At 31.9% G+C, this 72,089-nt stretch overlaps 6 protein-coding genes across 6 annotated transcripts in view; 3 read left to right on the forward strand and 3 right to left on the reverse strand.

Annotated features, from left to right (window-relative positions):
* The window catches only part of LOC11421265 (phosphoinositide phospholipase C 6), a 4,328-nt gene extending 3,762 nt beyond the window's left edge, over nucleotides 1-566 (forward strand). Inside the window, exon 9 of the mRNA XM_003616584.4 lies at nucleotides 211-566. Coding sequence (XP_003616632.1) covers nucleotides 211-504 — 294 coding nt within the window. The 3' untranslated portion in view covers nucleotides 505-566. The remainder of the gene's footprint in view (nucleotides 1-210) is intronic.
* Nucleotides 567-8,996: 8,430 nt separating this feature from the next.
* On the forward strand, nucleotides 8,997-13,472 carry LOC11424984 (phosphoinositide phospholipase C 6). Its single transcript, XM_024783252.2, has 9 exons — nucleotides 8,997-9,398; nucleotides 10,753-10,949; nucleotides 11,072-11,207; nucleotides 11,511-11,732; nucleotides 11,827-12,047; nucleotides 12,253-12,370; nucleotides 12,494-12,646; nucleotides 12,720-12,806; nucleotides 12,961-13,472. The coding sequence occupies exons 1-9, from the start codon at nucleotides 9,078-9,080 to the stop codon at nucleotides 13,252-13,254; spliced, it is 1,749 nt and encodes a 582-aa protein (XP_024639020.2). The 5' UTR covers nucleotides 8,997-9,077; the 3' UTR covers nucleotides 13,255-13,472.
* Nucleotides 13,473-15,206: 1,734 nt separating this feature from the next.
* Nucleotides 15,207-27,326, reverse strand: LOC11434068 (origin of replication complex subunit 3). The gene is made up of 17 exons (XM_003616587.3): nucleotides 27,142-27,326; nucleotides 25,720-25,938; nucleotides 25,443-25,617; nucleotides 25,111-25,280; nucleotides 24,881-25,011; nucleotides 24,328-24,601; nucleotides 24,127-24,198; nucleotides 23,501-23,568; nucleotides 23,321-23,411; nucleotides 22,125-22,327; nucleotides 21,120-21,189; nucleotides 19,799-19,884; nucleotides 18,242-18,307; nucleotides 17,722-17,797; nucleotides 16,301-16,428; nucleotides 15,692-15,868; nucleotides 15,207-15,557 (listed from the first exon to the last, which is right to left on the reverse strand). The coding sequence occupies exons 1-17, from the start codon at nucleotides 27,208-27,210 to the stop codon at nucleotides 15,452-15,454; spliced, it is 2,181 nt and encodes a 726-aa protein (XP_003616635.2). The 5' UTR covers nucleotides 27,211-27,326; the 3' UTR covers nucleotides 15,207-15,451.
* A 10,589-nt stretch (nucleotides 27,327-37,915) lies between these two features.
* LOC11423057 (phosphoinositide phospholipase C 2) lies at nucleotides 37,916-43,445 on the forward strand. The gene is made up of 9 exons (XM_003616588.4): nucleotides 37,916-38,387; nucleotides 39,737-39,933; nucleotides 40,275-40,410; nucleotides 40,761-41,006; nucleotides 41,091-41,323; nucleotides 41,826-41,943; nucleotides 42,455-42,607; nucleotides 42,706-42,792; nucleotides 42,918-43,445. The coding sequence occupies exons 1-9, from the start codon at nucleotides 38,082-38,084 to the stop codon at nucleotides 43,209-43,211; spliced, it is 1,770 nt and encodes a 589-aa protein (XP_003616636.1). The 5' UTR covers nucleotides 37,916-38,081; the 3' UTR covers nucleotides 43,212-43,445.
* A 3,941-nt stretch (nucleotides 43,446-47,386) lies between these two features.
* Nucleotides 47,387-50,120, reverse strand: LOC11428641 (putative serine/threonine-protein kinase-like protein CCR3). The gene has a single exon (XM_003616589.4). It carries the CDS (start codon nucleotides 49,974-49,976, stop codon nucleotides 47,559-47,561), a length of 2,418 nt encoding a protein of 805 aa, XP_003616637.2. The 5' UTR covers nucleotides 49,977-50,120; the 3' UTR covers nucleotides 47,387-47,558.
* An 11,515-nt stretch (nucleotides 50,121-61,635) lies between these two features.
* On the reverse strand, nucleotides 61,636-66,420 carry LOC11428642 (carboxy-terminal domain RNA polymerase II polypeptide A small phosphatase 1). The gene is made up of 6 exons (XM_003616591.4): nucleotides 65,811-66,420; nucleotides 64,184-64,312; nucleotides 63,988-64,108; nucleotides 63,813-63,894; nucleotides 62,191-62,344; nucleotides 61,636-62,076 (listed from the first exon to the last, which is right to left on the reverse strand). Exons 1-6 carry the CDS (start codon nucleotides 66,105-66,107, stop codon nucleotides 61,942-61,944), a joined length of 918 nt encoding a protein of 305 aa, XP_003616639.1. The 5' UTR covers nucleotides 66,108-66,420; the 3' UTR covers nucleotides 61,636-61,941.
* Nucleotides 66,421-72,089: the final 5,669 nt, after the last annotated feature.

The following is a 72,089-nucleotide window of genomic DNA, read 5'->3' on the forward strand; positions in this document are numbered from 1 at the left end:
GAAATAATTATTAATTGAAATGACGATCATGACCATTTTACAATTGTTCGTAGTAGGATTTGAGATTCATACCTTAAAGTTACTAGGTCAAACTCTTACCACTGAATCGGCACATTGTGGACACGAGTCTTGAAGAGTTGTTTTCTCAAACACAAACAAACATTGTTATATTATATGATTATCTTACAATTGGATTGGTTTTTGTGACAGATTGGTATTGTTGGTATCCCTGCTGACATTGCAAGGAAGAAAACAAAAGTAATAATGGACAATTGGTTTCCTGTGTGGAATGAAGAATTTGAATTCCCTTTGACTGTTCCAGAGCTTGCTTTACTTCAGATACAAGTAAGAGACAAAGATCAAGGAGGAAAAGATGACTTTGCTGGACAAACATGTTTGCCAGTTTCAGAGATAAAACTTGGATTTAGATCAATCCCTTTATATAATGAAAAGGGTGAACAATTTAAATCTGTTAAGTTGTTAATGAGGTTTCAATTTGAATGAATTGTAGATGTAATGTAATTAATTCATCTGGGATATAAATCCTCCTTCTTTGTAATGGTTAACTTTTTTTTTTTGTCAACTATTTTAATTACTTTTGATCAAGAAAAAGAAATAAAATTAAAAAAAAAAACAAAAACAAAATATTCACTAAAAGAAACACTCCACCGTATATTGATATTCTTATTTTATTTTATGCTATTCATCTTGTGGGGTAAATTATTCTCTCAGGACCATGAAATTGGTATAATCAATATTTTCCTTAGGAATGTACTTCTTACTTATTTGGAAACAGTTATATAATTGAAAACAGCCACATGTGATGATAATATCTATTAATGCAAGGGAGCTTCTACGGTGCAGTCAGGAAACTGACTTTTTTAAAAAAGTTAATTTTGATTTTAATGTTTGATTCATTTTTAAATTGTTGATTACTGATTAATGATCAATAGTAATTCATATAGTAATGCTTGCAACATCTTGAACTTACATGTACTATTTTATCGTTGGCATCTTTAACATGCAAACAGATTTGATGATATTATGTGATAGTGTGTTACATTTTGTGGGGTGTTACACTTGAAACAAGGTTGGATAAAATTAGATTAAGTGTAGTCTTGTTAATCTGATGAATTGGTGATAGTATGATGACTGAACTTTTGATGTCACTTTACAAACAGTGGAGTGTTACTCACTACAGTGTTGATGTTATAATGTTAACTTCATCAGAAACGTCATTTTCATGACTTCACCATAGGATTTTCCATTAAATGCAAAGCACTTTACACCAACTTTTCTTTTTATAAAAAACTAGTCGAGATACCCGTGCTACAGCACGGGTAGCGCGGCTTCGCCGCGGTGTATGGCCGCGGCTCCGCCGCGTGTCGCGTCTCGGCTGCGCTTGGCATAGTGATTTTTTTTTGTTCATAGTGAAAATATGAAAAGTATTTAAAGCATAATAATGTATATATTGATCGGTAGTAATGAAAAATTATAAAATAATTATTATTTTTTTGTCAAGTAGATTAGTGGCTAGAGCTCACACAATTTAATTGTCGAGAAGTGGAGTTTCCGGGGTTCGAACCCCGGCCCCAGCATATAAAATGTGATATCCCTACCAACTGAGTTAAGCTCACGGGGATAAAATTATTAAATTTTAATTTGAACAAATATATATTAAATTTTAGTATTGAGGATATTAAAAAAGCTAATAAATAGTAACCAAAAAAAGCTAATAAATGAAAATAATCATAGTTTTTAGGTTTAAATATGTATTTCATCCTTGCAATTAAGGGTCGTTTAAAAATTGGTCCCTGTAATCGCTAATCCTGGCAATTTACCCTTGCATTGTTTAATCATTTAAAATTTCGTCCCTCTCCCCACTTAATCACTGCCACATCACTAATTTGATGACATGACAATCCCTGTCACACATGAAATTCCAATTTTACCCCTGGGTTTCCAATTCTTTCTTCAATATTTTGTCCTCTTCTTAAGGGAAAAATTAGAATTTCACGTGTGGCAGTGATTAAGTTAGTCAAATGACGAAATTTTAAATGATTAATGATTGCAAGGCTAGTTTGCAAGGATTGGCGAATACAGGGACCAATTTTTAAACGACCCCTAATTGCAAGGATGAAATACATATTTAAGTCTAGTTTTTATTTACTAATATGTTTTAGTGTGAAAAATACTAATAAGCATCCCGTGAAAAATCATAATTAATGTATTATAGAATATTGTTATCGTAAAATATATTTCATAAATAAACATATGCTAACATATTCCCATAAAAAAATACAATGAGATATATTTTTGTTAATTTATAGTCCATACACTCATATATATTCTATCAATATATATAGTTCTCATTAGATTTCAGAAATAATAATATACTAATATATTCCCGTAATACAAACATATACTCATATATATTTTTATTAATATATAGTCCATACACCAACATATACTTTATTAATATATTAATAAAACTTAGGCAGTCGCGGTGTTTAAATAGAGGTATTAAAAAATACTAATTTTTTTTTAAATATTAAAAAATACTAATTAAAATTGATCACTCGTTCTAGTTACTAAAATGGGTCCCGTGTTACAATTGTACACTCCAACGAGTTTTTTATTGATGCATTTAAAAAAAAGGGAAAAATTGAAGTATGATTAATCATAGTATATTATAATTTTGTTGTTTGTTTTAGTATTGACGATATTAAAAAAAAAAAAATACATTTCACAAATAAACATATACTAACATATTCCCGTATAAAAACATATAGTGAGATATATTTTTATTAATATATAGTCCATACACTCATATATATTTATCAATATATTTTTATTAATATATAGTCCATACACTCATATATATTTATCAATATATAGTTTCCATTAGATTTCAAAAATAAGAATATACTAATATATTCCCGTAAAAGAAACATATACTCACATATATATTTTTATTAATATATAGTTCATACACCCACATATATTTTTTGAATATATTAATAAAACTTAGGCAGTCGCGGTGTTTAAATAGAGATATTAAAAAAATACTAATTAAAACTGATCACCCGTTGTAGTTACTAAAATGGGTCCCGTGTTACAATTAGACACTCCAATGGTTTTTTTAGTGATACATTTAAAAAAAATGGAAAAAATTGAAGTATGATTAATCATAATATATTATAATATTGTTCTTGTTTTAGTATTGACGATATTAAAAAAGCTAATAAATGAAATACATTTCATAAATAAATAAATATATACTAACATATTCCCGTAAAAAAAAACATATAGTAAGAAATATTTTTGTTAAAATATGTTCATATACTCATTTGTATTTTATCAATATATAGTTTCCATTAAATTTCAGAAATAAGAATATATTAATATATTCCCATAAAACAAACATATACTCATATATATTTTTATTAATATATAGCCCATACACCCACATATATTTTATTAATATATTAATAAAATTTAGGCAATCGCGGTGTTTAATTAGAGATATTAAAAAAAAAAAAAAAATTGATCACTCGTTGTAGTTACTAAAGTGGGTCTCGTGTTACAATTGTACACTCCAACGGGTTTTTTAGTGATACATTTAAAAAAAAATTGAAGTATGATTAATCAAAGTATATTATAATATTGTTCTTGTTTTAGTATTGATGATATGAAAAAAGCTAATAAATAAAAATAATCATAGATTTTATTTACTAATATGTTTGAGTGCGAAAAATATTAATGTGTCCCGTGAAAAAACATAATTAACGTATTATATAATAGTGTTATTGTAAAATACAAAATCATGTTCTGCTATAACAACAACACTTGTTAGTTTCTTCTATAAAAAAAACTTGTTAGTAAAACCGAATTGAAAATTAATAGAGAAAATGGAGTTGAAAATGAAGAAAGTTGGTAAGAAAAAGATAAGAGAGGAGGGTGAGATTGAAAGAGAAAAGTTTATTATTAAAAAATAAAGGTGAGAGAAAAGTTTATTATTAAATAAATAAATAAGAGAGAGAGAAAAAAAAATTATTATTATAAATAAAGAAAGATGAGAGAGAAAAATTTATTATTAAATAAAGAAAGGTGAGAAAGTGGGTTTTAGCAAAGTGAGTTTTGATAGTTGATTTGACAAAAATAATCTTAAAATTATAAAGAAAAAAGTTTGGAAGAAAATTAGATATGGGTAGTTAAGTAATTATGGTAGTATCTTATTTTCATATATTGTAAGTGAAGTTCTGCATTTTTTGTGTTTCTTCACATATGTATAAAATGATAAGAAATATTTTTGATTATTAATAATTTTTCAAATTCACTAAAGTTTGTTATAACGAAAAGAGTTAATTAAGTTTTTAGTCCCTATAAATATTTACAGTTTTGTTTTTAATCCCTACAAAATAAAATCATATTTTTTAGTCCCTATAAAATTTTCCATCAACATTTTTAGTTCCTATAAAATTTTCCATCAGCATTTTTAGTCCTTATAAAATTTTTCCATAAGCATTTAAAAATGCTTAAGGAAAATGTCACAGGGACTAAAAAGTGTGATTTTATTTTTTAGGGACTAAAAACTTAATTAACCCTAACGAAAATAAGTGAATCTTACGTGAAAAGTAAAAAAATCATATACAATGCACCTAAAAAAAATCATGTAAGTTTTGTTCTTATGAAAACTGCGATTAACACATGACATTTTTTCTTAAGGAGCTAACATATGACATGTTATCAATCATTATCTAATACATCTTTATATCTAAACACCCCTAAAATTTTTGTACATTCATTCCATAACTTTTATTTTTTTTATCTCTTTTTTTATTACATCAATAATATATCATATTATCTTTTCTTTTCTAATGTATTACAGTAATATATTTGATTTTTGAAGCAATATATATTTTCTGCATCTCTAATAATGTTTTTTTCAGGGTTTTTTTTTTCATGATAAGGGACTTTTTTCCTATATTTCTTTCTGCGTGTGTTTTGGTTCATAGTGGTGAGAATCAATTTTAATTGAATTAATTATTATTTTTTGGACAAGTAATTGAATTAATTCTGTAGAGTTAATTTTCTGCTTGTATATGTATTAAAAGTGTTGATTCCCGTGAGCTTAGCTCAGTTGGTAGGGATATTGCATATTATATGCAGGAGCCGGGGTTCGAACCCCGGACACTTCACTTCTCCACAATTAAATTGTGTGAGCTCTAGCCACTAGGCTACTTGACAAAAAAAAAATGTTGTTTGAAATGTGTAAATGACGACAATGAACTTTATCCAATATGTGTGTATTATTACTATTTATTATTATTTTAGGTAATATGGTGACTTGATATTCATGTGTTAAGGCGGATAAGTGACATGTTTAGAGTTCAAACATTTGTCACGGTATATATTATACAATGTTTATGTCAACTGACCAGTTAAGTTTATAGGACAAATTTTTGTTTTTTAATTATGTTAATTTATTAAATAAATATGGTAAAATAAATATGGGTTTTGTTAACGAGTGTCTTCGGGACACTTTTTAAACATTCTAAAAGAAGAAATTATTCGTTGAAAAGTCAAATATTTAAATTTTCAATACATTGATTACAAAAGATTTCAAAAAAAGTTATCATTTCAAGGTCTTAAAGATTGCCCCGTATGACACTCGTTAACATTTTCCATAAAAGAAAGCTTAAGATACTTCTTAAAAATAAAAACTTATATATTTTAACTTAATATTGGTTACATGTGACACCAAGCAGCGTTAAAAACCATCTGGTCTATGGATTTTCGTAAAATACCATAACATGATAACACTTACACTATACCATGTTATGTTCATGTTGCACGATGAGGTTTTTTTTTTTTTTTTCTTTCAAATAGTTTAATGACTAAATTTATTTTTTAAAGTAAATAAGTAGGGTGTCTGAGGTTCAACTTCAGTCTCTGCATATAATAATGCATTGTTTCTACCAAATGAGCTACATTTACGTGGACAGTTGCACATTGATGCCTTAATACAAGGGAAGCACCTATATATATGTAAAGGCTTGTTAAAAAAAAACATATATTTTTTTAAGCAAATAAAATAGACAATAAATAAAAAGAAAGTACAAAAAACTGAGAGTGCATAAACTTGTCCCATCATCCACAAATGAGCACTGAGAGTGCATAAACTTGACCCATCATCCACAAATTAGCCCTAACCAATAATAAATAAATATTAACAAAAGTGGTATTTTAAAACCAAATGCGTAGCAAAAAAATACACAACAAGACAATCCAACGAACCCAATGTCAGGTCCGAAACCAAATTGCAAAACAAGTTGGTGTGTAAAAATCCGCAAGCGTTTTGTCAAACCAGAGATAACCTAGACCCATCTTTTCCGGAATTGTGAATGAATTGACCGTCAACACAGACAAATTCAATAATCAATAACCCTTGTAAGCTAAACAACCCTTCCAATCAAGACAAGATCGAAGCGAAGAAATAAGCAACAACTGACTCGATCTAGTTCATCACTCACCACTATTTAGTGCAAATCTAAAAGCAACCGACCACCGCGGATGCGACTACAACGGTTTTTAGAAATCAAAAGTGAATCAGTCCATATCTTTACCAGTATCTCAATTATAAAACATTGCGAGAAACCCAGCAACACAAAAAAGATCAATGTTGACGAAAATCACTGACCGAACCCATATCAAGGGATGATTCCAAAACGACGGTGGTAAAATGCAATCTGAACAAGAAGCACAGATGGCATCAATGGTACAAAATATATTGAGGCCTCAAGGATGCGTCGACGGATGCATAATCAGCCCCGATTGGGTTTAGGGTGGTGACGCGCCAACGAGCTTGATACCTCCGATGAGTATTGATGACGAGTTTGGATTGATAGAAGGGGAGATGTGATGGGCTAGGTTAAAGGTTGGGGGTAATTGAGACTTCCTCCACCTTATAATCTCACACTAAGTGTTGAAAAAATTCATGGCTTATGGTTATATACCTAAAATATGTAGAAAGACAACAATAAAAATAAATCAATTATAAAATTATCCGTAACATTTCATAAATAAATAGATAAATCAATTATAATTATAAATTGTTGTAACATTTATAACATTTCATATAAATAAACAAAGAGTAGTTGAATTTACATAAAAATTTAAAGTTCAAATCAATGAATGGACATACCTCCTTCAACTGACCCTTGAAAACTATAGTTTGGGAAAGGAATTCATTGGAATTTCAATGAAAGGTTTAGATGTGCTTTAACCAATTGATATAATCTTAAATCGTTTTAACTCTTGATGTGGTCGATTCTTCACCCTACTAAACATATTATACCATCTCCTGTCACCGTTGTAAACAAGAGACGCCTGATGGTCTTTGAGGTTAGGCATAGAGTGGCTATCTGGTCTTGAGTAAATTAGAGCCAATTTCAAATATTTAATCATTAAGATACACGTGGGAAGTAGATACCATAATCTAAAATCCCCAACTTCTCTAAAATCCATCATTAAAGCCATGCAAGATAAAGGATAAGGTTATCAGAGGGGAAACACCAACAATAGGTTCGAACCAAGTGGCTAGAAGAGATTTTGACAAGTTATGTAGAAATGTTAGACAATATAACTTTACAATCCTCCACCAACTCAACTCAACCTCCCATGCAAACAACTTTTTTCTCCAACTCTAACAACCTTCCTCAAATCCTTTACGTAACACCATATCATTCACATAAACATTTTTCTCCAAGGCTAGATTAAACAACCTACTAAAACGCTTTTTTACCACATCCTCTACCATCCATGGCTCGTGTCAAAACAACTTACTATCATTCCATATTTTATTAGTAACATTATGAGTGAAGAATTAATACCAAAATCCATCATTCTCCCTCCTTAACATCCAACACCACTTCCCTAAAATATGTAAATTAAAAACTTTTAAATTTCTCACACCTAAACATCCCTTCTCTTTAGATAAACACTCTTTGTCCCAATGAGAGAAATGATTTTTAAAAATACTCATTTTAAGTATGGTACATGAGCTCACTTTGTAAGAATTAGACGACGATCCATTGAGAAATTTCGACATTTCCAAGATGGCAACCTTACTCTAAATATTTGTAAGATAATGAGCTCACTTTGTAATTAAACTTAAAGGCAACCTCATTTAATCAAATTGAGTCAACATTAACACCAACAAGTAGATTTTTGTGGAAGTTCATCTTCTAGGAAGATTGCACAACTTTTGAATTATTTTAATATATTTTTTTCGATACCATTAATGAAGAATAATTTTGTAAAATCATTCATAATTTCTATTCCTCATATAAAGTTTACTACGTTCTTAATTTATGTGACATCATCAAAACAACTTGTTATTTAAAATGGAAGGAGCATTATTATTTTTTATTTACAAAAGCGTTCAGACTGACATTCTCATACTCGTTTGTCCGTTTTTTTACTGCCCTAACATATATATCTCAAACAATTTTTTTTTTTGTTGCATATACCCTATCAGACTAAAGAATTTTTACAATGTTAACAATTATTTACATCATTAAAGATAGAAAAATGATATTTTTACAATTATTTTGAAAGAACTTTTGAGATAACTCTCTTATTCTTTTTATCTATCTCTATTATTTGGATTTTCGTGTCAATATCCACATTTCCTTATATATCTTTCGTTGACCCATAAATTGTTCAAATAAATGAAGAAAAAAAATGAATTTTGTGTTTGAAAGTCACACACATATAATTGTATACCAGGTTTTTTTTTTTTACAAATTATATCCTTTATCATGTTGAAGAAAAAAATCTCTTTCTCTTAGGTACAAAATTTATAAGAGAAAAAGTATTCAACACACTTCATTCTTCAATCAACTAGGAAAGAAAGAAAAAGTAACGACCAATACATATCCCGCTTCAACCGCAAACATTTCATTCATCCATTCATTTTCTTACTTCTTCTCTATATTACCGTTTTCGTAGCAAACCAAAACCGTTACATAAGCACCTAAAATCATATTCAACACATTCAACTGCGTTACAAAATGTTCAAACGTTTCAACAGAAATATCTCATTCTCCGAACAAGAACAATTACCACCATCTGATGTCAAGGAAGTTTTTTCCGAATTCTCCAACGGCGGATCAGCATTGTCTGCTGATCAGCTACGGCAATTTTTGGTTGAACATCAAAGCGAAACTAACTGCACCGAAGATGATTCAAACCGGATCGTTCAAAATGCAATACAATCGCGGAAAAGTGGTGTTGCTGGTGATGGCATTTCCGGCACCGGAGAGGAACTCACCCTTGAAGAATTCTTCCAGTTTTTGTTCTATGATGAATTTAATGGTCCCATAAAATCACAGGTGTGTGTTTTCCCATTTCTTCACTCTCTCTTATTTTGCTTTTTGTAGAAAATGCGGGAAAGAGAAACGTAAATTTTGTTTTTTTTTTTTGCTTGTCTTGTTTGACCATTTGATTTTGTCACTGTTTTATTTTATTTTATGATTTCACTTGTAGAGAGGATAAAATTGATAAGATGTAACATTTATTCAGATTTGTTTTGTTGTTTCACATAGAATTGATTTCGTTCTTTATAAAATTGATTTTGTTCTTTCGAGCTTTTTAATTATAAAATTGATTTTAAGATTTAAATTTTTTGTTGAACTTACTTTTAAGCTGTTTGGTTTAGCAATGGAACAAGAAATATTACGTCCAAAGGCTATTTGATGTGATTTTAAGGAAGCTACAAATTGTGGCATTAGGCCAAATGCAAACCTATAACACATTTAACACCAATACAAACATAGGCTTTATCAAACATAAACCACGTTATTTTCATCTTACTTTTACATAAAAGAAATTTTACATAATCAATTCACTAAATATCAATTTTATGAAGGCAGAATCAAACATGCTTAATACATAAAATATAAGGAACCAAATTTCTCTAGAGAGTAAAGTTTATGCACGACAACCAAATGGGGACCTTTTGACGACTTTTTAAAAGCCAGATAAATTCTGTCAAAATAAAAAAATGGCATAGAATTCCGTCAAAATTAAAATATAGTAAACAAAAAGAAATATCATTTATTTTAGGAAACATTATATTATTTTTTTGACAAAATTATTGTATTGTCATCTTTGATTTAGAGACCAAATATTTACTCTAAATCAAAAGAATTTTTTTTTATTAAGGAAAATCAAAAGCATCTTTCATTCCTTTGGATTTTATCGAAATAACTTTTATAAATCAATAAACAAAACAAAAGCGAAATAAAATGTTAATTACTTTAAAAAGATTTTGGTAAAAACCTACTTGGGATGACCCGGTGATAACTTTGGAGCCTGAGAGGTTTACATATCATCCTTGGAAATTTGGACCGGCAACTCTTTTTGCATACACCCTTTGTAGCAAAAGTACATGTATTTGGTCTTAAACTATGGATCAGAGACATATATATACTTATTGGTTATATTTCATCGTAATAATTCTTAGCATTGAGTTATCTTCCGTTGCCTTGAATATTATACTTTTCAACTTATCACGTTCCTCTTGTCAAAAAAATAAATTCATTATCTATAAGTAAGTTTTATACTTTGAAACAGGAAAATTTAGTGTATAGAAGAAGGAACGGTTACAGTTTTGTTAAAGACAATAACAAAATGTTGTGAATGTAAGAAAATTTTAATGTCCCTTCTTGACAATTGTTATGGCAGGTACACCATGACATGAATGCCCCGTTATCACATTATTTCATATACACAGGACACAATTCCTATCTAACTGGCAATCAGCTAAGCAGTGATTGCAGTGATGTACCAATCATAAAGGCGTTGCAACGAGGCGTGCGCGTTATAGAACTCGATTTATGGCCAAATTCAGCTAAAGATGATATCGTTGTAGTTCATGGAAGGTGCTGATCTTGAATTCAATACTATTTGCTTTTATGTCTTTTGATGTTGTAGTGTTTTATGCTATTCATAATGCAATTTTATAAATCCATTTGATTTAGAACATATTTCTGACATATTGCAGGACACTTACAACTCCTGTCTCACTAGTCCAATGTTTGAAGTCCATAAAAGAATATGCATTTGTTAAATCTCGCTACCCTGTCGTTATAACTTTAGAAGATCATCTTACACCAGATCTTCAAGCTAAAGTTGCAGAGGTATTCTTCCATTGTTACTGTTAAAGAGTTAGTTGAATATTGTTTTAGGTAGTTACAAATTGGTTATGGTTAGTTAGCTTACGTGTGTGCATCATTCGCTTACCGATCAGCAGTAACGGCCAAGGCCCCAGAGGTACATGTCGTTGGTGGACCTAAGTTACATCCTGAAGCACACATGTATAATCATAACCGATAACCAATTTGTAATGACCTTAAACAATATTCAACTAAGTCTAACAATTACTCCTTCAGGCCCCCATTTTTTCCAGAAATTGAATGCCATGTTAATCATTTTATTTGTAGATGACAACTCAAATATTTGGAGATATGCTCTATTTTCCGCATACAGAAACTATGACAGAATTCCCAACACCAGAATCACTAAAAGATCGAGTTCTTATATCGACGAAACCGCCAAAAGAATATCTTGATTCCAAACAATTTAAGGATACTAGTGACAGTGAAAGGGAAATGGGTGAAGAAGGATCATTGTCACCAGCCCTTAGTGTTGAATGTGATGAAAGAGTAAGCAGCGAGGCATAGCTTGTATTCTTCAAATTTGATTTATATAGTATATAAGTTCTATATGTTTATGTTTTTTTTTTTCCAAACATGACAGTGCAGTGGAAGTGATCTTGATGAGGAAGGTTTGAATCCTCGTGATAAAAAGCCAGACCAGCAAAGCGCACCACAGTACAAACGTTTGATTACAATCCATGCTGGTAAGCCCAAGGGTCATATAAGGGACCACCTAAAAGTTGCTGGTGATGTTAAGCGTTTGAGCTTGAGTGAGCAAGAACTTGAAAAGGCTTCGGCTTCTTATGGAGCTGATATTGTTAGGTATTTGCCAAATAGTCACACCTAGCACCGACACTTTAGATTGAATGAATGTTGACACAGAGGAACGTTGTTACATTCGGTCACTTCTATTTTCTCAAATTATTATTGACACCTACGTCTCAGTGTTGTGTTCAGTGTCTGTATTTGTGTTGGTGCTTAGCATATTAATGGTCCTAACTAAGATGGTTGCATTTTTTACTTCCAGGTTTACACAGAAGAATATTCTTAGGGTGTATCCAAAGGGAACACGTGTCACCTCTTCGAATTACAGGCCACATATAGGGTGGATGTATGGAGCTCAGATGGTCGCATTTAACATGCAGGTCAGGGACTTAAGATCAAGTCTCTTTTCAAATAAAAGGTTTATCTTAGTATTTACTATTTTCCAACTTTTTTGTGTAATGCACTTTTGATACTAACGTTTTAACATGTTTTTCTTTTATCAGGGGCATGGAAAATCACTTTGGTATATGCAAGGAATGTTTAGAGCAAATGGAGGGTGTGGTTATGTGAAAAAGCCTGTTTTTCTTATGGAGAAAGGTCCACACAGTGAGTGTTTTGATCCTAAAAGAACACTGCCAGTGAAGAAGACATTGAAGGTGAGATATTATTTTGGAAGGAAATCCATCTATTTGTTGACATATTTTGAAATTCTCTCATTTCTATCTATAGGTGAAAGTATACATGGGAAATGGGTGGAACTCAGATTTTAGCAAAACACACTTTGATACATTCTCTCCTCCGGACTTTTACACAAAGGTGAGTGCTAATCAGCTATGTAGCACCGACACATGTGATTAAATTCATTTTCTTAAATTATGCCTAATGTTAATGTTATTGTCGTATCTAGTGTTTGTGTCTGCTTCGGTGCTTCATAGCTTATAGTAATCTCTTTGCGGACATTATATTACAGGTTTGTATTGTTGGAGTACCGGCTGATGAAGTCAATAAGAAGACCAAAGTAAATAAAGATAATTGGTTTCCAATTTGGGATGAAGAGTTTGATTTTCCTTTGAGCGTTCCAGAGCTTGCTTTGCTTAGGATTGAAGTTAGAGAGCATGATAAGCATGAAAAGGATGATTTTGGTGGACAAACATGTTTGCCAGTTTCTGAGCTGAAATCTGGATTCAGAGCAGTTCCTTTATATGATCAAAAGGGTGAGAAATTAAAATCTGTAAAGCTTTTAATGCGGTTTCAGTTCACATGAACTAATTGCCTTAGCCCTTAAGCCATATGGTCTCAAATATTCCTAGGTGGTTTTGCATCTGACTAGTGATTAGTGATTACAAGAAGACTGTTGTAATTTTATAGATAGATTGTTATGTGATTAACTGCTTCAAACATAACTATGGCCTTCAGAGGTTATATTTACTTACCTTCAAGATCAAGTCATCAACTGATAGAGTAGAGTAATTAGAAACAGAATTAAAGGGAGAATTGATTGTACCCTCATAATCATTGAAATTTGTTTCCTTCGTACATTTTTATTGTAAAAATAAAATTTATACAATTTTTTTTTTTTGGTTACAATTTAACGTATCTTGTGATATTGTTCTCCCAAGATTCTAATAATTTCAATTTAAAATAAAAAATATATCACGACCGTTGCTGCGGTAATAGCGATAAGTAAAAATTCACAAAAAGCTCTAAATATATCTGCTCAAGATAAAAAGTAATAAAAATTTGAAGGTGGATTCTAGGATGAGAGTTCAATTAAGTCCCTCACCGGTGGACCACGAATGAAATGCAGTTGGATTTAATCAAGGGACCAGGTTCATTCAAATTAAATATGAGAGCATTTATACTCTTTCACACACAATCTGTCTCACCTCTTCCTCTCTCCTTCCTCAGTTACATTTCATCACTGCTACACCCTTCATTTTTTCTCAGAATTCGATTTACTAAACAACTTCATAAATCATACAACACTTGGTATACTCATTGATCATTGTAGAAGGACAATCTTTGAAGCACCCTTAGTCTCGTAACTAAGAAAATCAGCAATAGAACCCACAATTTTTTTTTAAGAAATAACAATCACAATTTTTTTTGAAGAAAATAACAGTCACATTTATTGGCTGAGGCTTCAAGGGGACAAATCCCACTTTGATCAAAACCTTTCCGATCTCTATCAAGCATCATAAATTATATTAATTGAATAAAACATGATTATATTCTATTGTTTCGCCTTTTTTAATAAGTGTAACAGTGTTGGGTGGTTGGTTCAACTTGCCATGAATTTCGATACTGCAATTCTGAAATAGAAGAACAAATTGGATTGAGAGGAAAACAAATCAGATAAAACTGAAGGGTGGGGTGATCGAACCTGGCAGGAGGGAGAGGAGAAGAGGCGAGACAAGATTGTGTGTGGAAAGGTGCATAAGTTTTCATTTTTATTTCTAACAAATCTGATTCATTCAATAAATCCAACTGTAATTTTTTCATGGTCCACCGGTGAGAAACTTAATTGATCCCTCACCCTAGAATCCACCAAATTTGAAACTAAAAACAAATTTTTTAGCTTATTTCTTGAGTAGAAACTTTTTAAAATACTATAATATATTTGCAAAATACCTTTCAATAGGTAGGATCATTTTTTGAGTATAAACTTTTAAAAATATATTCTTGCCGGCTAATAATGTTATTCCGGAAAATCTTTTTCCCAACAACTTTTATTACTAATTTCCATGAAATCAAATGTATGTTGCACTTAATTTCTCTCCCATTTTCTCTATAATTAACCAATAAAAATGTAGTTTTTGTTTTTTCTTTGGTATAATTGTGATATATATTTTTTTCCTCATAATTTAGGACAGGGTTGAGAATAAATCAACTTTCTAGTTCTCAATTGTCTCTCATCACTGCCAGCAACAACCACACCATAATCCATGGGAACAAGAAAGCTGAATTTTAAGAATATATTTAAGTTAGAACCAATATTGAGCGTCAGGTTTTTATAGTTTATGTCTAGTTGCTTGTTTGGGGCTTCTTTAGCAGCTAAAAAAATATACTCAAACCTTATCACCTTAATGTAAGGTTTATTATAATAGAATTAGAAGCAAATTAAGTTGCTCATAATCTAACTTGGACTGCTCCTTTCATGGCAAATTCCCAAACTCTTGGCTCTTCCATTTACTTATAAATAAATGTCCAGAACACTTCCAAAAAGATAATCTTTATAAATCTTCAATAATATGCAGACAATTCTTCTAGCTCTATTTCCCGTTAAACGTTTCTTTTTTTTAGGGGGCAGAGCTTCTTTTAAATTAGGAGTATCAATTAACTAATTAATCATATCACATTGGACCATGAATAATTAGATAGTATACAAAATGAATTAATATTGCATTTTAATAAGAAAATTAAGAAATCACAAGAGAAAGGTAAACCGGTGAATTATGTATTCAAATTCCAAATGCTATTCTCTGTACAAAGTCTGGACGTCTCTTGCTAGGCATTCTAACTAGACCAGTGATCTGCAGCTCTGTAATTCCCCTGCAAAATCGCGCTCTGTGACAAACCAAAGTTAAGGATTGTGACAAGTATAACCAAAATGCATTGCAATCACTATAGCTCTATTAATGCACTTGAAGCATTATGCCCCGTGCTATCATGTTATTTGAAATGAAAAATATAAAGGATACTGGATTGAGGCTTCATTTTGGTCTGCAGATCCATTCATTTCTTTTCTCTTCTTTGATAAGGGGGTCTGCTTTGATTTTTGCTTCCTTTTATTTGTATTTTGAAGAACAATTGTTCTAAAAGACTGGAACCAATCATGAAGATTGATAAGATCTCCGTGCTCTTGAGCTAGTGAGTACCTGCAAAAAATAAAAATGTCAACTCAAATCTTGTGTGATGCTTTAACATGTCAGAGGAGATAATACTAGAAAGTTTAAAGCGAGATGATATGAATCAAGGTTATCTAACAAAATCAACCTCGGGTATTTATGGTTCAAGGTTATCATAAACATCACTATCATGAATTCTCTCTTGCCCACCTTTGACCTCTACAAATATCTATTGACATAAATTTTGAGGCAATTATGGTATGATAATGAGAAGCTGAGTAATTTAAAGAATAAATTGCACTAACTTGATTTTAGTTTGGCTCCCTGTATGATTTATACTAATAAATTTAGGATGGCTTAATATAAACATGGAAATAACTATCTGAGCAAAGAGGACAACATTATCAAAAAGTTAAAAAATGGATATGCTATATGCAAGCACTATACAAGATATATACTTACATAATTGAGGAATCGTGCCTGGATGGCAATAGGCCCTTGCCACTCTTGTTACAGCAACTGCAACATAATATATTATGAAACTCCAACAGATCAACTTGAATCCTTCTCCTTGGATCTCCAATCAGAACCTATATAAGCAAGAAGTAATATAGTGTGTTAAACTTTATATAACTCAGTTGCACCGTAAATCCCATGCATAAAAAAATATAGGAATGTAATCTTACTATTCGCGGGTTATATAAATGATGATCTGTGTACCCAAAATGTCGATTTTCAAACTTAGGAATCACTGTTGTAATTTGGGGCCTAACTCATCCTTACAAAACCGGCTTGTAAGGTGAGGATTGCCTCCTCTTTATAAACTCTTCTCAAGAGTCTTATCTATCCGATGTGGGACTTGGGTTTTAGCCCAGCACTCTTTTTGGACTTGGTGCGTGAATAGGTTTAGGCGGCCCTTGAATTCGACAAGCTCTGATACCATGTTGTAATTTGGGGCCTAACACATCCTTACAAAACTCTTCTCAAGAGTCTTATCTATCCGATGTGGGACTTGGGTTTTTCAAACTTAGGAATCACTGTTGTAATTTGGGGCCTAACTCATCCTTACAAAACCGGCTTGTAAGGTGAGGATTGCCTCCTCTTTGTAAACTCTTCTCTAAGAGTCTTAGCTATCCGATGTGGGACTTGGGTTTTTCCCAATAATCACAATGAATGTAATAAGAGCAACTAATGTCACGAGTGAAAAGAAAGAATAAACAAGGAAACTTCTTCTATTGAACACAGTGAACTGCTTGCTCAATGTGAGCTTGAAGACAAAATAAAGCTTTAGCGAAATCAAGAACCCTAAATCTTTCCCAGCCTTACAATATGCGCATCTAATCCTTTCTTTGCCCTCTTATATACACTCTGTTCTCTGCTACCCCACTTATTATCTTCTATTGAGTCTGTTATTCTAATACAACTCCCAACTACAAAATCACTTATTTCCTCCTCTTTCAAAAGCATGCCTTAATTATAAGGTGCCTATTGGAATGGCTGCTAATGAACATGAAAATAATTTTTTCATGAAAATATCATATATAGTTACATAAATTTGCGGATTAAATTCTTTGGCAAGCATTAAATTTCCCATAATAGAGCAGTGTGATCAAAAACTTTTATGAAGCAAATACATTAATTCAGGTTATCTTGCAAAAACACATTCATTCAGGTTGAAAGGTTTATTTTTCTTATTTTGTCAAGGTTACCACCAAGTGTAACTAAGTTGCAATCCTGTGTGATGAACTGAGGACATTCGTAAGTTAGTCAGATTTATGATCTGTCATCTAAAAGTAAGTTCCAAGATAAATACCAACTGTACTTCAGTGGGTGAAGTGAATGAAATATCCATAAAATGGGGAAAACATATCTTGATCTCTTACCGATTGAAGCTTCTCAACATTTTTGAAGCAGAAAATTTCATTGAAAGGCATTCCTTCAATGGGCCTCAAATAGTTTCTGTTCCATGAAAAAGAATGATCAGTAACGTACTTAGAAGCAGAATTAACTTAAATACATAAACAATAAAGAGTAATTTTATATTTTACTTCATTGCAAAACAATACAGAAAAGTAAGCAACAAGCCAAGCTCTGTTGGAAAGCAGAAGGGGTTTTAGAAAACTTATGGCAGTTAGGGAAGAGAAGTTATTTGAGAGAAGGCTATTATTTCTTATCGGAGGAATGCTTTGCTTTTATTGGCTTGATTTACAAATGAGAGCCTTTCCCCCATAAATGATTAGTCCAATGAATCAAATCAAGTTTACATTCCAACAAGATCTTCATATTTTCAACATAAATGATGTCAACAAAAGTAAACAAGTCACTTTGGTTGTATGAGCTAGCAAGTTCATTCTTGGGCATAATATAAAGAAAATAAAACGTGGTAATAATATTAAACATTACCTAACTAAATCATCCAGAAATGCGATAGCTTGCAAGTTTGACATTCTTGAGTCCTTGTCACATCTCCTAAAAATATAAATAGTCAGATTTAATTAAAGGATAAAAAAACAATCATTTGAGGAAAAACTAAAGAAGACTTCATTAGAAGAAAGAGAATTGACAAGTGACAACCAAAGTAAAGAAGGCAATACAATGTCTCATAAGAACTTGGTTATGAATCCCAAATAGCGGAGAGTAGAAGCCAGCCATAAAACACTACAGTGAGATAGTGGATAACGAGATCACCAGCATCTAGGAATTTTTATACAGTGTATATAAATTTTACTACATGCATAAAAATTCAATAACTAGCTGTGATTGACAGGTGGGAGAGTGAAATAAGATAGCATGAACGAATCTATCTAAGAGATAGAGTGAGAGAGAAGCCCAAACGTTGTTATGATGTTTTAGTTGCAAAATTCCTAAAATAGCCGATCAAAAAGTTCTACCATTTAAATTTTATGGAGTGTTTGGAATTTCGATCTCATCATGAAGTGCCACGCTATATCAGCCGCTATTTTGGCTTGTAGCAGCCATGGTAACTGCTAAAGCCGCAACACTGAAGTGCTCTGCTATCGCATGGCTTTTAGAAGCCAGGGACAGCTCTGATACACTACTATAGCGCGCTATTGACAGCACCGGTCTCTCACTCATGTATAACAAAAGTAACTTCCAAGAGCCACTTGATGCGAAAAAGCCAAAAATGCAAGTATATGTCATAAATGAGGCATAGTTACGCCTTCAAGTTATGACAATAAGTCAATAACAGCAGAATTTTTTCAATGCATGATTTTTTAGCTCTTGCTCAGAAAAGCTTCAACTTAATATTGTACACTATTCGATAAAGTATGAATGATAACTTCTATTTTGCTCCAAAAATTCAAAAGATACCAAATAGACTCTACTGGTAGTAGAAGGAGAAATAAAAGAAAAACACAGAACCAGAGAAGAACGGAAATTTTTATTTGAATGCCTCTACTCAATGTAACATGAGGAAACAAATGCTGTACATGCTAATGGGTTAATTCAAGAGCACCCCAACTCTCCAGCAGAATTTACTTACTCAACAACTCCCACCAAACAAGTACTAAAAGTGAATAAAATTTTTGAGGGACTAAACTTGAAACGTCGTGATTTTATAGGGACTAAAAACATATTTAACCCTAAAAATATTACTGTTAATAGGTTGATTGATTTGTTCATTTCAGAACTTAACTATGCATCCATTTCTCATTATGTTGTATTATAATTCAACTACTACTGTTACCGAGAAAATATAATTTGTTTCAAATTATGCCATTTTGAAAAACAAAAGAGGTGATGATTATTTCTTTTCTGACTTTATTCTTATCTTTTGAGCAATCTATTTCCTAGGCCAAGGAATCTCTCCATTTGAATGGCTTACTTTTGTCACCTTTAACAAAGAAGAAAGTACCTGAACCCCGTGACCAATTAACATACACAACTAAACTATGATCTATCATGAAATAACAATGAAGTAGAGAATTAGAATGTTACTTGTTAATGTCCTTGGAACTCCTGCGTGAACTCTTTCCATCTTGACATCTTACTGAAGATTGCAAGATTTTCAGTTTCTCATGAATCTGCAAGAAATTGTCATTCGGTAATTATTAGCGCTGATCAGGAATCAAGGTTTACAGTAGTGAAAATATGCATGATCTTTGTATTTATTGTATAGTATTATCGTACAGGCATATCATATGAATAGGAAAAATTTCTCCAATATTTATTTTGTATTTAATTTATTGTCTTGAACCTATACAAAATTGACTCCGTTCTGTAATTGAAACACTTAGTGTGACAATATTATGTCTCTACTTTCTCTCATCCAATGAGTAGTCAAGCTCATCGGGCTAGCATCAGCTATTCTGTTTAGAACAAAAGTCTCTAGCAAATCCTATGCCAATGACATATTACCAACTTCTCATAGAAAACTCTATACACTTAATAATCATGGAGTTCCTTCTTTTCATGCATGTAGAACTCTCCCAAGAAATCAGAAGATAATTTCTATTCCCCAAACCATCCCTAAGACCAAAAGATGCAGATTACCCAAAAAGTAACCTCTAATTAAGTTTAATTCCAATAGAAAAAGATGATGACTAGATGCAGTACTAGTAACTGACACTGGTCTATACAATCATTCATGAACTAAAAGTATCATATGTTTTTACCAGAAATCAATAAATTTTAGTCCTTCCCCCAAAAAAAATATCCCTCCATGCAAAAAGAAATAAATTTAAACACAAAAACACGGTTCATCTCGGTTCTAATGTAATTAACGGATTTACTGCAATGATTGGTCCCACGAAACTAGTTTTATTAAGGAGCATTTTGGGTAAACAGCTTAATTAGAAATTTATTCAATACACTCTTATTTTATAAAAACTTGTTTATAAGTTCTTACAAAATTGAAGAGGGAATGTGTGTAAACTCTACATAAACTCTTATCTGTTGTTTTTTTAATAAGGTATATAGAAGAGCTTATGAAAATAAGTTGAAAACAGCTTATGTGTGTATTTAAGTTATTTTCATAAGTTCGTCTAAGCACATACATAAATCATAAGTTTATCTGACACTACCAACGCCACTAAATCTACTTTTTCTAGATAGCAATGCATTTGCGGAAGACTAAGGTCAATGGGATTGGGCACAATAAGCTTGCTGACCTTTTGTTGGCAAGCACTAAAAAGAGAGCATAAGCAACTTCGTCGAGTTACAAATATTCAACTATGGGATCCAAATTACACCATATCACAGTCCCAACAAGAAAATAAAATTAAAACTCCAAGCAAACAAATATTCAAGTGGAAGATACCTCTGAAATATCTGCGGTAATTTTATCCCAACTCTCAATCAATTGATCTAGCTTTCCTGGAGGGAGATCCCTGTATAATTTCCAATCAGAAGTCTATAGATAATCTAACTAAACAAAAATAAAGCTTCAGTGAAGTGTCTAAATCAACAAAGTATAAAGATATCTATAACAGTCGTATATAGAAAGTTGCTGTTAAAGCTCACCAAGAAAGGTTTAGATGAACAAAAGGAAAGTTGCAATTTGATTTTGATTATTATCATTTAGGGTTTAGTTAAGACTGAAGACATTATAATTTTTGGTTTGTTGCAGTATTTGGAATCCTACTCCTTTTCTTTTAGGCTTTTATAGTTATTCAATTTCTTTTCAACTATCAGATATAGGCACTGGAAGGAATTCAATTTCTTTTCAACTATGAGATATAGGCACTGGAAGGAATACTCTTGCAGTAATATAAGGAGGTAGCTCATAACTTTTTTCTTTGGATACAATATTTTATGACATTTATGGCTTATCTATCTATCCTACCTCTGTTTCTGTTTAAGATTTTAATGCAAATATTGAACTTTTATATTTTGCGTGAAAACTGAATAATATATTTCAAGTTCTACATTATGTGCAAGCATTAATCTCTTTGTATAGGCTATTCTAACCTAAAGGGCCGAATAAAATTACTAGTAATAATTATAAAGAATGTACTATGTACAACATTTTGAACTTCCATTATAACGCAAATATTGAACTGTTAGTCTTTCTATCAAGCCCATTTTTTCACCTCTTAAATATGAACAATCGCTTAGATGATAAATAGTATTATTCCTCAGTAGTAAATATTTATATCTAATGACAATAATATTTTGATACGTGAAGACTAAAATTTGTTCTCTTTTATTTACCCGCGAATCACACGGGTCTCCTATCTAGTTTTCTCTTTAGAGCAGATATCGTTCTACATAAACAAGATTCTTATGGTAAATAAAAGAAAGCAAGTATCATATTCCTAGTTACCTTACTCTGCGTGCTATCTGGCAAATTAAACCTCCACTTTGCATGATAGAATATTGCTGAAAGGGATCGTTTGTTGAGGACAACCCATGGTCTTTTTCATCACTCATAACCGAATCTCTTGATGGGTACAAAACATGATTGAGGGATTCACAAAACAAATCCAGCAGCTGCACTCTGCTATATTTTCCAGCCTCGTATAGGCACTGGACAAAAGGAAAATTCAGTATGATGAACTCCAACTCAGCCACATTAACAACCAATTGCTAAACAATTTCATTTGGAAAAGAAAAGAAAAAAATATTTGGAAATGAATTTGACAAGCAACACAAATAATAAAATGGGAATAAACAACAAAAATCTATCATCAAAGCAAACAGAGAGTCGTAGACATGGAACCTTAACCATACAAAAAAAATAGTCAAGATCGACAAATAAGTATTAAAAGATATATATTTCAAAACATCACTAGAATAACTATGGCACGTGTATTAATACATGGCAACGGTGCTTTGTTATCAACAAAACATAGACTTTTCCACATTTCGGTTTTGTTTTTATTCCAGGATACTTAACTCTTGGATAACCATATGTTAGAATGTTCTGGTAAGGGGACCAGACTCGGGGTACACCCCACCTATATCCTAGCTGGTTCTTCCTTCAATCTGTTCTAACCATTAAGAAAACCTAGCCTTAAAAATCTAGTGTAAATCCACATGAAGGATACAAAATAGTTGGGGATCAAATATCCTAAAAAAACACAACATCAGGTTCAATGGGAAGCATCCACTGGCAATACCATTCTTCATACAAATGTATTAGTTTGACACTTCGATTAGCATCTTGGCAAACTCAGTTTCCAGGAGGCCTGGGAACACTCTGTTATCCCACCTGTAAGAAGGATGCCACCCACATCATCAGGTGGCATGTACCTCTTTTAAGTAAACTTGCACCATTTTAGATGCTAAATGTCATAAATGACTCAGAGTACGATCAATCCCTAAGTTTATATTACAGTCGACTACATGAATTCCTTTATTCAGTTTTAGAGTCGACTACATGAATGGCCATTTTATATAATGTTTTAAAAGCTAATTTGGATTGTTTAAACCGTCGTCAATCGATAGAAGAATTGGAATTTGACCGATAAAAACAGAGGACAAGTACACAAGAATTTGAAAGTAATTTCCAAATCTTACGAGAACCACAGTGCTCCATAGTTTCTGCACTGTCACCAATTCTGACAAACCTTCAGCCATGCTCTCGTTAGTCTGGTCAACCATTATATTCCTAGATTAATTATAACCAAAAGGTGGACTCAATGTTATCTGCATTAAGAAAATATAAATAAGGACCTGAAAATCTGTTAAGTGTAATACCTTGCATGCGATGGAAGTTCGTGCATGCATTTCAACAAAGTCTCAGGTGATAATCCAGAGCTTCCTTCCTGAGAAACCATTTTTAACCAATCACTAAAACAATAATAAAAAAGGAATGATGGTAAGAAATTATTAAAATATTGAGCAAGAAAAATTCAGGGCAAGTTTCCGATCAACTAAATTATAGGAACATATAATAGCATTGGTTGAACCCAATGACTCATGGAAGTAAAGATTCCAATCAATAGTATTTGAATGATATTTTGGGAGAAAGTTGTATGCATAAACTTTATTTGTTACTAATGACTTGGGGATTCCACGATGCGACTTTATCTGCGTCGCACCGGGGAGTACTCTCGTGACAAACCCTTCTTAGTACTAACACTTGTATCATTCACTTTAACAATTAATCAAAAGATGAAGCGCATGTTTCCATATGTTGAAATGTTTAAATTTTAGTTACAAGAGCACAGATAAAACACTAAACCAACTGAAGAAAACTAGACAGGCTTGGGCTAAATGCCCCTAAAATACAAATTAAAAACACAAGACCCCTATATATGTGTGAAGCAGATCATATTTGAAGAGCAAACTAAGGAAAGTGAGTAAAATATTAGAGGACTGACCTGATCTTCAACGAGAATTCTCCCTTGTATGAGACTCAAAGGTTCCATAGAGAAGTGTAATAAGCATGCTACCTGAAAGATAAGTAAGAAAACGGACATGTAAAATAGTAGGTCATATATCCTGTCACTGTCTAATGTCTATGTAATTCATAAAATGACAATATAGAAAACAGCCAGTAACTCAAAAATTGCATCATTAACCTTCAAAGCTCTTATAAAAGATGTTACTGTCCCATCCTGATTGATGAAGTAATTTCTCAGTAACTGTGCCACTTTATGACCAATATTAAATGTGGTGCAATGTTTTACAAGAATAGCCTCAACAATTGCATCCATTCTCTCAGCTGGCGTTACAAGCATAAACATAGAGGGGCAGAAACACTCAAGAGCATGTGATGGAAAAATGTTTCTTGGGGCATCCACTGTCGTTGCAACTCCAAATATTAAGAATATTGGCACCTTGATAACCCATTCACTGTTACAAAAAATGGAAGAAGATTATAACCAATTCATATCATTGCCATTATCCTTTACCTTTGCAGAAAAATACCATAACCATTATATTATACATTAAATTAAATAAACAAATCATTACAATCTCTAAACGTCAGCAATAAACAATAAACTTTTTTGTTACAGAACTCCACCATAGTTGGCGGAAGCTTTAGAACAACCAAAACATTCAAGACGCACAGATACAAATGAGGTTACAAATATACAGGCAAAAACACTTAGAAAAGATGCTGAAACATACCTCAACATCAGGATAAACTCAGTTAAGACTGATCCGCAACACCTTTCCAAATCATTAACGATCAGAACTAGTGGTTTATTGTAGTTTTCTTGTTCTCTATACCATGATGCTAAGGCAGATATATCAGCTGGCTGCTTAACAACAACGTAGAGAAATGAATAAGTAAAGGAGACAGTAGCAGTAGATAGATTTAATTTAATTATACATAATAAGTTCATAGAAGCACCCACATCGAAAGAATTCCCTAGAAACTCTCGCAATAAAGCTTTCAAGCAACCAGCAATTCCATTTTTCAACGAAAACTCCATTGATGAAAGCATAGCCACATGACATCCATGGGATTTCAAGAATATGCCAAGCTCTTCAAATGTCATTATGTCATCAACAAACTCTATGTTTCCTGCCAATCATAGTTCAATCTCAGAATTTTATATAGAGATATAAATGGCTTTTCATTCCTCATACTAGAGTGCAATACCAAAAGATATTGTACTGCGTGTTTGTAGAATTGGTGGACTATCAATGAGTTCATGGGAATTATCAAAAATGTGAAAACGCTTACTGGTAACAACTAATGCGCTGTACAACTTCCCAGGAGTTGTATTAGATAGAACAGGAAAAGACCGAGTTGCTACAGAAATGCTAGGTTCTCCAACCAATCTAGTAGTATTGAAGCACTCCTGAACCCATTTTTGTATAATATTGAATACACTAGCATTGAGCTCTCTCAGGACATCCTACAATAGAAAGAGGGCTATTCGATAAATTCTAGTTCTTATAGGAATATACGGCCAAAACCAATGTAAGTTACATGACATGGGAGAAGATATTTAGATGACCTTAATAGTAGATTCAATTTTTGTCCAAACAATATCAAAAGCTTCAATCTGCTGTTGCTGACACAAATAGCGATCACACTCTTCATCTGTACTTTCTTCCTGTTTCTTTGCACTATGTGGCAATCGAGGAGATAACTTATTTCTTTTGCGAGATTTTCCCTGTCCTGCTGATGTTCTATCTTTTCTCCTAGGTGAAGCTTTATGTAGCACAAAGAATGGCTATCAAAACCAAAAAAGTAAACAAATAAGGATTGAATCAGCATTCTATCTGTAGTAGCAAGGAGGTAAAATCAAACAAAGGCTTTAAACCCTTTAAACCTAATGAAACTTGATAACTTATGTCTTCCCCCATTTCATATCGAAATTTGAACAAATTGCTATTGTTCTAAGATACGCTAATTTGTACAGGGAACTAGCCACTCTGGCGGTGTTATCGCACAGTTACTAGCGGAATTTGAACAAACGCCTATTTTCCACGATTGGCAATAGACAGCGTTGATAAACGCACCAATGCGGCCTAGGCCTACGCCATGGAGAACGTCCCTTCAAAAATTGGTTATGGCCACTGAGGCGCCACGGCCGGCAATTCCAACACTTAGTTGATAAAGAATGACATTAACCAATAGACAGTATAAAAACTAAGAATGAAGGCGAGTAAGTAGCAGCAAAAATTATAAAGTCTAGAAACTCGACATTATTGTATTGACTTGCAGCCCTTTTGGATTGACTTATTTTTTTAGCTTATGCAAATACATAAGCTTTTATGTGTTATTCATCATAAGCTTGTCAAGATAGTTTATGAAAAAACAGCTTATGAAGATACAATTTTCGTTACTGAGAACTTATGAATAATATAAAAGCTTATTTATTTGCATAAGCTATTTTTCATAATCTCAAAAATAAGTCAATCCAAACGGACCCTAGTTATGAAACACAAAATGACTCATCATCAAACAAATAATACGAAGTAAACCACCAAACTCATCCCTAACTTTATAAAGCGCTATCAAATAGGTTCTTGAGATTATTAATATTTCAAAAAGGTCCTGGACTCTACCAAATTTTACTCATATTAGTTCTTCTGAGAAGACACAATTGATAGTAAGTGGTTAATATAAGGATCAAACTGATGGTAAATTGGTAAAATATTAGCACCTAGTTAATGGTAAATGGTTAATTATAGGGACCAACTTGACATTTCAATAGAATCTGACCATTCTTTGAAAGAAAAAAAAAACTAACGTATTTGAGAGCGTCCTACAAAATCAATCAGACACTAATTTGCTCAAATAATATGATTGCATTTGAAGAAATTGGTAAAATTAGTGATTAAATAATTTCGAAATAAAACAAGAATTTGAAGTTAAGAAAAAACCTAGAAATGAATGGAATGTGATAATCAGTAAAATAGGGAAAAAGAACCTGAAGATCATTTTCTGTAGCGGTTGAAGAAAGTTGCGAAGCGGTGTTGCTCGGAGAAGAAGGCGCCATGTGAGAGAGAGGGGGAGGGAGATCGTGCCACCGGTTCTCCGCCACCGATGATTACAGATTTACAGATATTCCGTTCGACGATGAGAGTGGAAGCGAGAAGCAAAGGAAAAAGACAATGCCTCTGTTTTGGCGGGAAATTGCAAGGGTGTGTATGTAATGGTGAACCGCTACCCTAATGCTTCATCGTGGATCGTCACTATCAACCATTGGATTGGAATGAATGGTCAAGATGAATCACAAATGATGCTCAACTCAACTAAGTAAATAAATAATGTTTTGACATCAAATATAATTTTTTTTTTATTTTTGTTTGATTTTTTAAAACGTGGGTAGAATATAGAAGAGTTTACTGTCAGGATTTAACTCATAGTAAGTATGCATAGTTTTAAAACGTGGATAGAATATAGAAGAGTTTACTGTCAGAATCTAACTCATAGTAAATATGCACAGTCAGTGATCTTACATCAAGTCTCTCGCAACCACAGAACAACTTTGTTGTGGAAGATGACTCAGTTTTTAATGACGAGCAACACTTTGGGACAAGTTTGGGATATTGATTTTCAATTTATGGATATTGATTTTCAGGGATATTATTTTCGGTTCAGAAACGAAAGTGATAATTTTCTACTTTCACTTTAGTCTTTGTGACACCTCATACTCTTTCTTAGCATAAAATGTTTGTCGCATCATCAGTTAACAGAATTATTTAACATTAAGGATTAAAGTGATAACGGAAGTGCACATTGAAGAACTACTTTGTATTTAATCACGAGTCAGAAACATTTACCACAACGAGGTACATAGTCAAGAACAAATTAATCGTTTACTCGGAAAACGATATACACCCTAATGCAATGCGTGTCATGCTTTGATGTTTTTTTTGCAAATGTTGGAAAGGTTATTCTACTCAAAATGCAGAAAATTGGTCAAACATTTTTTTAACATTCTAGATTAGCATGATTTACTTTTCAAAAAAAATCATTTTATTAACAGATTACTCCTTAGAGAATATTTCTGGATAAGGTCGTAGACGTTGATACTTGGGATGGTTGGACCGCTTTCTTTTTTTATGGGGATGGAAATGATGAAAAGAATTTACTCAGGTTGGTCAATGATAGCTAATTTGTGAGCATGTGGAACCCAAAACCGACACAGGATTGGAAAATATGCTACGCGTTGGATGATGTGGGACAACTCACGATTATCACGTTCATTTTTAAATTAATCATCATGGTTTATTTTTTATAGAAAGTAATCATCTTGGTTAACTTTTCCAATTACAAGTAAAGTACCTCGACAAAAAATAATTCAAGATCGGTAATATGTTTAGAGTTTAACAACTACTACATTCTTCTTTTGAAAAATTTATTCAATTTTTTCTAAGAATGAGTTTAACAAGGATATGCATAATTAAACCATAAACTTCAAAATACACAAGCAATGCATATCGATCGTTATTTGGTTTACACGCAAAACTACACAAGCTGATTTAAATCCTACAAAGTTTAAGGGATTAATATAACAAGTTGGTTTAGGTCCCACAAAGTTTAAAGATTAATTTTAAGGGATTAATATAGCAAGTTAATTTAGGTCCCATAAACTTTAATGGATTAACTAGTTACAAACCCGTGCGAAGCACGGGTTCAATAACATATTCGATAAAAAAAAATCTTTGAAAGAAAAGATATTAAAACGACGGAACATTGTGACTCATCATAAAATATGTATGAGCTAATTAAGAGAGCATATAATCAATTTATGAGAATACAAATTGACATAATATTTAGGATGAAAACAATTGGAACCAATAAAGAAACCAATGATGTGTGAATTTACATATTATCCAAAATTATAAAAAAAAGTGTTGTTGTTATAGAGTTACCAAAAAAGGATTGATACCCATATTTACATCAAATGAAATCAAGCAAAGAAGGAGCATCGGTGAGTTAATATAATCTAGTCTAGGATTAGAGTTAAGGTGATCTGTTGAAAGTGCGGATCATGAACACCAAATCTTTATTTGGGAACGATTTGAACGTGCATATTTTTAGGTGGCTTCTCTAGATCAAAAATTAACTTATCACCTACCTCTAACATCTGTTCTCGGAAAATTTGAACCATTGGCCGCCTAAGTATTTTTATAACTGGCTCTCTTTGCCAAGCGACATTTATACCTTTTTTGAGTTTGTTTGTCGATGAGTGTGATTGTTTTCCGTGTTCCTTTTAGAAATGTCATTGATATCTCATTTGAAAAGTGTTAGTAGGTACAAAACAAATTGCAGTGTTAATTAGAAGTTATATATATGTACATTTCTAAAACATTTACCAAAGCATTATAAAGATTTGTTGTAAGAAAAGAACATGTTTTATTTTGTTCAAGAGATTAGGAAAACAACATTATAATTAACATGATACTAATTGGAACCAATGAAGGAACCAACAATGTGCAAATTAACGTTACATAATAGTTAGGTTTATAAAAGAGATTGCAAGTTTCATAGACTAACTAAAAATGATGAGGTGACACTAACCACACCTAGAGCTGTAAAAAATGGGCCGGCCCATTTTGGGCCGGATCGGGCCTAAAAAACTAACCAAAAAATGCACTCGGGGTTTTTCAACCCAAGCTCGTTTGGGCCATACAAAAGTTGGGCCGGGCTGGCCCATCGAGCTTTGGGACGGCCCATTAGCCCATATTTCATTTTATTTTTTTAAAACATTATCAACTAATTTAAAATTTATTAACAAAAAAATATTTAAATAAATAAATTTAATAAATATGGATGAATTTAGCTTACAGTTTTAAAATTTTAAAGTTTATAAATTATTAATTTGATTTAATTGAAAGAATAATCTAGAGTTTAATTATTATTCAATGTTAATATAAAAACTATTTATATTTTTATGTCCATCCAATCATATTTTAGCAAAAAAATAATGGTGAGTAACTAATATATAAGAAAATACATAAAAAAAAAAAGTGAATAAATTTTAAAAATAAAACATAAACGGGACAGTAAAAATAAACGGGTCGGGACCCATTTCTATAGTCGGGCCTCTCGGGCCCGGGCTGGGCCGGGCCGGCCCATTTGACACCTCTAGTCATACCCCATCAATCGAAAATTACTAAAATGGCCCTCCTAGGAGCAACTCTCATAATACAATCCAAACTGGTTAGAATTGAATTTAGTTGCTTTCCATATAGTGATGCAATATGTTTCCTAACACAAAATATGGACATGAAATAAAAAATAATGCAATATGTATTTTTAATTTGTGCGTAAAAAACTCAAAGCATGTTTGTGCATAAAAAAAGCAGACATTGAGTAAGTTTATAAATTCAGCAATTGGCCTAACCTGAGACAGTTTGGAAAAATCGTTGTCGAAGTACGTTGAGAAGAAGCCGAACTCTGACTTAAGTTTTAACTGAAGCTTTGACTCTGAGCTTGAGAAGTGTTAAGGTCACGACAACAATTCAAGAAACATGGTCAAAAAACAATCAAATCGGATTGTGAAATAATAAGTTACTCTAACACTGTATTGTGAAATCATAATGCAAACTTACCAAGTCTTAAACTTCTTAACAACCGGATGATGTAGGTTGATGAGTAGCCTCGAACCTGACTAATTGTTACATATATTTGGGTTGACATTGACTACAAAATGGAAGCAAAGAACTCAAGATAAATAGATGGTAAATGATAAAGCTACGGAATATTTTTTCCATAGTGTTACATCAACTATATTCCCACTACATAAGGAAAGACATTTTTCGGGTCATTATCAAACTTATACAAAATTCTATCATCTGATGCTGACAAAATTCTATCTTTTATATATATATATATATATAAAAGATAATACCTTTTCTATTTCGCAATGTTTAGTTTCTTATATATATATATATATAAAAGATAAGCATAATTTTTTTAGAAATCTATACCTTTTTTGAAGAAAAGACATCTACAATTGTACTTTTAATTAAAATCAAAATTTTATAAAAATTATACGCATAGCGTAACAAAAAAACAGACACACATAAAATATTACTCTAAACGCTAATATGTGTGTCTGTATATTTGCGAGGTTGAAGAAAGAAAATAAAATTATTTTGTATCATTAAATGATAGCGTGAATAAAAATATTTGTGAGGTTGTTAGGATTAAACGATATTTAAATTAAATATATAAATGATAAAAAGATAATAAAATTTCTTTGAAAAAAAGGTAATAAAATAAATGAAACCTCCTTTAAAAAATTAAATGGAACGGCTAAAAAAATTAAATGGAAGAAAAAAAACATATTGAAATATAATATTAGAAAATAAAAGAAAAGGTTCCCAACGTGAATTGAAGAGAGATGCTTGTGAAATAAATTGTCGGGAAGTAGTTTTTTGAAGTAGCATTCAACAACTTTTGGCCAAAGCTCATTTCATTCAATTTTATGCATTAAAAAAAGTACATTTTTTAGTAAGTACTTATTTGATATTGTATTTGGCCTAATTTCTCCTTAAAAATGTAGAGAAGTTGAAAAAAAAACCGGGTCAAACGGTATCTTAATCTCCCACAACGGAAGTGTAAAAGCAACTGAATTTGGGAGAAAAAAAATTAGAAAATAGTTAAAAAAAAAATAAAAATTGAAAAATAGTTAAAAGATATTAAAAATATAAAAATTATAAAATTTATTAAAATATAAAATTTATAAAATAATTAAAAAAATAGTGAAGGGCAAAATGGGAAATACACCCTAAAAATGATGAGGTGGCACTAACCACATCCCATAAATTGGAAATTACTAAAATGCCCCTAGGAGGGGCAAAATGGTAAAATCCTAGGAACTTAATTTTATAATATAGTAAGTAGATATATGTTAAATTGTTTTTACTCCAACTAAGAACCTCAATCTTTAAAGCATAACAAATTTAGTTTAATCCTTTTCTCTACAGTATCATATAATAGATATAAAGTTTCCACCGTCGTTTAGTGGAGATTAATCTCCCTAAAAAATTTTGTGAAGCACACAAAGTAGACTCTATTATTTCAATTGATTTATTTATATGCATGAGTTAAAGAACAAACTCTTGATGATCTGTTTAAGAGAGAATTCAAATCCTTACCACTTTGAACAAATCATTATCGATAAAAATTATAATCACTTTTTGTTGGAACAAAATGTGTTTTACAATAAACCTTAATGAGTTTTGATGATAACAAGGTGTTAAAAATTGTCAATTGATTATTGCTAATATTTGTTCAAGTGTACATGACCATAGGCAAAGTTATTCAATTTCAATAGGTCTTGGAAGAACAATAGAGAGCAAAGGAACCTAAAGCATCTGAAGAAAACTGCGTCTGAAGCTATGAAGTGTTTCTGAAGTTACAAGTGCCTCTGAAGTTATGACGTCATCAGAAGCAGAAGTTCATCAGAAGCAAAGTTCATCAGAAGCAAGATTTCATCAGAAGCAAGATTTCATCAGAAGCTATATCATCACCAGAAGCTACAGTTGATCAGAAGATTCAATCTGAAATCTCAAAAGAGCTGTCTCTTGAAGTTAACCTCGTCTAAGAGAGCGAAGGATCAAAAGGGAAGTGCTAACGTTCATTTGAAAAGCACTGGGTGCTTATCTCTCATTGAAGAGTTGACAAAGTACAAGTGTACAACCACTACCTCGACGACCCTGAGTGTGTCCTCGCTACAAGACAATATAACAGCTCTGCCTGCAGAATTGTTCCTTCAAGATATGAATGAATTTGAAGTTGATCCTTCATAGGACTACACCCAAATCAGGCAAAAGATTACTTGTGGATGATCAAAGGAACTCAACGACTCTTTAGACGTGCTAAAGATCTCAACGTCTCTCTACTCACCTCTATATAAAGGAGTGAAGACTTGAAGATCAAAAGAGACATCAACACAAGTTAAAAGCGCCAAAAATCTGCCAAATTTGATTCTCAAAAGCACTTTGAATTTCTGCACTGATTTGATATATCTTAGAAATTCTTAAGTCTATAGTCTTTTATTGCATTGTATTGTGAACACCACTGATTGTATATCAAGTGTTCAAGTCAAACAATTTTCTGTGTAATTCTGTTTGATCAGAAGTCTCTTGCTTTAGTGCTTGAGCATTGGAAGTCTCTCGCCTGCATGCTTGAGCATTTGGGAAGTCTCATACTAGATAGTATTGAGCAGTTGTAATCTGTGTGATTATTTCTTAGTGGAAATCTCCTTGGAAGTGCAAGGGGGACTGGACTACTTCCGGTTTGTGGAAGGAACCAGGATAATTGCTTGTGTCTCTCTTTCTTTTCTCTGCTCTATTTTTTATTCCGTTGCGTATCTAATTCTGAACATCACATCAGAAGCACTCTCAACCAGCTTCTGAAGTGATATCAGAAGAAGAATTTTACGAGAAAAAGAAAACACAATTCAACCTCCCCTTCTTGTGTTTTTCTCACCTTCATTTTTGACTCTCTTAAAGTGAATTTAAACACACGTTTTATATTTTAAAAAATAATATTTATATCAACCATTTTTGAATAACTTTATACTCGTAGTCGTTCTCTCTTATTGTATTTGTATTCTAAAAGAAAATGGAAAAAGAAATTATAATAAAAGGTGCCAAAAATAACCGTAATTTTTATGCATAGATTTATGACATGTGATTGGGCCCACCTCACAACCCTTCACAATCTAAAAAAGAGTACCAAGTACTAACACATAAAAATCAAGTCTCTAGTTCACACTTCACACTATCCATCTTAATTTCCAGCAACAACCGCAACAACAACATTAAACTCTCAACCAAATCCAACACAACACCACACACACAAAAATAGTGAATTATGCTGGCGTAGAAGATTCAAACTAGCTTTATCATACTGTCATGGTCATAGACGTTGATACTTAGAATGGTTGAACCTTTTTTTTACGAGGATGGAAATGATTAAATGAATTACTCAGGTTGATGAATGATTGCTAATTTGTGAGCATGTGGAGACCCAAAAGGCCAAAACTATACACTGGATGGATGATGTGGGTCAACTCACGATTAAATCCATAAATATTTTTACTCAATTATATTTTATTTTTTTGAGGGTACACAATTATTATCGATGTACATGCTTATTTTCGATATGATATAGAAAATTAATTTTGATTGAATTGTTTTTGTAAAAATAATTTCATTGTGAAAATGATTTACGGTGAAGAAAGCCAAACGCAGGACAAGTCTGAAGTTACAAGTTATCGCTTTTGGTTGAACGTGGATATTTACCATGCAAGCACATAATAAAATTAAGAAAATCACGTTTGAAAACAAAAACTAATCTTTACAAAAAAAGAATACAAAACCTAATAGCATAATTTAAATTAATAGTAACATTTATATTTGATATCCTAACCAGATTCAATTTCACTTTTTCAAAGGGGTTTAATCACTTTTTGTTGACCATAAATTTAATAATGTTTAGCTCTCTCGAAAGTGAATTCAAACACCAAAAAACACTTGGATGAGATAGTGAGAGATCTCTTTCAATTTATTAGAGATCTTGAGTTCAAACATAGTCTTGGAAAGATTGCTAGCTCATTTGAATAAGAGTTTTACCATTTAATATGGTCATACATGGCTCAAGATATTGATTCACAGAGGATACTCGATTCACACACAAAACATGACTTCAAACATAAATAAAAAAAAAAAAAGTTAAATGTACAATTTCAATTTTAGTTTCATTAACATATAAGTATTTGACATTTACTTTAAATTTAGAGAAATACTTGTTTAAGAACAAACTCAAGTTTAAGAAAAAGTTTGGACATACTCGTACAAATGTTTTTTTTTAACAAGAAAATGGTTAAATAGTGTCGAATAATATGACTAATTTATCTATCTTTAATTTCTTTTATCATTGTGTGTACCTAAATAATTTAATCTAGGTGTCCATGTCTATGTAAAAGTGGCTCTTAAATTTATGGATAGCACTTTGGTGGTATTAGGGTGCAAATGTCATATGAATTAATCAACTATAATGTCACAAGTGTGCAAAAAAACAAAAAACTATGACTTTGTTCTCTCTCACTAACAAGCATTTTTTTTGTCCTTTTGCACACTTGTGATGGTTGACCAATATCAGATAACATTGACACTCCAATGTCACCAAAATGCTATCCTAAATTTATGGAGATATTATTTGAATAACCTAGAGTTGTTTGACACCTTATGCTTATACCTTTCAGCTAGTCTTTTGTTTTTTTTTTAATAATCTTTTTATCCACTTTAAATTTCGCATGAGTCATGATTTCAGTTGCAGCACACATAGTATGCATTCCGACAACCTTTTGTCTAGAAGTTCTAACTCAACTGACAAATGCCGAAATTGCAAAACCGAACGTCGTGATCCGAATTCGAACCTGGGACCTCACAGTTGTATGTGGGTTTAATTTAAGTGGATTATCACTTCATCTAAGACAAAAATAAAATAAATATATACCCACAACCTTTTAGGTCGTACATATATCATCACTCTAAATTTATTCCATATAATCGGAAGAGGAAAATTACATTTTCCATATTTATAACAGTAAAATTTAGCAAAAAATTATATCATTAAAGCCCCCTAATCTTTGAGACTCTTAAAAAGAGAGTCTCTCAAAAGTGAATTCAAATATAAACTTTATATTTATTTCATGTAAGTTAAAGTAAAGAATTGTCATTGAGTATTTTTCATATTTATAAAAGTAAAGTTCAGTAAAGATTGTTCAAAGATAAATAAATTTTCATATAAAAATTACTATTAAATATACTACTTAAAGTTAAAATCAACTCTAAAGTCTAAATTATTTCTAATCAAGAACCTTAAACTTTAAAATGTTAAAATCGATGCTAAGAGTCCGTTTGGTTTGAAGTTTCTAGAGAGGAGGCGAGGAATATTTTTAATTTCATATGTTTGGTTAAATTTTTAGAATAGAATGAGAGGGAAGGGGAAAGCAAAACCCCTTATATATAGACTCATTTAATGTTTCCCCCAAATTAAAGTTTTTTTGGAAGGGAGGGAAGGTGTGTAATTGATTTTTTATTACACCAACAAAACCTACCCTTAATTTTATCTTAAAACTCAAAATTATTCTTACTTGAATTTTAAGGTCAAAAGGATAAATTAATTTTAAAATTCATCCTCTCCTCACCGTAAATCAAATACGTTTTTAATTAAAATATCTCATTTGCCCTCCCTTTATTTCTTTCGAATCAAACATATATTTAATTAAAATGTCTCCCTTCACCTTCCCCTTCTCCTCCCATCCATTAAAAACCTTCATCTCCATTTCGTTAAACCAAACTAATCCTAAAGTTAATTACTTCAAAGCATACCAAACTCAGTTTAATTACTCTCCCCGATCGTTATTATAAGAAGAAGAAAAAAACATCAAAACTAATAAAATCGTTAATTATTATAACTTTTTAAATATTTTTACGAATATACCATTATAGAAAGTTGTGAAACTTTTAATACATTCACTAATGTGCATTAAAAAAAGACAATCATTAAATGAAGGATATAAATGTTTTTTTAAGCAATATATTACATCTCAAAAATTGTGAATTGTAAAACTACAATTGAAGTGTCTCATTTTCGTGAGTTTGAAGGGAACCCAAATAGTTCTAAACACATACTACCTCCGTCCCTAATTATAAGATTTTTTTGAGAATTTTTTTTGTCCCTTTTTATAAGACCTCTTTTCTATTTTCAACTACATTAATTATTTCTTTACATACATACCCCTATTTATTATACATCTTTTTCTTCAATAAGCAATAAATAAAATGTTGAAAACATAAGCCAACCCTCATTCTTAAAGGATAAAATTGTAAAAATAATAGTAATTACAAATATATTTAATATAAATATCCACTATCTTAATTCCCGTTACTTTTTCAAAAGGGCCTTATAATTAGGGACGGAGGTAGTACTAAAACTTTAATCATTTTTAGTTTCAAAAAAGTAAATTTAAACATGCATTTTTTATTTAAAATGAAGATTTATTTAGTCTATCACAATTTTCTAACAGACTAATTTTGATATTTGATAAAAAAAAACAATACCAAAATAATCTCTCATTTTCATACAAAGATAAATTAGTCCCTTTCTTAGTTTTTTTTTTTGGTTACAGTCCCTTTCTTAGTTGAATTGGTGTACTAATTTGTCTAGGTATAAATATCCGAGGAAATAATTTGGTATTATTTATGTTTACGGACTAAATTGTTCTATATAAAATTTGTGAGAGACTAAAAATAAATCGTATAAGTTTGGTTACGCGGTGATAAGAATCGATCTTAAATGAATTAATTATAGATAAAAGTATAATTGAATGTAAAGTTATTTATACTTTGATGTAATTATATTAAAGTGAATTTAACAATAAATTTAAGAGTAAAGTCAATTATAAAAACCAAAATATACAAATTATATCTTAAGTAAAATCAATTCTACAAATAAAACCATTTCTACAATCTCTAAAGTCACTTTTGACCCTCCATAATTGAATTCAATTTTGTTTAGTCTTATATTTATTTCACAAAAGTTAAAGTGGAAAATTAACGTTTCCATTTTCCATATTCATAACCGTAAAATCTAGCAAAGATTAATGTCATAGGACCCACTTCAACCTTTCACACTCTAAAAAGAGAGACTAAAAACAAATATAAAAATCAACTCACTAGTTCCCACTAACCATCATCACTGCCAGCAACAACCTCAACAATAACATTAAACTCAAACAAATCCAACACAACATACAAATAGTGTATCTTTGTTTATAATCCACAAACATAACCAAATCCAAAACAAAACACAATCATCATCATCATCATCGCCACTATGTCAAAACAAACATACAGTGTTTGTTTATGCTGGCGTAGAAGATTCAAGCTAGCTTTATCAGAAGCACCACAAGAGATCAAGACCCTCTTTGAACAATACTCAGAAAATGATCTCATGACACCTTCAAACCTCAAAAGATTCTTAATTGAAATACAAAAACAAGAACAAGCTACTGAAGAAGAAGCACAAGCTATCATTGATAGTTTCAAGCATTTTCATAGAAGGGGTGCTGGACTTAATCTTGAAACTTTTTTCAAGTTTCTCTTTAGTGATAGTAACCTTGCTCTTTTACCTTCAATTGGGGTAAGTAAAAAAAAATAAGTAAATTTTTTTTACTTGTTTTAGTTTCTGACCCTTGTCATGATTTTTGGTCAACTGAATCTGAATTTAGTTAATTTTCCAAGTGGATTTTCTTACTAGATTCAATAGTACCTTGTTTAATGCCTTTCATTTTCTCAGTTTTTGTTTTATTAACATTTTTGTCTTCTATTGTCAATTTAGGCATAAACTTGCACTACATAGTAATTCAGGTCAATTGCATCTTAATTTTGATAGTAATTCAGATTCATATTGATGCTACTCCCTCCGTGATAAAATATAAACAAAAATGATTCAAAGAAAATTTATGTTTTTAGACAGAATTCTGAACCAAATACATCAATTTTGTTTGACTCATGCATGCTTATATTTTGCAAAGGAGTATATGCTAATAAAATATTAAAAAGTGAGTCAAAAAAAAGTTGATGCATTTGGACTAAATTTTGAACCAAATACATCAATTTTGTTTGACTCGTTTTTGTTTATATTTTGCAACGGAGTATATGCTAAGTATATACTTTGGACTCTTACTCCCTTAAAAATAAATATGTACTTGCAGTCATTCAATGCACTTGTTTGGGGGTGAAGGTTTACATGGTGAACTATATGTGTTGGTCCATCAAGGTGAAATAAAAAATAACCACTGATTTAATAATAAAAAAACACAATAATAAAGTTTGCATTTCTTTATTATTAAATCAATATGTACTTGTAGTCACTTTCTTTATGAAATGAAATCTTAGTTTTTTATTTTATGGAGTTGAAGAACATTTATCTTATAAATTTCTTCTTTTGTAAAGTATAGGGCATTGCATGGTATGTGAAGTGTTTTTCTTCCTTTTTCATTATAGACAATACCCTTTCATCACAGGATATATCTAGTTCTAAATTGTGGTCCACAACCACAATATAAAGAATTTAGATGTATCTTGCAACAAAATCGCAATCACAATTGCGGCTGTATCAGCTGCATTTGCTGGCATTGTACCATAATATCAAAGTTCGCAGTGTGATTGCAACCATAATTTAGAACTATGGGATATACCATATGGCATCACATTGGCTTTCATTTTAGTTTCTATATTGTTTTTGATTGTGTTCACACTTTACACACTTTCGGTTATTTAGTTCAGGATCTTAATTTCGAGTGCCTTAATTCTGTAATCTGTACAATCCAACCCCCAAGGTTATACTTTAAGGAGGGTTTAAGGCCATAACCCTAATTAACAAACCGCTCATAAATTATCATTACTTAGGTGTACAAGATATAGTATGTCTTCTATAGTTGTAACTTGGACTTGTTCTCTTGTTCTGTGTTTTTTGTTGTATTCCAGGTGCACCATGATATGACATTGCCCTTGTCTCATTATTTCATATATACTGGTCACAATTCCTATCTAACCGGGAATCAGCTGAGCAGCGACTGCAGCGACATTCCAATCGTGAAAGCGTTGCAGAGAGGTGTAAGGGTAATTGAGTTGGACTTATGGCCTAATGCATCCAAGGATAATGTTGATGTTCTTCATGGAAGGTAATCTTACGAGTTTGAAAAATGCCCGCTTTTATACTTTAATTGCCTTCTATTTTCTTTGATAATGATGTCACCCGGACGAATTGAAGTAAAAATGCAACAAATTGTAGTATTTTCTGTGCAATCTGGCAAAATATAATAGTTAATTGTAATACGCAAGCAAAAGTTCGAAATTATTGTCAATTATGAAAAATTAATAGAAAATCATGATTGTTGAACAAGTTATATATAAATGATACCTCATACCATATCAGCATATCATTTTTACATTGCCAATTGAATCCAGAAATTATTTTCTTGAAAATTTGAAATATAACTGTTTACATGTTTGTAATCTACAGGACATTGACTACTCCCGTGGAGCTCATTAGATGCTTGAGGTCTATTAAGGAACATGCCTTCGTCGCATCAGAATTTCCGGTTGTAATAACCCTAGAAGACCATCTTACTCCAGATCTTCAAGCCAAAGTGGCCGAGGTTAGTTGACTGAAGTTGTATTGGGATTCAAAATATTTTTCTGTGTGGATAAGCTATTTATGTATAAGTAACCTAGTTAAGTTCTAATTATATAAGTGCTTATGTATAAGCTAACAAAAGATAAAATAAAGTCAATTATTTTCATATAAACTATAAGCTGTTTTTATAACCTATCCTGGAGAACTAATGGAGATAAGCCAAAATCGGCTTATGGACAGACATATCATAAGATACCTCCATAAACTTTTCCAAACAGTATCTAAGTGCTTATGCAAGTAGATAAGTTCAAATAAGTCAATCTTGACAGGCTCTTATATTAATATAGTTGACAATTATGTCTAAATTTTTAGATGGTTACTTCAACATTTGGAGACATACTATTTGTACCTGGCTCAGAAAGCTTGAAGGAATTTCCTTCTCCTGAATCACTTAAAAAGAGGATTATTATATCAACCAAACCACCTAAGGAGTACCTTGAGACAAAAGAAGTAAAGGAAAAAGAGGATGATTCACTGCACGGAAAGGCTTCGGGCGACGATGAAGCGTGGGGGACGGAGATCCCGAGCTTCAAGTTAGGTTTGTTATCCGATTACAAGGTATGAGACTAAACCAATTTTATTTGCACTTCAATTAATTATTTTAGGGAGATTTGTTAATTGCATATAAATTTCCATCTTTAGGGAAACAGTTTGGATAAAGAATATTTTCATGACGAGGAAGAGCTTTCCGAATCAGACAAGTCACATCACAACGTAGCTCCAGAATATAAAGGTTTAATTGCCATTCATGCTGGGAAGTCGAAAGGAGGAATAGACGCATGGCTCAAAATAGATCCGGAGAAAGCGAGGCGTATAAGTTTAAGTGAGCAACAGCTTGAAAAGGCTGCTATAACTCATGGAAAAGAAGTTGTCAGGTATATTGTTAAATGTTTCTAGTGAGTCCTTTTTATGGTTGAAATGAATGAACTGATGCTATCTCTGACTCTATCTCCTGATGTTGCTCAACATATATGTCTTACTACCTCCGTTAATTGGCGATTTAAAGTTATTTTTTAATATTTACCAATGCAGGTTGTTATCCTAATGTCGGAGTTTGTGGTTATATTCAATTATTCATAACACATTAACCTTAGTATGATTAGGCATTATTTCCAATGCTTAATTCATTCTATGAAACAAATTCGGACCTTCTGTATTCTATTTCCCTGATTGAAATTCTACTACTTTTGTTGGCCATTTTCCTGTTGTATTGCATCACATTTATTGTGGTTTGAATTAATTTATGTCTCTCCATCTACTTACCCTATCTAATAGGAAAAGGTTTTGGTTGTTGCTGTTGAATGTGTCTATGTGTGCGTGAATGTTTCTATATGTGTGTGAATAAATTTTTATTTACCTGATTGTTGTCTGCTATAGGTTTACTCAGAAGAATATTCTGAGGGTGTTTCCAAAAGGTACTCGCATTGACTCGTCAAATTATAATCCATTAATTGGGTGGATTCATGGAGCTCAAATGGTTGCATTCAACATGCAGGTTTCTGTTTCTTCCACTCCCCCCGTCTCCCAGTCATCATTTTTTGTTTTTCCTGATTTAATATTCTATATTTTGAATTTTAGTTTTTACTATGTCTTTGTTCATTTTTTCTTATGTACTGACAAAATATACTGAACATTAGATACTAGTAATAACTTGAGAAAATTTAATTAATTGAACCTAACCACGTGTATTGGTGTTCGTAAACCAGGCCGCCTTCGATATAAAGTATTGTTGCTACATAAGAATGGTCAACATTTGACATATGCCAATGCAATAGTTGAAATATGAGTCAGTCCTTTTTGAGCAAGATTTATAATTTATTGAATATCTTAGTTTGTGTGTACTATTGTCTGCGTCTTTCACACAAGTTAGGATGTGAGATTGAATTCACACTTCTTTTAGTTATATTAGAGGTTTCTATCACACGCATCTAATATCACAAAATATATTGTTGATTATGATATTGTTTGATCTAAGTTTGTTTTCATTGTGATTGTTTCCTTGGTAGGGATATGGGAGATCACTTTGGTTGATGCATGGAATGTTTAGAGCCAATGGAGGGTGTGGTTATGTTAAAAAACCAGATTTTCTCTTAACAACTGGTCCGGATAACGAGGTCTTTGATCCTAAAGCTAAGTTACCTGTGAAGACTACTTTGAAGGTAAGGGTTATTCATCAATCAGCTACCTCATCCAAGTGTATCTAATTTAATATTCAATATTAACTAAGGCAGTAATATCATACTTTGCCTGTTCTTAGGTGACTGTATATATGGGAGAAGGATGGTATTATGATTTCAAACATACACACTTTGATCAATATTCACCTCCAGATTTCTATGCAAGAGTAAGTTAGAATTATCTATTAATCCTGATTTCAGCTTATTTCCATAAGCTCTCCAGAATAGCGTATGAAAATAGTTTATAGCTTATATGAAAAGAATTTGACTTAATTTGATAATTTAAATACAGGTTGGGATTGCTGGAGTCCCTAGTGATAGTATAATGAAAAAAACAAGGGCAATAGAGGATAATTGGCTGCCTACATGGAACGAGGTATTTGAGTTCCCGCTTACTGTTCCGGAACTAGCCCTTCTTCGTATAGAAGTTCACGAGTATGACATGTCCGAGAAAGATGATTTTGGTGGCCAAACATGCCTACCTGTTTCGGAGCTAAGGAGCGGCGTTCGAGCAGTTTCCCTGCATAGCCAGAAGGGAGATAAATACAATTCTGTAAAGCTTCTTATGCGCTTTGAATTTCATTGATTATGTTCTCATAGTTCTGTTTTACATTATTTATAGATTATGTACAGTCATTAAGATGTGTCGGTAAGAGTAAGAGTTTGTATGTTGTAGATGGAGGATGGTATCATGAATAATTCTTTAAGAAATAATGTGTTTGTGCTGTAAGGCTTCAGGCTTGTCAATATACATTTATATCACATATTTATGTGTATTTTGAGTGACAATAATTCATATACATGAAAGTTTTGGATGTTAGCATTGATCTTGCACGCTTCCAAATGAGTTGAAATATGAATTTAATTTGTATACACCGTCAGTGTAATGTTATTTTACACTTGTGTCAAATGATGTATTGCGATGTGCTTTAATAAGTATGACAAGTCATTTGTTTCCAAATACATTAAATGACGTGACACCACATTATTTGACGTATGAGTAAAATAATTTTACATAGCGGGTTATAGAGATTAGAGATTAAATCCTCTAAAGTTCCTATCCAAACATAAATATACAAAATATGGTGGCTGACCGGCCATTAATTACATAATAAGACACACTCATCATCATTATCATAAGGACCCATTAGGACCATGTCTCATGGCCTATAGGTTCAGCATGTGCAGAAACTTAATTCTAGTCTCTTACAGTTAAGAACCAAAGGATTTAAATAGAAAATAATAAATAAATACACAAGATGTGTACTCAAAGTCTATGATGGTTTATTAGCCTTGTAACCAAAAAAAAAAGCCTATGATGGTTATTACTCATGACTCCCTATCTTAAATGATGTGTGAATAGGAAGGTTAGTCGGGAGCAATGATATTTGAACATCAAAATTTCGACAATTTATGTGACAATCTATAAAATCAAATGTTAATTTAGTTAAAAGAGAGAAAGAAAAAATTATTATAAAACTCTCATGAGTGTGATTTTATCGGTTGTCATTGTTAAAATTTTGATTTACTGATTTTTTAATGATGATGATGATGGTTATAGAAAGGAGAAAGGGAAGTAAAAGTGTTAATTATGATGTTTGTAATTGTGTTAATTATGCATGGTGTTCTCATGCTCTAAAAGTCAATCTTTGTTCACACTCTTGACCACTTCTTCTACACACCTCTTAATTTTGTATTAGACTTGGTAAACTATGTGCAGCTAAATGTAAACACAATAATGTTCAAAAGTTGAGATCTTCAAGTTCATGATTGAACTCTTAGTGATCTAATCTGAAGGTAACATTAAGGACAATGATTTGGCGTATGGTCCAAACCAAAGGAGTAAAAAAAGTTGCAAATCAAATTTACCATGTGCATTAGACTATTATGCATGTTGGAATCACGGTGAGTTTGATAGTAAAATAATAGTAACACATCATAATATTGTCAAATTTACCGTCAATCCAAACATGCACTTATGCATAAATCATACTTTAACCATAACATTGGACGAGTTGAAAGACACCAAAAACGTTTAAGAATGAGATTTAGAATTTAAATTTTACCAAGATTTCTCTAAAATAAAATAAAATAAAATCCGTAACATCTAAGGATGAAAAATGCAGTAAATTTTGTGTTAAAAATGAAATAGAAAAACAAAAATTGTAAATGATCAAATATGTTGGATCACATTCCTAAATCTTTACATCCCAAGAGTATACCCATAAAATTCATCAACAAGAATCGATAAAAATCATAACATTATCAATGTCAGTCAGATCCAATCGAGATTGTAACACAAGAAATGCACACAATGTCACTTATTGTTGGTCTATCTTTTCCTTCCAAATGCACACAATGCATTGCAGTATATGACACAAGCCATCCAATATGAGACACTCTAGCCATCCAATTCATGTCAATGAGAATGGTTGAAGACTTTATGTCTCGATGAATTATCGATGGAACCGTGTGATTATGGAGATGCTCGATTCCCCGCGGAGCATCCAACGCAATTTTGATCCTTATTTTCCAAGAATTCAATAAACTACTATTCTTGTCAACGTTGTTTTTGTCATGCAAATGATCATACATTTGTTTGAAAACAACACCATAACTTCCAGCACCAATCTTGTTCTTAAGTGAGAAATTGTTTTTCTTCAATATTGCACAACAGAATCCAAGCCCAAAAGTTATTACAGAAAAGATAAGACAAAACAAAACTTTTATTGATCAAACAGACAGAAGCACAAGATGCGCACAAGGTTACAACAATCCAAATAAGACAGCCAAAATGTAACACAAAATACAAATAAGTACTCAACCTCTAAAATGGAAACATTTCAAATATTAGGTAAAAACCTATATACTATTCTTATAGAACATCATCTATTTCCAGTTAGATTATGTTGTTGCAACTTAAGGTTACCAACTTCCTTTCACACACGAGGTTTCCCATGTCGTCAGGTTCTTCGTCAACTACAAGTCGTGCTTGTTGTCGAGTGTGTTATTGTCGTGCCAACAATCATTTCTGTTTAATTAAATAGAAAAAACTGTTATCTAAAGAATACACCAACGCGAATTGTAATATAATCCAATCTAATATCTTAGGGAAAGATGAGATTGAGGAAGATATGAACTTTTATTTGTACGTTTGATATCTCTAATTTAAGTTATATGTGATTTTAAAATTAAACAAAATTATTTAAGTCTTTCTATTTTAAAATTAAACAAAATTTATAATATCTTCCGATTTTTGGAACACATACCCTCTCTGAGTTGTGGTTCACTGATAAAATGCATATCTATAGAGGGAGACTTGTAATTACAAAGAAAAAACCCCTACACAACCATTACACCTATTATTCATGGCTCGTAGGTCCAACATGTTAACAAATGTTCTAAAAATATTGTTTAAGGAATTTATTAAGAAATTTTCTCTTAAAAATATAAATCAAACACATGTAAAAGTATGTAATCACACTATTCTTTATATATTTTTTGTTGTTTAAACAATGTCTTAAAGACATTTCTTAACATTTACTTTATTTCTTTTTCCAAAAAGAGTCTAATTGTCTTAGCATTTTCCCCACATTTCAAAGATTTACGAACATTGTATGATATAAGCGATAGATGTTTGAGTTCTTTAATCATTTGATTTAGGGTTCGATCCCTGACATAAATTTTAGTTAATTTAAAGGATCAATTTCTACAAGATACCTTGACTTACACAATATAAAGTTCTAAAGATTTTACTTACCTCTAAGTTTAACTTTGAATTCTTATAATCTCTTTTCCGAACTCGAAAATAAAAATAAAAACAAATAAATAAATAAATAAAGGAGAATGTTAACTAATGCCTCCTGGGGCATTGGTTAAGCAACTAAAAGAGGTAAGAATTTATTAAAAGTGGTGTAATAATTAGTTAGTCAAAAATGGCAGTTTATATTTTCAAGACAATTTTTCTACTTTTGAATTCTGTAACAAATGTCTCGAGGCACTGGTTAACAAGACCCATAAATAAATACACAAGATGTGTACTCAAAGCCTATTACTCATGAGTCCATATCTAAAATGATGTGGGAATAGGAAGGCTAATTGGCATTAACCAATCCATTTCTTGTATGGATTATATCCCTCTAGTCAAGCTGGCACCTACCATAGAAGCTTGCACCTAAACATGTCTATTTTTAATGATGGGGGGTATTGAAAGGTGACAAAGAAGTAAAATTGTTAATTATGGTGTTTGTAATTGTGTGGGCTCAAGCTCAACAACTCAAAATGGTGCTCTCATGCTCTAAAAGTCAATCTTTGTTCACACTCTTAACAACCTCTTCTTTAACACACCTCCCAAATTTCAACTTGACTTGCTAAACTACATGTAGCTAAATGTAAACAAAATAATGCTCAACAGTTGAGATTTTCATGATTGATTTGGTGTGTAGTTCAAACCAGTGGATAAAAAGAGAAGTTGCAAATAAAATCTACCTGTGTTTCAGTGCATGTGGAAATCAAGGTGATTTTGATGAAATTACGGCAACATTGTAATTTTGTTGAAGCTTTAGAGTATAACATTCGTCAAAACAACAGTGAGTTACTGACACATTATAACTTAAGCATACATGATATTTTAGTTGTAGCATACATGTCTCGCGTATGTAGCTTGGTTGGCGAGCGAAAAATACCAACAGAATCTCTAACTACTAACATTTTCCAAAAAAACAGTAACACACAAAGATTAAAATGCAGTAAATTCCCCTGTGAAAAATGAAATTGCAAATGATCAATTTTACTGGCTATTAGTGTTTCACAAAATTTTACACTACAGCCTATTGTTAGATCACATTCCTAAATCTTTACATACACCCCAAGAGTATACCCAAATTAAAATTCATCAAAAAGAATCAATAATAATCAAGTAAAATTTTCAATATCAGTCAGATCCAATAGAGATTGTAGCACTAGAAATGCTACCATGACTACTACTATCACAAAGAGTGAAAGCACGTTCCAAATTAGCCACAATATCACTTATTGTTGGTCTATCTTTTCCTTCCAAATGCACACAATGCATTGCAGTATATGACACAAGCTCCACTGCTTCTGTTTCATTCATCTCTGGTGGTTCAACCCTTTGATCCAAAATTTTCATCAATTCTCCTTTCATAATTATAGGCACTGCAAAATCTACTATACTAATTGGTGTTCCTCCATTTTCATCATTCTTGAATATAGCTCTTTTTCCTGTTAATAGCTCAAGTAAAACTACTCCTAGACCATAAACATCACTCTTTGCTGTTAATACATTTAGACCATAATATTCAGGATCGATGTATCCAACCGTTCCGGCTGCTTTTGTTGGTCGATAATCATGATCAGAATCCGGACTCAACATTGACAATCCGAAATCAGACACTCTAGCTGTCCAATCCGCGTCAATGAGAATGTTCGATGACTTGATGTCTCGATGAATTATTGATGGAACTGCGTAATTATGGAGATACTCAATTCCACGTGAAGCATCCAATGCGACTTTGATCCTCATTTTCCAAGAATTCAATAAACTACTATTCTTGTCAACGTTGTTTTTGTCGTGCAAATGATCATACAATGCACCATTCTTCATGAACTCATAAACCAAAAGCCTTTCATCTTTCTCGTCGCAAAAACCGACTAGTCTAACCAAATGCTTGTGATGTAGGCGCGACAAAAAGGCTAATTCAGACTCAAATGCGCTCTCTTTCTCTTGAAAAACTTTCATCATAGTACTAGTTTCACCCCTTTTGATTGCTACCTCGCGGCCGTCTGCGAGTTTACCTTTGTAAACAACACCATAGCTTCCAGCACCAACCTTGTTCTCAAGTGAGAAATTGTTTGTGGCTGCAACAAGCTCAGCAAGAGTGAATTCTTCTGACCTATCTGGATGTTTTGTTGACGATGTTCCGCTTCTCTGACGCCTCATTATCCTCGAACCTTGTCGCCTAATCGTGGATGATCTCGAAGTTGGACTATAATTCGAAAATGCACCACAATTAAGACTTCCACCTCTAGTGATTGTTGGTTGAACGGAATTGTGAACTTTCTTCTTACCAAAACACACACCACTCCACAAACAATAAACCACAGTACACAAACCAGCAACAGCTCCAATTAATCCAACAATAGCAAACAACAATAACCCCTTTGTCAATGTCTTTGACCTAGAACACGGCAGCCCCGGCTGCGGCGGGGTTGCTATCTGCGACGGCACCGGAACATCCATTTGAGGCCAACAAGGTTTTGGTTTACAAATGTTACTAAATCCAGAACATAAATACTGAGATTGAGGATACATACCACATTCACTACAAGAAGATTGAACACAAATCCCTGGTAGAATAGGTGGCAAAGGAAGCTGAAAAGTTGAACCATTCCAACTAGGACCCCAACAAACAACAGAAAAATTGTTTGTTGTCAATCCACAAGTAAAATTGGAAGCAGAAACAATAACCTCAAAAGAAACATTTTTTGTAACATTAACATCAAACAATCCATTACCACCCCAACAAACAACAGAACCATTAGATCTTCTAATAGCACAACTATGTTCAGCTCCCAAAGCTAAATCAGAATATTCCAAAGGCTCAACTTGATTAGGAACATTAATTTGACCAAAATTATTACTTCCTTTACAAACTAAAAACCCTTTTGAATTCAATCCACAAACATGTGACTCACCAGCTACAAGACTCACCATAGAAACATTCACAAACTCTTTCTCTATCTTCTCAGCAATGGAAGATTCATTCACATTCACATTACCAAAACAACGAACCGACCCAGAATCATTTTTCTTCAAAATTCCACAAGTGAAACCAAACCCAGAAGTTATTGAAGAAAATTGATCAAACCCAGATGGCAAAACAAAACCTTTATTCATTCTCCAACAAGCAACGTTTCCAACATTAACCATTGTAGCACAAACATGTGAATCACCAACAGCAAGATTCTCGTATAGAACAGTTCCATTGTTGTTGTTGTAAAGCCTTCTTGTTTCAAACGTTGTGTTTGATGAAACAGTGTCCCAACAGAGGATACTGTAGTTACCGGACCTAATACCACAGAAGTAGTTTCTTCCACCTGAGATTGAAGAGAATGAGACTTCCGGCACGGCGGTGATGAGGTGACCGTGGCGGTAGCAAATGATTTTATGAGTTTTTTGTGATGATATGATGCCGCAGACGGTGGCGGTGGAGTCAACCACGGCGAGGGTGGTGCCGGAGCCGAGAGCATTGGTTACGGGGAGTGATGAGATGAGAATGACGAAGGTGAAAGTGGAAAAGATGATGGAAGATAGTGAAATTTTCTTCATGTATGGTTCATTGGTAGAGAGAGAGATTTTGAAGGGTACGATGAAGGTGTTTCAGTTTCTGTTATTTTTGTGTGTAGCTACGTTAGATACAAGAATTTTGTCTTTGAACTTTTTTTGAGTTTGAATTTACTTTTTTATGTATCTTCCAATTTTTAAGTATGCGTTTCGTTTCTTCAATTCAAATTCTCTTACAAAAGTTGACTCGGATAGATCTCAAAGTTCAACGGCAATTAACAACATACTTAATCGATCATGTGCACTGTTCACATTCAAACAACATATTTTGATTATATTTTTACATTAATATACAAAGATCACCAAAAATAACATGTTGAATATATCTCGATAAATATTTTTAAAATATTATTTTTTTATAATTTTTATTAATTGATAATAATTAAAAATATAAAAGATCAAGATTGTATATTATTATACTGTGTAACAGAGTAAATTGTGTCGGTTTAATATGAGAATGATGGAGTAATATTTTGCTTGGTTGCTTAATATTTTAAGGTTTAAACCTAAAAAAATAAGCAATTAACAAAATAATGTAATTGTTTGGTTACATGAGAAAGTGAGGGGAAAAAAACTTCACCCTTAAAAAGGAAACACTCGACTTACTGATCCAAATAGGCAATAGCTGAGGCTAATCCATATACTACGTTGCATTAAGGATGAATGTTTTACTACAAAATTTCACAGTCAACAAATCTTTATATCAGTTTAAATACTGAAATAAAGTAGTTCAAAAATTACTAAAAGATGAAAGTCAAGTCACCATTAAAGGGAAAAGGTTAATCAAACTTCAATTTAAACAAAAAATACAATAGAAGATATTTATACCGTCTTGCTACTTACTAGTCAAGATTAAAACTAAATTCAAAGAAAATAAATGTATGTTGTAATTCTTCATAAATTATACATATAAAAATTGTTCTACTTAAGACTTGAACTCATGTTCTGCAAAATAATTTGTCATTTGTAAAGCTTATCCTTATTTTATTTAATAAATTGTTGTATACATTAAATTTCAACGGTTTAATGGTAAAATTAAAAGATTAATGACATGATAAGTATCAAATTAGAGAGTGGCACGAAACTATAATTGGAGCTATACCTTAAACAAAGTATCAAATTGGATGATGGCCAAACAATTCTTTAGAAGATAATTATAATTTGGTAACATTTATGTGACACATAATCAGCAGCACGTGCTCTTAATATCAATTGGAATTACGTAACGCAATTTATTCAGTGGAGTTTCAGTTCAGGGTGTTGACCACAAAATAAAAACAAATATTGCAAAATGGTTTTATTCTCTTTTAATCAATTAATTAAAGTTTAAGAGCTATAAATCTGATTCAGTTAGATTAGATTTTCAATTTGTGTTGCAACAGCTTTCCGTTTTAAACTGTTACAGATTTTTTGAATATAGTACGAGTTTTTTTTTTTTTTTTTCACACTGATTTCCGACCTACCAACGGTGAGCGACTAATCTGGCTCATGTGTAGAGGCATGCGCACTGGTCAGGTGTTGTTCCCTCTGGAAGTCGAACTCGATATTCCCCGGATACGTCATTGGAAGGAGCTCTTTGCCACTGGAGTCCAAGCAACTTGGTTAATATAGTACAAGTTTGTTAGTACTATTTGTTATGTCATATCCCTTAATTAAGTGACGTATTTAATAACCATAAGTGTCTTTGAAAGACTATATTACAAATTTGCTCTGATATTTAAAATTCAAATCTAAGATGTACACGCAGAATCAGATATTCAAATTAAATAACGTAACACATTTTTTGCAAAAGAGTGAAAAGTGAGAAAAGGACTGAAAAAATGAAATATGTGGTACTTTTGTGGTTTGGTCGTTAATGGGAGCTTCCAAACTTGGTTTTTTGATTTTGGGACTCCAAAGGTGGTGAGAGAGACAGACAAGTGCTTTTTTCCCTTATCTATTTTGAATATATTGTATTTTTGATTAATTTAAATTTGACTAGGTGTATTTGGTTCCACTTTTAGATGAATTAAGAATTAAAATTGATTTTAGAGATGTAATTTTTTTTTGAAGAAGCTAAAATGAAATATATTAACTAAAAACTTAGTTTCTCGAGCATAAAAGGTGTCAGAGAAGAGTTAAAAAAAGTATATGTTAACATCACGTTACCAACAAGAAATTACGCGTTATAGCCACATAACATGCACGGTATAAAACACAAAAAATAATTTGAAACTAATTATGAACTCTCAAACATAAAAGGGGATTAAATCACTACACGTGGTAATTAAAAGCAAAATTAGGATGATTTTCTTTCAGCCCCGGAAGGATTGTAGCTTAATTTTGTCCACAAGTTGATTTGCGAAATGGTTTTAGAGTGGTCATTGTTTGAAGGTTGATACGTTGATATCAAATGATTGTAAACACTAGTAACATTGTATTTTGAAGAGGCATGAAGTTGCCAAATCCTCTTGTCATTCACATCAACATGCAAAACAAAAGATAATATAAACGCACAACATTCACTTTTCAATTCTTCTTCCCAAGCCAACAACCTCCTTCGCCATTTCCATGCATCGTCTTCCTCCCCTCAACCTAATAAAAACATGTATGCCACTGTCACCATTTTATTATCAGAAAGATTTTTTTTTTTTAAAAAAGGTCTTGTTAACTTGTGCCCTAAGGACACAAGATAAGAAACTAAATGTAGAAACTTAACCTTGGAAATTATGCATTCTAAACCTTAAAATCTTAAAAAAAAAAAACTTATATTTTCAATGTAATATTTATTATTTAATTCTATTTTAAGATCTTTATCTTGTGCCCTTGAGACACAAGTTAATATTTCAAAAAAAAAAAAAGTGACTGAATCTATCCACTAGAACTCCCATCAACCAAGGATCCCACCAAAATAAAGTGCATACTACATTCCCCACCTTACGCTCTAAGTGATCGGTAAACCAACTACCAATCCCCTCCCCTGCACCACCCTTAATACTAAGCACACTACTCCACCACACTGAAGTTATTCTCCCCCATTGACTATAGTCCCACCTTTCTCACGATACCTCGCAACTAAGACTCTATACCACAAACATCCTTTTTCCTCCCTCAACCTCCAACACCATTTTTCAAGTAAAGATAAATTAAACTCCCTAACCCTCCTGACCCTCAAACCTCCATCCTCTTTTTTGAGGCAAGTAGTGTCCCAATTACATGTGAGATATAAAATTAATTCTCACATGTTTTGTTATTTTCGAGTAGAATTAATTCTACTTGAAGTTATGATGTGTAGTTTTTTTAGTATGAAATTGTTTTTTTTTTTCAAAAAAAATTATATATAATATCATATATAATTAAATTCAATAAAATGACATCTTATAAATCAAAGCAGCTTAATACTATTAATGTATTAGTATGTTAATCTATTTCAATATATGTTAAATTATTTATTTAAATATGTTCAATAGTTTTTTAGTTGGCTAAGATGTTCATGCTTTAAAAAAAAAAGCTTACAATAGGGTATAGATATATTTAGGTCTCGAATTTTTTTAATCAAATTAGACTTAAATCTTACAAAGTATAATTCTACGCAATCTTCGTTAACGCTTAACTATAAACGACAATGTTTCACATAATCGTATGTGTGCGTAGACAAAATGATTAACGATCAATGGCTGTGTGAATTCAATATGATTTTAAGGTAGTAATTGGGTAGCTCGAATACTTTCAAAGATAGTAGATGATTAAGCTATTTTTAAGAGGGAAAATAAATTTGGGACAAGAGGGGCGAGGGGACCATTTACTAGAAATATTTCAGATATTGAACTCACCAAACTTTTGAAAATTGTTGACACATTTGGTTTGGTTGAGAAACACGAGTAATTTACTCAAATATTCTTCGGCAGTTAACTGCCGAATTTTGAAGGAACCAGCTGCAGTTAATTGCCGAGGTTTTCCTCGGTAGTTAACTGCTGAGGATCTTCTGCTACAAATCTGGCATAAGCTCTCTCATCCATTATTCACCTCATCTTCCAATTTTTTTTCAAATCTCTCTAAAAAACCCAAAAAATCCAACCAAATTTATTCAACAAAATCACAAGTAAGTAATTATAATGCTATTAACTTACATTTTAGTTGTTATAAATATTTTTATTTTTTATTTTTTGAGTAGATTTATTTTATTTTAGTTTTTGAGTAGATTTACATAGTATAATTCATTTTTAGAGTAAATGTTAGTTGCTTAATTTAGTTAAAATGTTTGTATGATGTTTATGTTATAGTTTAAAATTTTAGGGTTATATTTTAATTTGGTGTTTTATATTTATTTTTTATTTTAGTTTTTAATTAGATTTACATGTTATAAATCATTTTTAGATTAGATGTTAGTTGATTAATTTAGTTAAAATGTTTGCATGATGATTATGTTATAGTTTAAAATTTTAGGGTTATTTTTTAATTTGGTGTTTTATATTTATTTTTTTTATTTTAGTAAGAGTATATGATTTATTTTAAGAGTAAATATAAGTTGAATAATTTTGTTATATTTTACGTTATAACAAAAAAAAATTATGTTATACATAAGTTGAATGATTTATGTTATAGTATATGATTAATTTTTTTATTTTAGTAAGAGGATATGATTTATAATTTTAGGGTTATTTTTATGATTTTTAGAGTCTATGTATAATTTGCACATCAAGTGTTTGATGAAATGTTTGAATGAGTTTTTCATTGATTGTTTTTAATTTCTTATTGTGTAGATTTGAAACAATGGCCGAGTGAATCGACGTTCATGCACAATTCAACGACCGAGAACCTCAGAGGTTGAAGGTTCGGTGCCTTGGTGTAACGTTAAGAGGTCTCAAGGACGAACTGACTGAATTCAACCAAGGAGTCAACCCCAGAGACATAAGGAGGGTGGAACACGTTCGGTATAAACGTCTAACGCTCGACGAGGGGAGAGTATCATTCACTTGGGTGGAATTAACGAACGATGAAACGTGACGAGCATGTTTTGGGAGCACAACATGTTCTAGTGGATCGATATGCGGGTGACGTTGCTGAGATCAACTAAAGATATCATCAGAAGTTTGATTCCGCCAGAAGATCGTCATTAGGTGCGGAATGAATGCACCTTTCAGCTACAACAATTATCTTCCTTTGAATGGGGTAATTCAAACTTGCCAAACGACATGACTTCAATGTTCGACCGGCATTCCCATTGTTCCTGTCAAAAGATTAAATTCTTGTTAGACCGGTTTAAATGAAGGTATTGAAGTGTCAATGAATGGACCTCATTCTTTTGACACTTGAATACTGTCATTTAAACCAAACCTAACAAGAATTTAATCTTTTGAATGGAACTATGGGAATGTCGATCGAACAATGGAGTCCTGCTGCTTGGCAAGTTTGAATTTACCCCATTCAAAGGTAACACAATTATTGTAGTTGGAAGGTATAAACGTCCAACTGCAACAATTGTCTTCCTTTGAATGAGGTAATTCAAACTTGTTAAACGGCAGGAATCCAACATTCGATAAGCATTTTGAATGATGGTATTCAAGTGTCAAGGAATGCACCTCATTCTTTTGACACTTGAATACCATCATTTAAAATGCTCATCACATGTTGGAGTCGTGCTGTTTAGCAAGTTTGAATTTACCCCATTCAGAGGTAAGATAATTGTTGCAGTTGGAAGGTACATTTCATAATGTAATGTAATGCAATGTAATGTGATAACATATATAGTTGAATATGCATAACACATGTTGTTTTGAATGGAACAATAATTATCTTATTTATTCACTTTTCGAATTTATTTATTCATTAGCAATTTTAATTAGTTGAATTCACGTTAGATTTAATTAGTTTTTATTCGAATACGCAATTATTCAAAACGCAACTTTAATCGAAATTATTCCAAATGTGATTTTATTCTAAGTACCATAATATCAAACAAAATGTGCGCGACACAAAAATAAAACATAAAAAAATTCAAAACAATTAGGCATTAAGAGCCATTACATTCAATCTTCCTCGTCACACAAGTCAATCGGGTTGGCCGCTACAGTCCCTGAGGCACCTTGTTTTGGTTGAGGACCAAAATAGCATGTCCTCACGCTCCGCCTCAACCTCGACTGGTTGTACACTGGCACCTTCGAACCTTTTTTTTCTTTCGGAACCATCACAAACAATTTTGTGCCATGTCATAGGCGATTTTCTTTGTTCTTCTCATCACCCTGAACGTTACCCTGATTATGAGACATATCTACATTAAAAAAAATGGCGATCAAAACCTAAACTAAACAACAATGCCATAAAATCATAAAATCAAAAACTAAACCTAAATCTAAACTATCATCAAAACCTACACCTAAACCTAAACAATTCTACAACGATTTATCAAAACCTAAACCTAACAATTGAATAAGAGTTCTCTAACAGTTCTAATCATTCTAACTTAAACTATCCTAACATATCATAAAATCATATATAAAATAAATAAAACCTATATAATCGAACTTATATAATCAAAATTTAACAAAAAAAACAATTCGACCACAAAACAACAATACAACAGGATTCAAAAAACTTACATAGGAGAATAAAAAACGCAACAATGGAGTTTTGGAAACTTCTATGTCTGTTTTGTTCTTATAACAAATTTTCGACAGTTAATTGTCGAGGTTTTATTCGTTAGTTAACTGCAACCGGTATTAACATTCCTCGACAGTTAACTGCCGAGAGAGCAAAAACATATTTTACTTGTGTGCCTCAGCCTGATGAAATGTGTCAACGGCAATTTTCCCAAACTTTTAATGGCTGTATGCCTATATCTTCTTTTTTTGGTTACTAGTCTGGAAATATATCTTATCGATCGCAAGTACATCATCATAATCATTAATTATCACTATAAATGTAATGTGAAAAGAGATATGGCATGACATTAAGAAACAATGGCAGGTATTCTTTTTCATTTTAATAGTACGAAATAAGATAAATATTGAAAATTTCTTCAAGAAAGGTTTGTTGGAAACCCTTTAAACTAATCTAATTCAATTGATTAGTTTCATTTTTAATGATAATGATGATTTATTGGAATTGGTCAACATATGGTAAGGAAACCGGTGAAAAAGGTGAAGTACAACAAAGAAGAATGATATTTAAACAATAATTTTTGTGATAACTTTCTCTCTCATATTTACATTATATTTTTACTTTCTCTCTCTATTGCTTTGAATTTTGTGTCAAAACCTTATTTTATTTGTAAAATTATGGTTGTGTCAAAAGTTGTTATTTAATAGATGTCAAAATAACACACCTCTACAACAAATATACGACATTATGTGTTGTATGTATAATCAATCAGAGCAATTCTTACATAGGCACAAACCCAAATCAAATTTATTTGGTCACACATACACAAATGTATAAAATTTAAAGAAAAATTATTTAATCACATCATTCAAATCCATTCTCTCTTAATTTTTTTCATTTGTGGGTATGTGTTCACATGAAATTAATTTGAGGTTGTGTCTAAGTTAGAATTTTCCTAATCAATAATCATGCAGCTGCAAAAACTTGGTGCAATAGCAATCCAAATTAAATATACACCATATGCTATATTCTCATTGGTGAATTAATCTACTGTGTTGTTTGCAAAGTGCTTAAAACTATGATCGTAAGAGCTAAAATTCTCCTTGTATTTTAAAGGTGGTAAATTCATAGGTATCTTGTACATTAGTTAGATATACTGGTATCTTGTAGATAAAATTAATTTAAAATTTAATTTAATTTTTTTAATAAAATATTATAAAAATATGACATGACATTGTAGATATTATTATGTTCTCCTTTTTTAAAAGAAATTTGTTAATAGTAGTAAAAGATAGAGAGTAATAATTTAAGGGTGAAATTGAAAATTTACTCGTAATTTAACATATGATTCATAAAATTGAGTATTGTCGTGTCGTGACATTGACTCATTCTGCTAACCAGATTGTACATCAGGCTAGAATACCATGCATCAAATAATTAGTATAATTACATTTAAAGTGCAAAAATGTAGAATCGTTTTTGAAATATTGGAAATGTACACCAAAAAAATGTACACCAACCCCAAGAGTATGATAGTAATAATTAAAGACCCAAAAAAATGATAGGAATAATTAACATGAAAATGTGCTTTTCTTGGAATGTGTGGTTTAGTTTAACGCAACTCTACAAAATTGGCATAGGAGTTTTGTCAAAAACAAAAAAAAAATCGGTATAGGAGTTGAAAATTGCATCCGCTCATTGTTGTTTACGTCAGCTATCATTTAAAGTGGAAGTCTTTTTAACACACACTCTCGTGTCCAACTATATTAAACTTAGTGTGTGCATATAAATGATGTGTAATCCAACAGCGAAAATATGATACAAGGTGGTTCAATAAATCTTAGAGGAGACTATAATATCATTCGAGAAGAATCTACAAAGAGAGACACCACTTAATTTACAAACCAATATGTCCGTCCCTATATCTAAGCATCCATTTAATTTTATTTTTGTCCCTAATTGTAAACCCCTTTTCAAATTACTAAATGCATTTATTATTATTTTCCTAAACATACCCCTAATTAGTACTACTAATTTGTCTTGAAATATGAAAAGTCAAATTTAATACACATACAAACAAAGAATAATTTAGTAATATTAATACATAAAACAGACACATTAATTACACTGATAACTTTTCTTAAGAAATGTGAAAAATGTAAAGGGTCGGACGGACGGAGGGAGTATAAGTTAAATCCAACATTAAAACTTCATGCTTTTGAAGTCAAAAGAGACACTTTGACAGCACAACGTATTTATGAACTAATTAAAAGCTGCAAAAAGTAGACAAACAGAAAACAAGAGAAATAAGAAGAAAAAAGTGTATAACCATGAGAAGAATGAGAAAAGTGATTCTTGTTCCAGCTTCTTTTTGTCAAGTTATTGCGGGATACTGGATAGAGCTTTAACGACATGTCAAGCTGGAAAGACTTGTTTTAATTTAATTTCATCTCTCATGACAACCTATATAGTACCTAACATGTTTTGTACCCTAAAAAATAAAATAGATTGTACCAAAAAATAGAATATACCTAACATGAGATTGGGCTTCTAACTAATTATTAATGTATTTCCGTTAAAAAAAACTAATTATTAATGTATTATTATTTCTTTAATATCATAAGGTATATGACCCCATGCTTTAAGTCACTTGGACTGCCTTGCAAGCTGCTATATATCTTGCTGGAGGGAGACTTTAGGACAAATACATATCAGCTAACAAGCGTTGGAATCGGATATAATGGAGATTTTCTACGGTATCTAGAAAAAAAAATTGAGGATTTTGGTAGCGTTATTTTATTTTTAATAGTTAAATGAAGACTTAATTACCTTTTTGGTCTTCTAACTATTTAGTTGGTATCGGATTGGTCCTCTAACTAAAAATTGATTTATTTCGGTCCTCTAAGTTTCTCACTGTTACTACATTTAATCTTTTCTGTTAGTTTTATTCAAATAAACGTTAGGGTTTGTGTTATGTGAGTTCTGACCTCCTGTTTCACACATACATATACATATGAACCATAACAGTTACCAATAATATCAGTCACTATTTAATCATAATAACTTAACAAGGAATAAGACCGAAATGATACTAATAAATAAAGTTAGAGGACTCACATAACACAAACCCTAACGTTTATTTGAATAAAACTAACAGAAGTGACTAAATGTAGTAACGGTGAGAAACTTAGAAGACTAAAATAAATCAATTTTTAGTTAGAGGAGTAATCAAATACCAATTAAATAGTTAGAGGACAAAAAAAAGGAATTTAACCTTAAATGAACTATTATCTTAACAAGATATTATTACACGTTCTATCTATCATTTGAGAGGTTGAGTGTATATACAAAAACGCGTCTTAAATAATGAATAGATTAATTAAGCTAATTTGGACTATGAAAACTTTGAAGACCCCTCCAAAATCATGGGATTCTTATTAGATACCTAAATGTACAATTTAATAAAATACTTATTATCCATGGCATTTTTATACCACATTTTGAACATGGTTTTGCTTCTAAAATGGACATCCTTATCAGCCCGCAACTGACTCTCTAATCGGTGTGTATGAAAAGATATATATTGAGAGATATCAATCATATAAATGAATTTCAATTATCTCAAATTTATGAGTAATCTCCATGATTGTGCGCTATAGATGTTTTAGCTTAAAGAAAAAAGGACACTTTGATGATTTGGACATACATATTCTTTGTGGGCTTAAAGGGTTTCTTTATCTTCTCAATTTATTCATAACTATATGTTTAAGATTTTACCACTCTATTTTTTGAGTGAAAGATTTTACCACTATTAAAATGTGATATTATAATCACGGTACCATCATGATATTGATATGAGAAATGATATTTGTACAATTAAATTTTGATAACTTTTTAGACAACCCTCTCTCTCATACTCACATGTGTTTTTTTTCCTCTCTCTTCTTCTCTCTCTATTCTTTTTATCCAATAAGAAGAGAGGAAAAATGATTGTCTCAAAAGTTGTTTAAAATAAGTTGTACAAATATCACTCCTCTATTGATATACCACAAATTAGTGAATGATATAGTAATTTTATAGTTGCACGAGACTATAAAATTGTTTACCAAAAAAAATGGTTGTTAAGAAAACCAACATTCTCAAGGGAAGACTTGGATTGTGAGCTGCATGTAAAATGTGGGAACTTAGCCTTCTCACATAACATTTCACACGACCATATCTTGTGATCTATCAATGTTTAGGAAGAGAAAAGTAGACACACTGATACTATTTCATCCACCCCTCACCCTCGTGCTGAAATATGATCAGTGACTAAGGTTATGAATCCCACAACACAACAACTACCGTTTTTAATTGACTTTGTGGCTTTTATGTTCCTTGGTGGTATTTGGTTGAAACTTGAAATGACATCATTTTCACAATTAAGCAAAAGCTTTCCAAAAACGACTTAGCAACATAACCTATTCATACTTGAACACTTAAGTTGAAGATATTCAATGTCCTAGTACAGAAATGTACTTATTGTGTTTTAAGTCTATTCAAAGTAGGTCCCATATATTGAATTAAGAAAAGTAGGTCCCAGTGCATCATTCATTGCACAACACAGTAGAAGGCAACTTTATACAAACAGACAAGTCGAAAGGTCGAATTCATTGGTGTTCAAAAGAAAGCACAAAATAAGAAACACGAATTTAAGATTATAATTATAACCTTTCTCGAGTGGACCAAGTACCTAAAACAAGTTAAAACTGTTCTAATTAAGCCAAGAGAAAAAGCTTCCCATTATTGTTGTAGTACCACCATATCCAAATGACTAGGACATTATAGTTGAACTCAAGGTTCATAAGCTTCGATCAAAGCCGAACCATTTGAGAGAATGGAGTTCGAATCCTGACTGAAACTATCATTGACTAGACTAGAATTATGTTTTGTAACTCCGGTTTACTAAAGTCTGCTTTCCCCGGGAACCAGACGGTTATGTCCAAACAAAAACTACCAAACATCAGTTTAATATGCTATTTCTATCCATGCTTATCTAACACACTGGTTACAACAAACTTTGGAATGCAATGAATATTAGAACTGCTAATAATTATTGATATATAAAAACTTTATAATACACTAACGAGATACATTTCCCAACAGATTGCAAGCCTATAAACAAGAATTAGAATTCTGGCAATCTACATACATAAATGGTAAACTGATTTGACTTCAAGATGCAGCATTTGAAGCCTTCAGATGCTCAAGAAATAAATTGGTGCTATACAAAAATCTATATCATCCCCATCAGCATCTGCACTTTCCAGCAATATAACTAAGAATTTCACCCAAATGAAACAAAAGAGCCTTGTGGCAAACAATTTTAATCCTACAATGTCCAACTGGAAGCTGGAATCCCTTGCTTCTGGAACCAATCAGTCATGTGGAATTTTTCATAGAGCAAAGGTCTTACATCATTCTGCTCAGAGAGTTGCTTGAGAAGTGGAAGAATGACATCTAGAAGCTGATAAACATAAATACAGGAGATGGTGAGTAAATCATAAGAATATTAGATGGGCGGTTTTATTTTATATGGGAAAAATGTGATTGTAATTTTTAATAACACAGATTTGTGCACCTGGGTGTCGTGTGGATGCCCAGCAGAAAATGGAATACAAGGAATTCCATTTACTGGTTGTAATACAAAGCTGAAAGGATTGTTGTCTACAATTACAATGCGGTCAAGATCCTTCGATATGCAGGTAAGATCCTTGACATGTTCCCTGTGTTCCCTGCAAGCATACAACATTTATAAGAATGCATGGAATTCGACCAACAGACTCCACTCTAAACTTCAAGCTCAAAAACATAAATAATTGTAAAATTCGAGAAAGGTTTCATATTAATAATAACACAATGACAAAAAAATCTACAGGGAAACTACATGCTTTCTGATAATAACATGAAAAAGAAACCATTATATTTTAAATACAGACAGACATATGGATTTGGATTTAATAGAGGCTAGAAATCTATTAATTTTGTCTGAATAACAACAGTCCCGTGTTATTGATTTATAGCCCGCTGTTCTAATTTGATAGTATGATCTCAGCAGTCGAATTTATACTAATCCCAGAAGATAAGAATGTGAATCCATGCTTTAACAACCCGAACTTAATGAGAGTACTTGAGGAGAACTTAAGAGTGGAGGAATATAAAATTTATTACATCTAAGTTTAGAGATTGGACTGAAGTCCTAGTTAACTATAACCTGACCATAACTCAAGTAATTGGGATGAGTGGGGATTCTGAAAGAAGATCAAGTTTTGGTAACAAATCTACTAAAAATGAAAACATAGACGAACCAGCTGGACAGTTTTGTCCGTCTAATCCAGATTCACCTCTAAGCGCTTCTGGTAAAACCAACAAGGGTCAAAACATTTTACCAGAAAATCAAAAGTACGTAAACCTCTGGGGCTTTGAAGATATTACAAAAGCCTCCAAACAGTTGTGTTGATAAAAAGGTTGAGTAAACCAAATTTTCAACGAACAACAAAGAGGTTGAGGAAATCGAGTGTTGAGTGAACAAGAAATTAACAAAAACTGTATCATCCTTCAAGACTTGTACTCAAGTTGTAAGCACTATAATTAATAAGGTAACATCAAAACATATAAATATCACAACTATAATTGTCTAAGTATAATATAGCTATATATGTATAAGTGAATCTGAAAAGAAAAATTAAATAAGAAATTTATAATTAACTAAGGAGACTTATTGCGGCATAGTTCCATTGCACCACGAGATTATCATCCACTCAACTATGCAAAGTGCAACGGTTAAATATTAAGGTTCATTCTATCAGAAAGAGTCAAGTTAAATAAGACATTTATAATAATTAACTAAGGAGACTTATTGCGGCATAGTTCCTCTATACACGAGATTATCATCCACTCAACTAAGCAATGTGCAGCAGTTAAGGTTCATTCTATCAGAAAGAGTTGAGTGATATTGTATGAATGCAATGTATGTGCACCAAATATTAGTGTCTTTGGGTGTTCTACCAGAGCTGCCAAGATTCAATGGTCTCAACTCTAACTTATAGAGAAGACGAGTATAGAACATGGTGAATGTACAAACATCTATCAGCAAAACATAATTCTGATATATTTCCCAGCTATCAGCAACGAATAACCAGAAAGAGAGATAAATTACACAAATATATGACATTGGAATGGAAACAAGGCAGAAGCACCTACGTGCTAATTGTTGAAGGCCGGTAAAGTCGTAAACTGAATCGATTTTCCTTGTCTATTATGTCAACTAGCGGTCTAGCATAGCCTGTAAGAATATGACACAAAAACCATTCAGAAATATTTAAAGAATTGCCAAAAAACAAATATGCCACAGTGAAGCTTAGTTTTCAGGCGAAACCTTCAAGACCCGCAGTAAACAGCACCAGGTCAGCAAATTCACTAAGTTTCGTTAAGAATTCCTTCAACCCAGGCCGTTCAAAGACTGTAACATAATTAATTTTTGGTCTTCCTTCTCCTTCCTTGAAAATCCAACACGCTCAAATGAGAACACAAAATTCTAGTTCTGGAAAAGCAATAAGGCATAAGTAACATACCTTGTCAGAAGACACACATTCCATATCAAACCAATTCAAACCAGCTTCGATTGCTTGAGAACGTAGTGCAGCTGGCAAACTTGATGTCTCGTATGCACATACAAGTGTTTCATCCAAGTCAAGTACTACCTACAAGTTCATACATGAGATCAAAAAATACATTAGCAACATTATAACTATGACATTATTTGCAATCGTATAACAGCTCACATATTAATAATACTCATTATAAAAGTTTTCTTTCTCCCTTTCTGACAAACATTATTTTCAGCGGGCATATTTTCCCTTCTATTCACATATTCACTTCAGATGTATTCATTCAAATAATAAAAGCAAAAAAATTGAGCACGGCATGTTTTGACAAAGCAAAAAAATTGAGCACGGCATGTTTTGACAAGGCACGCTTTGATTTCAACAACAAAGTGAGCACTAAAATACTAAATAGTAGCATATATGTAAGCCAGATATGAGTTTTTGCGTGTTTATGAGAATGTTTTAAAATGGACAGACACAGAAAATAAAACAACGCTTCAGCTCAATAGGGAAGTTACACAAACACATAATCATTTGCTACTGGCAAATTAAAGAAACAGTTCAGGACACAACAATGTAGGAACAAAATCAAAACATCATAATTGTAATTTGTATCCGACATAAGAAGCCAAAAACATGATGCATTTTTAGCTTCAAGAAAGTAAAAAAAATGTGTCAAGAACCACTGAACTCAATGAAGTAGGTAAGCAACACAAATCATTAAACAACACAGCCAAACCCAGAAGACTAGCTTCTATAATCATGTTTTAAATGTCACCAAACACTACAATACATTTTCATTCATCTCACATGATTCCAAAAACCTTTATGATAGAAGTCAACCATTACCAAATTCCATCAGCCAACAACACACCACACACCAAACCTAATAACTTAACACAAACACACACACTCAGAAAATTTACTTATTTACTCGCATTTAAAGGAAAACCAAATACACATCAAAGCAAATAAGGAAGACAAGAAGCAACAAATCTTTGCAGCACACAAAAAGTTTAAAATACAACAAGATTTTAGTTCTTCATTATTAACTACATACATGCAAAAAAGCAAAGCATATTTCACCTATGAATCCCCGACACAGACACCAGAGACAACGCTAACACTTACACATGTCAAATACATGTCAAATACATGTCAAACACGACACTAACACGCGTTGGACACTAAACACACACTCAATCCAAAGTGTATGCTACATGGTTAATAACTTGAATTATAACCCAAACACAATTTCCATGTTATAACACATACTCATCTTTATCATGTGTTTCAAATTTCTCTATGAATCCATAATCATAACAAACCCAAAACAATTCACTAAGAAACTTTGACATATAAAAAAAAAAACTAACAAACTTTAGAAAACAATCATATTAAAAAAAATCTCAAATTCTCACAAGCATAAATAAACAACATTAAAAACTACATGTTCCAATAAGCTGACATCAGAAACTAAAAACAACGGTTTTTAAATTTGCACGAACAAGTCAAACAAAAAAACTTACAGAGACTAGAATAAAACTAAAAAAAACGTTATTATAATTGCTTAGACTAAAATCATATTTAATACCGTGAGTTTTTGGAAAGGGCGTTGATCGGCGGCGGGATAATCAGCGGTGATTTCAAGGGCGGACGAGGAGGAATCGAAATCCTGAAGTTCAACGGAAGGAAGAGGTTTGAAGGAAGAAGAAGTTGAAGAAGACGAAGAAGAGGATGATGAAGAAGAAGAGAGTAAAGGATAGTGACCAAGGGTTCGAATAATCTGAGAGAAGATCTGAAAGAAAAAAGCGAACCAACTTAAAAGTGATTTCCAAACTTGTTGAGTTCGTGGTGGCGAGTACACCTCCGTTTGAGTCAACTCGCCCATAACAATAATCGATTCCAAGATAATTTGATAGATTGATTAATCGTTTTAACGTTAATTAATCGTGTGAATAGAGAAATAACGATAATCGCGTTTAGAAATCGCGGTGAAGAAGTGATTATGAAATTGAGAGAGATGTGGTTATGTTATGGTGGTGGTGGTAGTTCGACGAGGTGTGGAGAGAGATATGAAAAAGAAAGAGAGGGAGAATGGGGTTGTAATGTTCTCCCCGCGCGTTTGGTGGCGCGTGTGTTTAAACGTGGTGGTGAAGAATGGAATTTCGATTTGTAGTCTATGGTGTAGGGCGGCTACACATGTGTAAAGTTAATGGAGAGCCGTTGGATCTATTTATAGCTTTGAAGATTATATCGATTGCGATTGTAATGTGGATAGCTTTGTTTAAAATCGAATTAACTTAATAAAAAACGATAAACCTAACAATTTAGATTTAAGATCGTAAAAAATCTCATTTGATTCATATATTTTAGTGTCATATTTTGATTCAATTATACGGTTCAGTTTGACTTGTAGTTTTTATTTTACCAACCGAACAAAATCAAATGGAACCACGATATAAGATAAACACACACTAAACTTATATCACCCCATCCATCTCAATACTTTTTAACTTGTTTTTAATTTGGTTCATATTGTTGAAAACATTATTGGATGAAAATGAGATTCTAATATTAGGTAAATTGAAAATAAATTGTTTTTCACTTTTAAATTTGTTATTAATTCGTTCCATATTGCTCTTAACATTGTTTTATGAAATGAGAGTGGAAACATTGTTGATAATAAAAAATTAATATAAATTTCGCAAAAAATAAAACCAAACTAAATCGTATTGATTTGGTTAGATTTTTTTTTAAAGTCAACATAACCAAACTAACATCATATTTTTTATTTTGCGGTTCGAATGACTTTTCGTCCAAAATCTAATCAAACTACACCGCGAACACTCTTATTTATGAATATGTTTAACCCATGTCATATGATAGTCCTTAGTTAGGGATTGACTTATGATAACAAATGAATGTGTAAGGGTTTTTTAACCCGGTGTTGAAGGAAGACAATAGTAAGTACCTATAATCAAAGATAATATGGTTGAGCATGCGAGTGAGGCTTCTCCCTAGGGTTCCTTGGGAGAATAACTAAGTGGGTTGAAATAATAATATAGTATTGAGAGCTACCGTATAACCCTCATTTACTATGACTAGTCGTTTATATTGGACTTTGTGGCGTGAATCGACGAATCTATGAGGACTAAACCTTATTGTCCTACTCATTTTTATATAAATCATTTTACTTTCAACTCAAGGTTCATCATAATTAATTTTACAAAATCAATTCACTAAAAGTCAATGTTAGTCATTATGCAACATAAATAGTACTACTTTTTTGTGAGTAGTATAGAGATGAGGAGAAAAACATCACCTGAAAACTCACACTTAAGAGGAAGATATGTGGTTTGAACTCAAATAGAAATAAAAAGTGTACAGCCTAACAGGATCGGCATTATCACTTAAGTTAGATTTTATTTTACGGACAAAATACTATTGTTTTTATTTTAACCAAAAGTTTATGGTGGTTGGGCTTTGAGGGCTCATCAGGGTCGGGGTAGAGCTCAATACTCAAAGAATGTTTACAAAGGTACTTACATATCACATATTAAACAGATTTTCTTAGTGACAGCAAGAGTTGAACTTACATCATTGCAAGTGTCCTTACCAACTAAATCAACTTTCGTTGATAAATACTATTGTTTTTAACTTACGAAAAAATAAAAAGTTTTTGCAAAATATCATCTGCAATCATTTAAGTTAGATGTTTATAACAATTCAACTCTTTTAGTTTTTTGATACAAATTGATCTTTTAAGTTAAAAAATATACGTACCATGATCTTACTTTCATCAGACTTAGTTAAAAAGTGTTTATTTGAACGTTTAGTATTAAGTTGATACATTCAAATTCACTCCTCTCAAAACAAAGACTCATGTATATTATTCAATTTTGATTTAAAACAAAATCGATTGCTTTCTTGATTTATAATACAATATTAATGATAAAATATTTATTGTAAATTAAACTCAAATTTAAAACAAACAAAATAAATTGTGAGTAAATAATCATGATTGATGAGATAAGCACTTTTGAACCTATTATCTTAATGTTAAATGGTTTGTAAACAACTTTTAACGAAATCGATTGAAAAAATAGGTGTTAATGTAAAGTATGGACTTTAAAAAATCCATTTAAAAGACTGAGAGCTATTTGACCAAATTTTATGAAAAGAGAAAGATTGTTAAAGTACTTTTATCAATAACACCAGCAAAAGTCATTTTTTAAACCGCGCCTCAAAATAAAAAGAGAAGTGATATTTATATAATTATTTTTGTACAACTTTTGTACAACCTTCTCTCTTATATTTATATTATTTTTTATTCTCTTTCTTCATTTTTTTTTCTCCATTATTTTTGAAGAGAGAACAATAAAATTATCCCAAAAATTATACCAAAATAATTGTTCAAATATCATTGCTCAAATAAAAACCATCTTACACTTTAGATTAGAACAGCACGAATGTAAGGCAAGGGTGTTGTTAATTGGGGCAATGGTGGGAACGCGCTTTGGGGGAGCGTGAACAGATAGGGGATTATTTATGATTATAATTATCGCGAATAATAAAGGATAGGAAGCTACGGGGACGCAGAACAAGCCAATAACAAAAGACAATCTTCGAGTCTTTATTTATAGAGGGTTGTCCACTTGTCCTTCTTCTTAAAAAGAAAAATAGAAAATTAAATAAATATTTAAAAGGTCTTATTAACCAAGGCTCTCAAGATAATAGTTAGGGAATTTATAAATAAAATTTTTGTCTTTGAAATATAAAATGTTACTTTTTCCTTAAAAAAAATGTTTCTTTTGATCAGGTAATGAACTAATGATTACACAACTTTTTTCATAAATGTTTAACCAATATCCTTGGGTCTTTGGTTAATATTCTTCTCCATGTTTAAATGTTAACGGGTGTCTTTAGGACACTCTTTAAGGATTTAAAACAAAGAAATTATTCTAATGTATTTATTTAAAAAGTTAAACAGTATTTATTTAAAAAGCTAAACATTTCAATTTCTAATACATTAAATGCACACATTTTCATAAAATCCTACCATTTTAAACTTTAAAATAGTAATGCCCTAAATGCACTCGTTAGTATTTTCCTTAAATATATTATCGTTAAGAAAATAAAACTTAATTTCATCATAAAAGAAATAGAAATATTATCTGATGGTTAACGAATATAAATGGAAATATATTGTCAAGAAAATAAAACTTAATTTCCTCATAAAAGAAATAGAAATATTATCTGATATCCTCGGTACACTGGTTAACGAATATAAATGTATTTAACTTTTTGAAACTTGAAATTTTTTTGCTTTTAATGCCAATTTTGTCATTTCTTTCCATTTTTAATTGTTTAACTAGTGCCTCAGGTCATTGATTAATTTTTTTTTTTTTGTCTAGTAACCTAGTGGTTATAGCTCACACAATTAAATGTGAAGAAATGAGGTGTTCGGGGTTCGAGCTCCGACCCTGCATAAATTATGCAATGTCCCTGCTGTAACGCTCCTATTTCTATTAAAGCAATTAAACATGCGAATAATACATTTATTCAAGAAATAGAGATTACGTCTTATTCAAAATTCAAAAACCGATAGACATGTATGTAAACCTCAATAGTTACAGCGGAATATAAATCAGAGTGATCAAATATATACATGCCATGAGCAAATAAATCATATCCAAAAGATAAATCTCAAAACCCAAACATCGGGTAGTCATCAACAAAATAATAATCCCAACGAAAATATAAATAACCTAATCTAGACCGACACGACAAGCCTAGATCAGAGCCGACACGACACCGATATCGGAGGAAGCTCCCGATATCCCAAGCAAAGACTCACCGATACTACTCCTGCACAACGTCTACTCACCCATACAGGCAAGTAGGCGGTTAAAACCACTGGGGGTAAGCATTACATTATCATAATCCAGATAATAATCAAATCAAATAATATCATGTACTTGAATAATAATAGTCATGCATAAATACTTATATCACAACTTGATAGTTCATATCCACAGATATCAATCACATGAATAATTATCCAATCATAATTATTCATTCACAACATCAATCACAAACAATCATTATCAACTTTCATTCTTCTCCATTCATCACCAATCACATATTTCACATAGGACTCATGCTATGATATGCACTTATTGACACATAAATGCATGTGGTACCAAATCTCAACAAGGTCGTCACCTCCGATGGACAAGTCAACATCGCATGTAAGGCTCACCTCTGCCTTACAATAATCTCGAAGTAAAAGATTCATCCCTTTTACAGCAACAACGACTATGATGCATGGACATGTGTAAGGACTCGATAATGCGACAACAAATCACAATCTCAACTCAATATATAGGACAACACCCAATTATATTGATTATCTCCACAACATTGCATTATCAAGAAAACATGCCCACACAAATAAATCATAGTATTCATCATCACACATCAACATATTAGCAATAATCAACAATGTCACTCAACATCAACTATATCATATAGTTTCACCAATTCAAGCATTCTCATATTCCAAGTAAGATAGCAAAATATATCTCATGATCATTATCACATCTAATTACATATTTACATACTCAATTATTCCCTCTAATACTTCATTAAGCCCAATATCAAGTTTGGAAAAGTTTCACGACTCATAGAAAAAGTTATGCTAAGTTTTCACAAAAATTCACATGACCCATGTGTAGTAATTTGATCATAACTCGAGTTCTAAAAATCATTTGGACCTGAAACCAACGCCATTAGAAAGCTAACAAAATTATCTAAAACTTTCATGTTTACACCAAAGGCCAATTCGAAACAGAAATAGGTGAAAAAGATGCAAGAACGCGAAACAGGAGATGCTGGAACTGGCCTGCTTCTGAAGTGTGCTTCTGAAGTATGCTTCTGAAGTGTGCTTCTGAAGTGTGCTTCTGAAGTTTGCTTCTGAAGTTTGCTTCTGAAGTATGCTTCTGAAGTGTTCGCTTACAGCTTTTCCAAAAAGTGCGTTTTTCACTATTTCGCGCGTAAAATGCAAACCGTTAATCGGATTTTGATGCCGTTTTCACCTACACGATCCTGACACTTGACTCTAACATAATCTATAAAAAATTTCATGTTTCAACCATCCCAAAAGTCATTTTCCAAAACCTCACATAATCACTTATTGGCGAAAACGCTTAAACATCGACATTTCACACGAAAAACCCGTTTTCTCCCAAACGACTCAACTAACATAACCACAACGTGAAAACAGAAATTCTCATAGGTTCAATTCATCCAACAATAACAAAATTTCAGTCAACAACCATATATATATCAAAAAGTTCATTTTGGTCCTTCACATGAACACTTAACTCAACTTCACTAATTTCACAAAACCATCAACAACAATTTATTTCTCATCATCAATCCACAATTAAGTATACCCAAATCATAATTCACTTACAATAGCATCAGTTAACAATAACCACATTAATGGAATATGAATCACATCTCTTTTCAATCAAAGCATATCAAATTTCATCAATTAAGCATAATTTCATAACTTAACATTTATACATACTTTGAAACATGTAATTTCACCCATAAACATACCATAATCATCAATTCAAGCACAAGAAAATAGCATCACAGCAAGAGCACGAATTTAACAACAATTGTTCACCAACCCATTTTCATACAACATGAGAAAATGCAAAGATTGTACATGATTATGATAATAACTAACCCCCTTACCTTTGAAGTTGATTATCTCTAACCCTTGCTTCAATTCAGCTCCTAGGTCACCCAAATTGATTCCCCAAGCTTTCCCTTCAACACTCTTGTTCTTCTCTTCACC

The sequence above is a fragment of the Medicago truncatula genome, chromosome 5 (assembly GCF_003473485.1).
Source record: "Medicago truncatula cultivar Jemalong A17 chromosome 5, MtrunA17r5.0-ANR, whole genome shotgun sequence".
In the NCBI taxonomy this organism is placed as follows: Eukaryota; Viridiplantae; Streptophyta; class Magnoliopsida; order Fabales; family Fabaceae; genus Medicago; species Medicago truncatula.

Coding starts and splice junctions, on each gene's coding strand:
- LOC11424984 (XM_024783252.2), top strand. CDS start 9,078: ATGTTCAAACGTTTCAACAGAAATATCTCATTCTCCGAACAAGAACAA. Junction 9,399..10,752: donor ATGGTCCCATAAAATCACAG/GTGTGTGTTTTC, acceptor TTGTTATGGCAG/GTACACCATGACATGAATGC. Junction 12,048..12,252: donor TATGGAGCTGATATTGTTAG/GTATTTGCCAAA, acceptor TTTTACTTCCAG/GTTTACACAGAAGAATATTC.
- LOC11434068 (XM_003616587.3), bottom strand. CDS start 27,210: ATGGCGCCTTCTTCTCCGAGCAACACCGCTTCGCAACTTTCTTCAACC. Junction 18,308..19,798: donor AGTTCCAAGGACATTAACAA/GTAACATTCTAA, acceptor TTATATTTTTAG/GAGATGTGACAAGGACTCAA. Junction 16,429..17,721: donor ATGTTGAGAAGCTTCAATCG/GTAAGAGATCAA, acceptor TTGCTTATATAG/GTTCTGATTGGAGATCCAAG.
- LOC11423057 (XM_003616588.4), top strand. CDS start 38,082: ATGTCAAAACAAACATACAGTGTTTGTTTATGCTGGCGTAGAAGATTC. Junction 41,007..41,090: donor GTTTGTTATCCGATTACAAG/GTATGAGACTAA, acceptor TTCCATCTTTAG/GGAAACAGTTTGGATAAAGA. Junction 42,793..42,917: donor CTCCAGATTTCTATGCAAGA/GTAAGTTAGAAT, acceptor ATTTAAATACAG/GTTGGGATTGCTGGAGTCCC.
- LOC11428641 (XM_003616589.4), bottom strand. CDS start 49,976: ATGAAGAAAATTTCACTATCTTCCATCATCTTTTCCACTTTCACCTTC.
- LOC11428642 (XM_003616591.4), bottom strand. CDS start 66,107: ATGGGCGAGTTGACTCAAACGGAGGTGTACTCGCCACCACGAACTCAA. Junction 64,109..64,183: donor AATGTGTGTCTTCTGACAAG/GTATGTTACTTA, acceptor TGGATTTTCAAG/GAAGGAGAAGGAAGACCAAA. Junction 63,895..63,987: donor GTTTACTGCGGGTCTTGAAG/GTTTCGCCTGAA, acceptor ATATTCTTACAG/GCTATGCTAGACCGCTAGTT.